The sequence below is a fragment of the Anas acuta genome, chromosome 1 (assembly GCF_963932015.1).
Source record: "Anas acuta chromosome 1, bAnaAcu1.1, whole genome shotgun sequence".
NCBI lineage: Eukaryota > Metazoa > Chordata > Aves > Anseriformes > Anatidae > Anas > Anas acuta.
The window spans coordinates 38,049,193-38,121,281 of NC_088979.1; positions in this window are offsets into that span (position 1 = coordinate 38,049,193).

A 72,089-nucleotide genomic window follows, 5' to 3' on the forward strand; every position below is an offset into this window, starting at 1 on the left:
CAAGACTTTCAAAATCTTACAGAAGGAGACTTTGCCTTCTCTGTCAGCCTATGCATTCAATAGATACATATTGCAGGCAGCTGTTCATAATTTAGCCACATTGTAATGGAGTCAACTCTCCATTACATGTTGGCTTTCATGTTGGCTCTCTTCTTTGAGCTAATTTCTCTGAAAAAGAAATAAAGAATGAAAGTAAAACCAAAGACATAGGCAACGTTTTTGAGAACAAATTACTTAATAGTCTACCAGAGTAGACTCAGATCTCAGAATTTTTCATGTGGACAAAAGCATGTTTCCTAATAGTCTACCAAAGTAGACTATTGCAGTAGGCTTCATGAGGAGGAGTATTGCCAGCAGAGGGGTCATGTCTTTTCTCAGCAGTAGTGAGTCCACACCTGGAGTAATATGTCTAGTTCTGGGCTCACCAGTATGCAAGAGACATGGACACACTGGATCAAGTCCATCACTGGGCCATCAAGATAATCAAGGGACTGAAGAATCTCTCTTGTGAGGAAAGTCTGAGAGAGCTATGACTGTTCAGCCTGGAGAAGAGAAGGCTCCGAGTAGAATCTCATCAATGTCTATTGCACTTGAAAGGAGTTTGCAAAGAGGATGGATTCAGATTCTTCACAGTGGTGCTCAGAGATACTACAAGAGTCCATGGGCACAAGATAAAAAAAAAAAAGAAATTCCACCTGAAGAGAAGAAAACACTTTTTTAGTTTGAGGGTGGTTATACGTTGCAACAGATTGACCTGATAAGTTGTAGAGTCTTCATTTGGGCAGATAATGAAAACCCAGTTGGACACAACCATAAGTAGCCTCTCTAGCTGACAGTGTTTGAGCACAGTCTTTGCCTACGTGATCTCAGTAAGTTGTTTCCTACCTCAACTGTACATTGATTTTGTGATTTTATGCTTTTAGCATGTCAGTGTAAGGTGATTTTAGATATGCTCCATAAAGTGAAGAAGTCTACAGTCCCTTATTGGCTTTCAGAGAACAATCTTGACCTCCCTTTATTGACTGCTTACATAATTTAAGCACCTTCAAAGAACAGGTAGTCCACTTAAATTATGAAAGGCTATGAACTGAACATTGCAGAGAGTGAAGAGCTCTTTCCTAAACTATAGTACTATTCTAAACAGGTCCTGGAATAAGAGTTAAAGTCCCATGACACCTCCTCCTTTGACATCTTTATAGCTGGTTCTCCAGCAGTTCAGCTTCAAAATAAATAAATAAATAAAAGGTTTAGGAAGTGTTCTTGGCCAGAATGTACCATTGCCTAGTATTCTCTATGATGAATAATAGGGAAAATCTCTTGATACTGAGAAATATATAGACCAGATGAGTTACACTTCCTGGGTGAAAATATTGACAACTTACATTAAACCATCACTGTTGAGATCACTGTGCTTTGCTATAATTCCACTCAAAAGCACAGGCTTACCCCCCTCAACCCCCCAAAGAAAAAAAAAAAAAAAAAAAAAGCTTTCTCCAAAAGTGGTGGTCTTCTTAAATTAAAAGGCTGAAGTTTTAGGTGGATGATACCTGGATCACAGACCAAGGAGTGTCTTGGCTGACCAATTGAATAGGTCAACCGGAATCTAATCTCAAAATGAGATATGGTTTTATCTGATTGTGTAAATAAAACAGTATTTGTTTGACAGTTTAGTAATATTTAGGAACTTTGAAAAATAATGAAAAAACTTTTCTATGTGAAGTAGTATATAATGCTAAAATTTTCACCTAGTCAGTCACATGAGCTACTGTGAAACATCTTCCTAAATATTTTTCAAATATTTATATTTAAACAATTCTTATAAGATATTTTTGATATACATCAGAGATACAAGCAATGATTTAATTCAAGGTGTTTACGTATGTCTAATGTGAACAGATTCTCTTAATGCGCCTGTTATGGTAGTCACCATTTTACACCCTCAAACTAATTATGTATTCAAAATACAGTAAGAGATCTTTTCTCACTTTGCTTCATTTTTCTTCAAATTCAGATCACATTTTTGATATAAAACTCCTAGTTACAGTGTAAAGAAATGTATCTGTGTTGTAAAATCTGTCAGCTGGAAATAATAGACTATTTTAAAGATGGTACAAAATGAACAACAATAGTCTTTTACTATGAGTATTAAAACAATAATATTGTCAATTTCAATAAGATTGTCAGACTCAGAAACTGACAACTTTTTTTTTTTTTTTTTTTTCCAATTATATCCAAGAGTTACTTACTGTACTTCTATGATTATTTAACAGGACTATATTTATAATATTATTTGAATTACTTAAAGGACTTGCACAGTAATCATTTCTGTTATCCCTAAAATAAATATTCTGTATTGATATTGATATTAATGTAGATAGTTAGATAAGAGTTATAAACATAGAAAAGACATATTGCTTTGACTGGAACAGGGTAGCATAGAGCAAGTTTTAATCATTTTAACATGTTTACATGATAAAAATTTTAATTACAAGATACAATCAAATAGATTGCTACAAGGGCTTTCAAACTTGAAATACAAAAACTTGAAATACATATTATATGTTTTATTGTGTTTACATGGTATTATGTTAAAGGTTAAAGAAATTGAGAATGATGCCCGATTAGCTGTTATAAGTCTGGTCATGTTCAGGGTACTGAACTATCATGATTACGGATGCACAAATAATGTAAAACATCTTCACTCTAGTTGCATTTCATGAATTACCATGGCCACACTTAAAAGAGTTTGGTCACATTCAATGACAACTACCACAGCTAGATTAATGATTAGTGCAGTTTATTGAAGCAACAAGTACATAAGTTTTTTCAGTTGCCAGTGATAAATTCAATGTCTGCAAAGCACATACATATACCAAAAGTATGAGTAACTCTGTAGAAATTTCTAAGTTTCATGAGGAGGCACTTGGTATAACCAAGTCTTGCTCAAAGTCATCCCAATAGGGGGAAGAGAGGCTCAGCCCATCGGCTGATCCCAGAAGTCAGAAGGTATCCTTCGCAATGATACCTTCCCTAATATCTTCCCCCCGCCTTAAGCTATTTTATATTATTTTCTATCTTTTAGGTTGATCTTGAGTGAATCTAGTTATGAATATCTTGGTTATGATTGATGCAAAATTTTCTCAATTTGCTTTAAAGCTATAGACCAGAAAAAAATTAAAACACAAGCTCAGAGAGGCATGGTTACACCTTGGAAGTGAGTAGCCTTTGGGATGGAGGTGTTTCTTGCTATTATAATGATATTATATTTGGCAAAGTTCACCGAAAGGACAATTTGTCAAAAACATTGGCCAAGGGTAGCAAATGAACAGTTTATTAGTTTCAGTGTGAACAAAACCAAACAAGTTCCCGTCTTATCACAGAGCCTATGTGTGACATGAGACCTGTTAGTTTTACATAGCAAGAAGCAGTCACAACAAAGGTTTACCTGGAAATTTCTTTTTGAATATCCAAACAAATAAATAATTATATATTTTTAAAAGAGCAAGAATTGTGTTATTTTTACAGCTGTCTATTGTAAATTAACACAGACTCCTGATTGTTTCTTATTTGAAGCAAGAAATATTTCAAGGAAAGAAATAGACAAACATCAAATCTATTCTGTACTGTTCCAAGCATAACCTATAACCTTTCAGTTTAGGGTCACATTCCTCCCTCCTTAACCAACTACTTCCCAAATATTATATGTATTTCATAATTCCAACCAGATGTTTCCTTGCTAACAAAGATAGTAGAATCAAGACCAATACTTTTCATGATAATTTCACTGTTTTGATAATCTGTACAGAATTTGCACAAACAACAGAGATAAAATAGATTTATTTTTTTGTAGTCTTTTAGCCAAAATATTTGTTCTGCCTATTGGAATTGGTGGGAAAATGAATATACTTAAAATATGCAATGTCAGTTCTGCATGGGTGAACAGGTCCCAAATTAAACATCTTTATTACTAAGTATGCAGAAGTATTTCTATAGTTGTGAATGGTATCAGTGTTTAATCAGCATACAGAAAAGAACTAAATCTGTTTAACATACATGACTAGAAGGGTTTAATGTAACATAAAAGAGAAAATGTAATACCAAAATAAAGTGAAAAGAGATATTTTGTATTTCATTTCACGTAAATGTCTAATGCTTACATGGCAAAGAACCTTTGGAAAAATATGCTAATTGAAACAGCTGAATCTGCAGAAAACAATCTAATAACAATGGAAAATCATAAGAGGAGAAAGTGAACCTAAACTGGAAGAAATACATTGCTTATTTGAAAGATGCTGAAACCTGGCAAGATGACAGCTAACATGAGTACAAAGGTCATAAAAACAAAGGCCATAAAGTGATTATTCCTTCACAGTAAAGTGCATCTTACAGTGATGTGTGCTTATTTTAGTAAACGCTGTTGTCACTATGATCCGTGTTTTCCCTTTCTATTCCCACTACTCTAAAAGGGAAGAAAATATTTGGACTGTTATTTGTAAGGATGTTTGTTTGTTTGTTTGTCTAGATGATTTCTTGGTACTATCAATACATCTATCTTTGGGATTTTTTATATATCATATTCTATGTTTTATAGACAACTCATGATTTTATGGGTTAATACGGAAGGACAAGGACAGAAAGAAATAACGCTAATAAAGCAAAAATGCTGGTGTTACAAAAGTATGTAAATTCTGAACCATATCAACTTTAGAAACATTGTCCAACATGAAGAGCAAGATCTGAGAACAGAAACATGAAATTTGTGCCATGGACTTCTGCTTTCAGATAGGCTCAAGTCTGGTTAATACATGGGTAATGTAGTGTTGGATAATAAAGAGTTGTTGGACATGTAAGCTTGTATATGTTTTTAGTTGTTTTTTTGTTTGTTTGTTTGTTTGTTTTTCCAAAACAATAAGACATGCTATCTGTTCTTACAAAGCTTACTTCCTTAAGTCCTTTTATCATCCATCACATCAGCCTGGTGGTGCACTGCTTGAGAAACTGTTTAATTGCTGAGTACACATTTGTATTTTAGACTCTATTCATGTATCTGTCATATATAGAAAAGGAACACATACACTCAAAAACAAGCAAACAAACAAAAAAATTAATTAAACAAAATGAATTTAGTGGAAGAGAATCTGGAAGATGACCATTCTCATGAGGCAGACCATCAATACTATTTTGTAAAACATTTATTTATCTGTATACCTCAGCTGTTATGATACCACAGTGACTGTAAAACTTTATTTCAGATATTCTTTCACTGGACATTTAATCTCTGACATCAGCTGATACTTATTTTTCTTTTTTTGTATTTCTATGTATAGAATATACATGAAAAAATATCACAGCTGTCAGCGTAATCAGTGGACACCTAATCAATATAGTCAATATGGCCTGGAGAATTATTCAGCTTACTGCTAGTTCATGTATTGACATCTATGTCTAACCTTTTCTGTCTAGAGCTGTTTCAGGTACGCTATCATCAGATCATAGTTTCTTTTTCCCTACCATTGACCAATAAAGTCATACATAGCAAAGGTATTACATAAAGGTAAATTAAGTCATTACACTTATTCTATCACATGGCTACAATACTGCACAAATGTACACTTAAAAGACTTCATCATCTCTATGTATTTCATGGTTACTGATGTCTGTCTCTTTAAATTTATTTATTTGTTTGTTTATTTATTTATTTTTGCAGGTTTGGAATCTCACCCATCCATAAAGGAACTTAAAACTGTGTTAGGTTTGAGTTCAGTTTAGGGTCTTTTATGGCCTGGAGAGGAAAAATATACATGAAAACACACTCTGTGTACTTAGTAAATTTTTCTGTGTATTCACAGAATAACTTGAGAGAAATCTACTGTATGGGTATAATCTAAAATGCACAGTAGCTCTGTTATTGGAACTGCTTGGGGAAAAAAAAAAGTATTTGAAAAAAAGAGAGACTAGACTATATAAAAAATAATTTTAAATGTTATGTTTTGGTAACCTAGCATTGTTTGATAAGTCTTTGAGTCTAATATACCTTGTACTTGCCTACCTCTACTCCACTGACACATACTTCTTATCAATTATATATCATTGACTTTTTGCCATCTCTGTCATCATATTAACTTAATAGGAATCTCATGGCAATTGTCTGATTGGATTAGAGTGAGTTGGGTTAGATCAAGTAAGTGAGCTGGATTATATAAATGGACAATGAAGTGGATTGAAATCTAACTGAATGGTTGGGCACAAAGTCCAGCTGTATCCATCCCAGGCGTGGATACCATGTCCAACATTGTTTAACAACTTTATTAATTTATTATATGGTGACAAAGCTGGTGAGGGGTCTGGAGAACAAGTCTTATGAGGAGTGGTTGAGGAATCTGGGGTTGTTTAGGCTGGAGAAGAGGAGGCTCAGGGGAGACCTTATCACTCTCTACAGGTACCTTGAAGGAGGCTGTAACGAGGTAGGGAGTGGTCTATTCTCCCATGTCTCTGGTGATAGGACAAGGAGGAATGGCCTAAAGTTGCACCAGGGAAGGTTTAGGTTGGATATTAGGAAAAACTTCTCTACTGAAAGGGTTATTAGGCACTGGAACAGGTTGCTTAGGGAAGTGGTTGAGTCACCATCCCTGGAATTCTTTAAAAGACGTTTAGATGTAGAGCTTGGTGATATGGTTCAGTGGAAGACTTGTTAGTGTTAGGTCAGAGGTTGGACAAGATGATCTTGGAGGTCTCTTCCAACCTAAATGATTCTGTGATTCTGTGATTCTGTAATGAGGATGGGGTAAGCTTGCAATTTCACAGAAGATACAAAACTTGGATTAGTTAATACATCAGATGGATGTTCTGCCTTCCACATGGACCTCAGCAAGCTAGAGGATGGACAAACAGAAACCTTGTGAAGAGAAATATGCCTGCAGAAAAATAACCTCATGCACCAGTTTATCCAGTGGTCTGACTGGCTGGAAAGTAGCTTTGCAGAAGGGGACATATGGGATCTAGTAGACAGCAAGCTACCCAGGATCCATCAACATACCCTTGTGAGAAAGACCAATAACTTCCAAAGCTGCATGAAGAGAAATGTTACCAGCAGGTCATCCTTCCCTTCTAGTTAGTACCAATGAGGCTACACCTGGAGTACTGTGTCAGTTTTGGGGCTCTCAGTATACAAAAAGTACAGATTTACTGTAAAGATGTTAGAATGGGTTGTGAGGATGATTAAAGGACTAGAGCTTATTTCATAAAAGGAGAGACTGAGGGAGCTGGAACCATTCAGACACAAGAAAAAAAGACACAGGGGGGATCTTATACATGTTATTAATACTTCATAGGAGAGTGTAAAGAAGATGGAACCAAACACTGATACCCAGTGACAAGATGAAATACAGCAGACCCTAACTGAAACACATTAATTTCCATATGAACATACACAAAAATACCCACACAATTTTGGTGTGAGCATGCTTGCACACTGGAGAAGGTTGCCTACAGAAGCTTTAGAATCTATTTGGGGTGATTCAAAACCTGACTAGGCATGGTTGTGTCAACATGCTCTAGTTGACTGTGCATGATCATGAGTGTTGGACTAAATGATCTCAAGTGGTTCCTTCCAACATTATCTGTCCTGTGATTATGTGAAATGCAATCTCAAGTTCACTGAAACAGATATAAATATGCTAAATTAAATAAGATAATTTAGTTCTGTGTTAGTTAAAGCAAAAAAAAAAAAAAAAAAAATCCTTATTTTGCCTCAGACTTTGTCATAATTTTGTCTTCTTTCTTTCAGATGTGTTCCACAACATTTTTCACAAAATGTCATTGCACTGCTATCACAAGAAAAATCTAGCCTTCCCCCTCTGACAAGGTTCTTTGCTCATTCTTTAGAATAATATTACAGATATTACAATTTCATTTTTAAGTTCTACTTTACCCTAAATTTCTTACTTTTTTGTCATTCATCTGTAATTCTTTTTTTCTTTCTTTTTCTTTTTCTTTTTCTTTTTTTTTTTTAATAATTTTGTTTCTTTGCTTTAAGTTACAAATTCATCCAAACCCAGTAACTACCAAAGTTCAGACAATGAATCTAGAATTTAATGATTTTATTAAAAATAAATAAATAAATAAATAAATAAAATTGAACCTAATTAGATAATTGTTAAGAATCCACTGAACCAGACTAACTATATATTACTTCCCAGTAGTGTTTTAGTAAAGATAACACAGAAAAAAACTTATTCATTGTATCTTCTGTACAAATCATATACCCATACATGTTGTTTCTATCAAAAATATTGAGCTTTGGGAAAGCTATTTATTCTAAACTTTTATGACTGTGAGTGAGTGGTTCATACTGCTCTTCTGATTTATTTATGGTACTGTGGTTTTGGTCAGTGAACTGATACAAGGGTTCAAGCCAGTTCTCTAAGACTCAGTTCACCACTTAGCAGATATAGATGTAATCACAGAGGCTAATAAGATCTAAGCGTCTTTTTTGTAGCTTCTTATGGCAACATACAGATTCCCGCAGGTTTTCTTATTATCTACTTAGACTAAACTATGGTAAGCATCCCTCTTCTCCAATAGTGAGAATTAATAACCTACTGTTTATGTGAATAGGTACATGGAGCTTGCCTTTCATGAGGTTTGTTAACAAGGAATCACAGGAAGACATTTAGTTTCTCTAAGAAAAACAAGAAGTAGAAGATAGGAAAACAGCAGACAATTCCAGTAACACTCCATACTTAGGTTTTATCATTGATTTTGATTCTTGAGTGCAGAGCTATCCTGTAATAATATCACCACATGACATATGAATATTATTCTTTGGTCATAATTAATGAACGGTAGCCAAGAAAACAACTGAAATGCGAGAAAAGAGAATCATCCTCACTCAGATAAAATGGTACAGCTTAAACAGTAAGTATACCTTTTGCTTTCTATTAGCAGTAACTTAGAGACACCTCTTAGAAAGCCTGCTTTGGACAGAGCCAAAATATAACAAACTGTAGCAAGGTGTATAAGTAAATACATTTGTAACTTTTTTTGTAAATATCTAATTAGCAGGCTACAGTTAACATACTGGAATTGTATCAATATATCTTTTTTAGAACTGATAATTAATCTCCCATTCATATTTAGTGAGAAGCAGAAAATCTTTTTGCAAAAGCACAGTAAAACAAACAAACAAACAAAAAATGAAACAAAACAAAACAAAAAATTAAAGTTTTCAATGGAAACTCTTTACCGATACTTTACACATAAATTACGGAATTCTGTGCAACTGATGTAATAGAAGTATAACAGACTTGGATGCAATCCAAAATCATGAGCATTCTCAAGATTCTCTAGAGACCTGCAATTTCATTTACATTGAGCAGCAATATAGCACTCATAAAGCAAATAAATAAATAAATAAATAAATGTTTCCTACATTTATTTCCCTAGGTTATTCGGATGATATCATACATAACCATCTGAATCATATTTTAAAAAGAAAATTCAGTAAAATATTTATTGTTATCAAGCATTCCCACATTTCACAACAATTTGTATTTAATACTGCAAAAACCTCTTCAGAGTCAAGAACTCTTCAACATTTTCATTTAGAAAACATGTACCTGCTAAATTTGCTGATGATTAAATGTGGGAAATCCTACCAATACACTGAAAAAGAAGATAAGAAATATCAATGATTGCAACACATTAGAAAAACAAGTTGAAAAAAATAAAGCAATAACTTAACAGAAATTCCAAGATTATGCTCTTCAGTTATCAAGTGAAAAAATATAAGATGAGAAACCATGACTAAGAAGCAGCTGTACAAAAAAAAAAAAAAAAAAAAAAAAATCTGGGGGGTTGAGTACAATAAAATCTGAACATGAATCAGAGTCCTCTGTCACTGCGGGAGGGAAGAGATAGTTAGAGATATGTTTAAATATGTAAAGCATAAGAAATAATTGTCTTTTTATTGTGAACATAGTCTAGCTTTGTCCATTGCATTATTCTCCAAATACTTATATCAAATAGATGGAGACCTCCTGCCCTTCCTCCTTTCCCCCAAAACAAAGCACACAGACACATAAAATAAAATAAAATAAAATAAAATAAAATAAAATAAAATAAAATAAAATAAAATAAAATAAAATAAAATAAAATAAAATAAAATAAAATAAAATAAACAAACAAAAAAAAAGCCATCACAATCAAACCAAACCAAGTTATTAACAATAACAAACAAATCTTGGAGGTTTTTTCCAACCTAAATTATTCTATGATTCTATGATAATATGTAGCTACAGCCCACTCTTTTTGTGCCTGGCAAGGTACAAAACAGGTACTCCTGAAAGCTATATTATGGTGCATGGAAAATAAGAAGGTGATTGTTGACAGCCAACACTGCTTCACTAAGGGCAGATCTTGCTTGACAAACCAATGACTAGGTTACAACATTGGTGGATATGGGAAGAGCAACTGACATCATCTATGTGGACTTGTGCAAAGCATTTGACACTGTCCTGCCTCTGAAATGAAGAGACATGGACTTGATGGATGGGCTACCAAGTAGATAAGGAATCAGCTAGACAGCTGCACACAAAGCAGTTGTAGTCAACAGCTCAATGGGCAAGTAGAGATAAGTATAGAATGGTGTTCCTCAGGGGCCGGTATTGGGACAAGTGCAGTTTTAACATCTTTAGTGACATGGACAGTAGAGTTGAGTGCATTTTCAGCAAGTCTGCTGATGAGACCAAACTGTATGGTGAGGCTGACACATTGGAGGCTATCTAGAGGGACTTGGACAGGCTTGAGAGGTGGTCCTGTGCAAACCTCCTGAAGTTCAACAAGGTCAAGTTAAAGGTGCTGCATCTGGGCTTGGGCAGTCCCTGGGCAAAGAATGAATTGAGAATATCCCTGAGGAAAAGGCCCTGGGGGTATTGGTTGATGAGAAGCTCAACATGAGCTTACAATGTATACTTGCAGCCCGGAAAGCCAAAATATCTTGGGATGCATCAAAAGAAATGTGTCCAGCAGGTCAATACAAGTGATTGTCCCTCTCTACCCTGCTCTCATGAGACCTCACCTCGAACACTGTGTTAATCTCTGGGCCTCAAGCACAAGAAGGACATGGATGTATTAGAATGGATTGCACCCTTCTAGTACCTAAAAGGTACTTTTAGGTCAGAGGTTGGACTCAATGATCTTGAGGTCTCTTCAAACCTAGACAATTCTGTGATTCTGTAAAAAAAAGGCTTACAGGGAAAAGTAGGAGAGGGACTCTTTGTCAGGAAGCGTAGTGACAAGGGTTTAAGACTAAAAAAGGGTAGATTTAGATTAGAGATTATGGAGAAATTCTTCACTGTGAGGGTGGTGAGGCACTGGACCAGGTTGCCCAGAGAAGTTGTGGATGCCCCATTTCTGACAGTGTTGAAAGCCAGGTTGGATAGGTCTTTGAGCAATGTGGTCTAGTGGAAGGGGGGTTGGAATCAGATGATAATTAAGGTCTCTTCTATTCCAAACCATTCATATTGCACAATTCCCTTCATTTTTCTATACATGTTCAAGTGCAGAGGCTACTTGAGCCCTAGACAAAGTTATTTTCACTGATTCCATGTAATAAAATATGACATGGCTAACAAACATGCAGAGAAACATACTGAAGATGTCTGGATTTAACAAGATGATTCCCACTCTTGTATAAATGAACCAAAATAACATACCATTTTGTTTAACCATTTTTTCTGAATTTGGACAGCTAAAACCAAGTTACACCTCAGCAACTGTTTTGCTAAATGTCTGTGTAATTGCTCAGCTAAGTCTTTAAGTCATGATGTGTAAGCATGAAGTTCTTTTTTAACTTGAGAAATTGAACTTGCATGTGCAAAAGCAAATAAACAGTTCCATTCCTCCTCAGTATCATAAAACACATGTCCTTTCTGTAATTGTTTTATCACTTAATAATAGATGAACAATAAACAAAAGTGCTCAATTGATAATAACACTTGAAAAAGTTTTAGCTGAATTTGGAACTTGAAATTGTTGATGATCTAGGTCTCACACAGAATTGGACACAAATTGCTTAAATAATCTGTGTGTAAACAATGTTTAAATGACTGTCTGAGCTCAGTTCAGTCACACAGATGTAAGAGATTTTAGAGGGTACATAAGAAACCTTTTATGGGCCCAATCAATATGTCACAGGATCTGTAGAAACTTCTGAATAAAAAAAAATAAAAAATAAAAAAGCAGAGGATTCAGAGGGGGGCATATCTAAAATCACACTACAAAATTAGCTTAAGAAGCTAAATCCCAGCTCAAAGATTAATCACAGAACTACAGTGCAGAAATACCAGGAAAAAAAAAAAGCTACAGGAGGAATTTCTTGCTCTAGATGAGACCTGTTACATACCACAGCTAAAACAAACCAACCAATATGTAAGTTAAAACATACTCACCATGTGGTGACTGGTTCTCACTGGTTGTATCTACAATATCAAAGCATTCAGAGAGAATAGGAGAAAATAAGTATATCAAAGGAATCAGTAGTGGACATCATGTAATGTCTGTTTTTTTCTACTGACTAGTTTTAATTTCATCCCATATACTGAACATACCCACCACACAAGTAACATCAATCTTTCTGAAGATTCAGATCTTTATTTTCCAATCTGAGGCTAACACATATTAATTCGCTCATAAAATGTAATTTCTCATTTAGCTTTCCCTCACAGAAATCTATGTTGTGGGGAGCAAAAATGTTGTGTAAGCTGAATCAACAAAAGGTAAATGGAGACAGTCAGAAGATTCACCTCAAAACTACAATATTGTTTTTATTCGAAATACTGATAAGGAAGATGCCAATTCTTGGAAAAAGTTACTTCATTATATTTTATTCATTGAACAAATCAAAGAAACCAAATTCATAGTGACTGGGAGCTACTTTAACTCCTGAATAGGAGCACCCCTGTAAGAGTTCAACATATTTGACATTTACTATGTGCTTCGACTTAATTTAATGACTATCTAATAGTCTATGGCTTCTAAATTTGTAAGGAAGTGTTAGACACTTCTGTGTAGCCCATCTAGTCTGTTAGTCCTTAAATGAGTATTTTAACTTGATGTTGTGGTGACACTGTGTATGCATTATAATCTATTAGACAGAGGACTCTTCAGCCTACTTTACCCTGCCCCTTTAAATCTGTCCATACATAGACATGTTAATTTAGGTAGATCTAAGTACCTTCTTTTTTTTCCCAGGTGGTGGTTACAATTCATAATACTGAATTTCTACTTAGGGTGTGGGCTACTATTTGAGTTTTGGATTCTAGTGAATGCTTTTCCACATTCCAGGTTAAAGAGATTTTGAAATTTTACTGCTCTACTTCATTGTCATCTTAAATAAGGAAATGCAATGTTTGTAGAATTCTCTAGTTTAAATACATAATTTTGTCCAATTTTAAGTGATAACCTGTAGTGGGTTTACGTAGCAAAGTTCTGATGGTGGGGGGGAGGGAGGAGTGTGTGGCATAGGGGTCGTTTCTGTGAGAAGAAATGAGAAGGTGTTAGATAAGGGCCCTGCCGCTGGCCAGGGCCGAGCCAAAAAGCAATGATGTTTGTGCCTCTGTGAAAGAAAGGAGAAAAACAAACTGCTGCCACACAGCAGCTGGGAGAGAGAGAGGAGTGAGAAACAGCCTTGCAGGTGCCAAGGTCGGTGAAGAAGGAGGGGAAGAGGTGTTCCTTCTGTCGGAGTAGAAGTCCCCTGCGGCCTGTGGTGAGGACCATGGTGAAGCAGGATGTCCCCCTGCAGCCCATGGAGTACCACGGTGGAGCAGGGTTCCATGATGCATCCTGTGGAGAAGACCATGGTGGAGCAGTTGGACTTGCACTGATGGAGGCTGAGGCATGTGGAGAACTCCTGCTGGAACAAATTCCAGGCTGGACCTGTAGCCTGTGGAGAGGAGACCACACAGGAGGAGGTGAGGAAAAGACAATCTCAGAAATCAGATTGATATATTGTGCTCTCTTGTTGAGTTAAAATATATTTTCAGTTCAAAATAGCTCACAATTACCAGTTCTTTGCTAGACTTTCACTGGCAGAACATTCAGTGTTATTAAAAGCAGTAAGACACATTTTTGATTGAACTTGTAAAAGGTATACTGATATTATTAAGAAAATAAAATCTTTGAAATATATCAGACAGGAATAGTTTAATAATGGTATTTTCATGGCAGACTTGAGGAATTCTTGTTTTAAAAATTAGAAAATACAGAAACATAATCTTTTCATGTCATTTCACAAACACAAACATGAAAATATTTTGTTATTCATCTCTGACTTCCTTAACTTCAATCAGCAGGAAAACAAAACAAAACAAACAAACAAAAAAAAAACAACAGTTATGTCAAATGCCTGTGGCAAATTATATAATCTCTAGTTCCTGAAGTCACTGTTTCTGGAACTATGTGATGACTGTGGATTATTCTGATAAGAATAATTTTGTACAATTTACAAGATGTCTCACAGAAAGCATCTGTTGATCAAAAAGATAATAATAATTAAATTTGTTTATACCAGCAGAAGAAATTATGAAAAAAGAAAGTCAGAAGAAAGCCAGTAACATTGTTTTTAGAATATTAGTATTCCAGATGTTTTCTGAAGATACCATATAACAGGCTTGATGACATATATTGCCATCTGAGGTTCACCCTGATCTTCATTTGACAGGAAAAAGGAGTGTGAGACTCTAGTAGGACCTGTGTCATATCAACCTGTGCAAATGTAAATCAAGGACATTTTATATGATGCTAAACATGTACGTATGAACAACTGAATTAAACCCCAAATTTCCACTGACTGTAATAGGAGTTAGAACACCTAGTACCAAATAGACATTGATATGATGCTTACCTGTCTTAATGCTGCCTCGAGGTTATTATTTCTTTGTGCTGTGTAACACTGACTTATGACATTATAAAGTTGCTAGTCATAAGACTAATTCATTTTTTGTACTCAGCATTGCCGTCATCTTCATACTTCAGAAACCATATCTCAGAAACTTTTAATAATTACACCATTTAACTTTTGTCCTCATGGCGCCAAACTATGGAGGGGATGAGGATGGATGTTTTTCCAACTTGTTCACTCTCTCTTTCTTCTTCATCCCCTTTCTTCTCCAGGCTGCTTATGATACCTCTTCAAAACTTTGAATATCCTTGGGATGTTCAAACCAGCATGTTCTTATTGTTATGTCTCTTGAGGTTAAAACTTCAGGTTTTGTTTAAGGCTAAATGACTACGTAGGAATGCCATTCAGAAATATGTCCTGGAGGCAGGAGAGTTATGAGTGACAGGGAGTGTGGAAGGATATGGGCAGGCACCTAGAACAGTGGACACCTCCAGTGCTCTGGAACTTTACTCTTGAAAAAGTGAAAAATCCTAAAAAATGGTGGAATACTTGAAAAAGTTGTGCCATCACCTAGGCAATTGCAAAGTCCATAAGTTGATTCATCAACTGGACAGCCAAGGAGTGATCAGAAAGACTTGTTCACCCTTCAGTAATACTAAATAGTTAGTGTGAAAGTGTGGCGGCGAGTGGAGACTGAATGAAATATCATGGCCTGAATGAAGTCACACCACTGCTGAGTGTTGCAGCGCCACACATAACTAGAACTCCAATACAAACTGGAGTCAAAGGCAGCCAGATGGTATGCCACAATTGAAACTGATATCACTAAAGCATTTTTTTTTCCCATTTCTTTAGCAGCAGACTGTGGGTCTCATTGCTTTTACATGGAGGGGTGTCTAAAACACCTGGAAAAGACTGCCCCAGGGGTGGAAACATAGGAGATAAAGGTTTTAGAGATAAAATCATAAAATCATTAGGGTTGGAAAAGACCTCCAAGATAATCTGGTCCAACCACCCTCTCTATCACCAATGTCACCCACTAAACCATGTATCTGAGCACCCAACCCTTCCTTAAACACTCCCAGGGATGGTGACTCCACCACCTCTCTGGGCAACCCATTCTAATGCTTAACTACTCTTTCTGAGAATAAATTTCTGCTAATTTCCAATCTGAACCTTCCCTGGCACAACTTGAGGCCTTCTGAGGCAACGCTGAGGCCCTCGTCCTATTGCTAGTTATTTGCAAGAGGAGGCTGCCCTCCAGCTTCCCACAACTTCTTTTCAGGCAGTTGTAGAGAGCAGTAAGGTCTCTTCTCCAGACTAAACAACCCCAGTTCCTTCAGCCGCTCCTTATAGGACTTGTGTTCCAGACCCTTCAACAGCTTTGTAGCCCTTCTCTGGACATACTCTGGGGCCTCAATGTCTTTCTTGTAGTGAGGGACACAAAATGACAAGATGGAAGTTGTCAGATCCCAATGGATATGATCAACAACAACAACAGCTATGTCTCCACAAAATAGCAAAAAAATAAACACAAACTTTCCTAGATGTCATGGGTTTCTGTAGCATGCACATTCCAAATTACAGTCCCCAGCTCCTGCTGGCACTCGTCTACACAGCATGCAATTACATGGAGTAAGTGGGTTGTACTGATCACACAGCAGGCTCGAATAGGTAACCCCAGTCACCCAGGCATCCTGGAACTGATTATGGGCTGGTCAAAAGGCAAATATTTCAAAATATCACTAGAGGAGGACGTGAGACGTGTTGAAGCAATCTTACCTTGGATGTCAAATGGACTGTAGGACTGCTGTGGTTTAACCCAGCAGGCAGCTAAGCACCACACAGCTGTTTGCTCACCCTACCCCACAGTGGGAGGATGGAGGAGAAAATCAGGAAGGAAAAAAAAAACAAAAAACAAAAAAAAAAAAACTTGTGGGTTAATAGAGACGGTCACCAGATATTAATTGTTCAGCATTACATCACATGGTATGGAATACTGGTCAGTTTGGGTCAGCTGTCCTGGTTCTGTCCCCTCCCAGTTCCTTGTGTATCCCCAGCCTACTCATTGTCAGGGTGGCGTGAGAAGCTGAAAAGTCCTTTACTTAGTGTAAGCACTGCTCTACAACAATTAAAACATCATCATGGTATCAGCATTATTCTTATCCTAAACCCAAAATACAGCACCATATCAGCTACTAGGAAGAAGATTAATTCTATCCTAGCCAAAACAGGTACATCCTGACATTAATTATTACTCTGCATTTCTTTAAAAGTTTCTGCTATGTAAACGTAGACACCATCTGCAACATACTAAGATAACCAAGATATATAAGAAAGGCTAGCAGAAATGACACAACACCCAAGTTGAAGGCTGAACTTACTGTATTGGATTTCCCAATTGATAACATTTTACAGTACTTTGTGAAATAAGGATAATTTACAACTACCTACACCCTTCTATTTTAAACATTTAGTGTTCTACCAGATATATTCCTGCACAGAATAGATTAAATATTCTCTTAGTAGTAAACACTGTGTCATAAGTGACTCAAAAATGCATGGAGAATCTTTTTCTAAATCTGTGATGGTTTCACTTGAGTGGGCAGTCAAGCTCCACCACAGCTGTTCTCTCATTCCCCCTCCTCAAAGAGGAATGGGGAGAAAATACAATGAAAAGGGCTCAAAGGCTGAGATAAGGACAAGGAGATCACACAGTAATTATTGTAATGGGCAAAACAGACTCTGCATAGGGAGATAGTAAGATTTATTGTTTATTACTAACGAACTAGAGAAGTGAGAAACAAAGGAAAGAAACCAAAAGCACCTTCCCCCCCATCCACCCTCTTCCACCTTTTCCCCCCCGAGCCCCTGAACGGTGCAGGGGGACGGGGAAATGGGGGGGTCATGGTCAGTCTACAGCACTTCTTCTCTGCCACTCCTTCTCAGTCACTCTCGTCCCCTGTGCTGTGGGCTTCCCACAGGCAGCAGCTCTTCCAGAACTGCTCCAGTATCACGGGGTCCATCCCTCAGGAGCAAATTGATCCAACCTGGGTCCCCCACGGGCAGCAGCTCCTGCCAGGTCACCTGCTCCTGCGTGGTCTCCTCTCCACGGGCTACAGGTCCGGCCTGGGATCTGCTCTGGCAGGGGTCTTCCACAGGTGGCAGCCTCCATTGGTGCAGGTCCACCTGCTCCACTGTGGTCTCCTCCATGGCCTGCAGCATGGAACCCTGCTCCACCATGGTACTCCATGGGCTGCAGGGGGACAGCCTGCTTCACCATGGTCCTCACCACAGGCCACAGGGGACTTCTGCTCCGGTGCCTGGAGCACCTCTCCCCCTCCTTCTTCACTGACCTTGGCGCCTGTAAGGCTGCTCCTTATTCCTCTCACTCTCCCAGCTGTTGTGTGGTGCAGCGTTTTGTTTTTTCCTGTCTTAAATATGCTCTCATAGAGGCGCAAAACAACATTGCTTATTGGCTCGGCTCTGATAAGCAGTGGGGCCCTTACCAAACATGGGGCAGCTTCTAGATCCTTCTCACAGAATCCACCCCTATGGCCCCCTGCTACCAAAACCTTTCCACGTAAACCCACTACAAAATCTTACAGGCATAATACTCTTTATGGCTAGTTTGTCAATGAATTTCTGAGTCAGTAACACAGAAATAAGTTTGAATCAATATGATGATCTTGTGGCGATATAAATTATGTTATATGCTCTTTCCCTTTTTAGAGAAAAAAAAAAAAAGTGTTTAGAAGTTATTTTGTTGTTTGTTTGTTTGTTCGTTTCTTGACTTCATAAGACCTATTGAAATTCTTTGTTAAAATTCCTTGGCGTTTTTGTTCTGCAGGTACTAGGTATTTTGAAGATAAAACTTTTATAACCTATGGCTATTTTTTTTTTTCTACTTATAGATAAATTCTTAATATTTGGCATTATTTTATATTTTATATAAATATATAAACATTATTATATAAAATATTTTATATTTTATATTAATGTATTATATGTTATATTTTATTGTATTATTATATACATATATAAACATTATTTTATTCACAGGTATTATTCAATGCAATATAGTGTGATACTTCTTCATAAAAGTAAACCTCTAACCTAGACATCTAATACTGTTGTTGAATATTCTAAGACTTAGACCAAGAAAATATTTCTTCTTAAAGTTTTCAGGCAGAAAACAGTAACTTAATTTAAAACAAATAAGTTCCAGGACTGGAAAGATGATGGGAGATATTCCCCAGCAACCTACATCCATCTCTCTCTCTCTGTCTCTTTAATAAATAAATAAAATTAAAAAAAAAAAAGAGAGAAAAAAAAAAAAAAAAGATAAAAACATATCCTGGGCTACATCAAAAGAAGTGTGGCCAGCAGGCCAAGGGTGACGATTCTCTACTCTGTTCTTGTGAGACCCCACCTGGAGCACTGTAATTAGAATGAGTCCAGAAGAGGGCCACAAAGAAAATCAAAAGGCTGGAGAACCTCTCCTATGAAGAAAGGCTGTGGAAGTTGGGGTTGTTTAGCCTGCAGAGCAGAAGGCTCCAGGGAGACCTTGCAGAAGCTTTCCAGTATTTAAAGGGAGCCTACAGAAAAGCTGGGAAGGGACTCTGTCAGGGAGTGTAGGGATAGGACAATGTGTAATGGCTTTAAACAACAAAAAAAGTAGATTTAGATTAAATATTAGGAAGAAATTCTTCATAATGAGGGTGGAGAGGCACTGGACCAGGTTGCCCAGAGAAGCTGTGGGTGCCCCATCCCTGGGTTTGTTAAAAGCCAGGTTGGATGGGTCTTTGAGCAATCCGGTCTGGTCAGGAAAAAAACTAGCATCACAGCATCTGGCAAGCGAGGAGTAAGAAATAGCCCTGCAGACACCAAGGTCAATGCAGAAGGAGGGTGGGAGGTATTCCAGGTACCAGAGCAGAAGTTCCCTTGTGGCCCATGGAGAAGCCCATGGTGGAGCAGGTTGTCCCCCTGCAGCCCATGGTGTACCATGGTGGAGCAGGGTTCCACATTGCTACCCATGGAGGAGCCCATGCTGAAGTAGATAGATGTGACCTGAAGGATGTAGTAGATGGATGTGTACTCCATGGAGAGCCCCTGCAGGAGCAAATTCTGGGCCAAACTTGTAGCCCATGGAACGAAGCCCACACCCATTTAGTGGGTGCTGCCATCTTTGCAGAACTCATACTGGAGTAGTTTGCTCCAGAAGGATGGACCACATGGTATGGACCATCATTGAAACAGTTCTTAAAGAGCTGCTGTTTGTGGGAAACCCACATACAATCAGTTCAGGAAAGATGACATTCAATGGGAGGGACCCTAAGATGGAGTAGGGGAAGAGAGTGACCATGAAGGAGCGGTGGAGACAAAGAGCTGTGGACTGATCACAACCCCCATTTCCTGTTCCCCTGAGCACTTTTGAGCACATTTTCTCTCTCTTTAACTTCAAGGTGGGGTAGTACGACAATAGTTGTGGTGAAGTTCAGCTGCCCAGCAGGGTAAAATCACAACAGTGTGTTATCAACATTGTTTTCATCCTAAATCCAAAACACAACACCAGACCAGCTACTAGGAAGAAAATTAACTCTATCCCAGTCAAAACCAGAACAGGTGTTCAGAACTTCGTATGTGATTATCAACGTTTTGCGAGTATGTAATCTTGCAGTTTATCAGAATATTGTTGATACTAATTCTGAATGTGTAGTTCACTGACTTCTGTTTTGTTACCTGCCATTAATTAATCATTTAGCTTCTTTGATCCCAGGTTGACTTGACCTATGTGAACAGAATAGCTTTTCTCTGCAACAACTTCTGAATCAAGGAGAGGGATGCTTCTCAGAATATTCTGATTCACTGACAAAGTTGATTATGAGCCCAAGCAGCCAAACCTTCAGGAAGGAGAAGAGGCACTCAAAGCCCTAACCATAGTTCACATCCTGTTTAGATAACTTGAAAGTGTGAACCAAAGCCAAATTCATAGGTACAATTACAAGATTTCAAAAGATGAGTTTGGATAAGAACAAAAATGCTTATGTGGACATACTCATAAATACTTTAATTTTCTCCTGCGCATTGTGTTGCTTCTGCAGAAAAAATCACCTGTGGTTCTGGGAATGGTATAACTGAGGAATTCTCCAAATAATAAATGCAGAGGAGCACAGACCTTTTTTTGCTCCTCCACACACACAAATGTGCCCCTTCAGCATGGACTTGTTTATCAGGATAGTGTAGCTAAGAAATTACCAGAGTTCAGAGAAGCAGTCCAGAAGCCTGTCAGTGCATTCAACAAGATAAAGTTGGCTATGTGGTTTGATATAAGCATCCACAAAAAATCAACTAACAGCAATGAAAACAAATAACAAGGTTTTGGGGAATCTATTGATGTTTGGTCTCCTTCAAAAAGAACTGCAAATGCAACTGCAACCAGATACAGTGAATCTGTTTCTTAGCAAAAGACAATAAGAAATATTTTCATAGTTTAGAAGTCAAGAAGCAGAATAAAGGTCAAGTTGTCTCATTCTTTGAAGCTAAAACAAGTAAGTTCAAGGGAAAAAAAAAAAAAAAAAAAAAAAAAAGGAGAGAGAGAGAAATAAAACAAAACAAATCAACCTTAGCATTATATTTACAGCTCTCCCACTCTCCCATGTGCTAATCTGGGACACAAATTCTATGAGTCAATGATTTAAAAACAAATTTTAAAAAATAATAAATCTTTATGTGAAAGCATTCCCTCTTAATCAGTACTGTTTTAAGGTTGCTAGCTAGTTCAAACAACATTTACCTTTGACTGGAGAGTTTTCTTTTGAATTACAAGAGCTAGAAATTAACTTCTCTTCCAGAAAAACAAACAAACAAACAACAACAACAAAAACAACAACAACAACAACAAAATAACCTTACTATAAAAAGTGTTAAAAATAAACTTTTAGCTTAAACTTTCTGACTTGGAGTCTGAAATATCTAGTCTGAAAATACATTGTGTCCCAAAGTCATTGAGCTGTGAACCTTTGACAGCCATGTAAACATTTTATTAATTTATGAGCTATGTTGGAAGGCATTGAGAGAATTCTCCCTTATTATTTTATATATTTGAAACAGACATAACATTATTGATTACTCAGTGATAACTTCTTGAAACATTCCACAGATCCAGAAAACATTTTCCTATTAGTTGCAAACCCACCAATATTCATAAACTTGTTCCTGAAGGGAACACCACTTATGATAGATTTGGTCTGCATCTTATTTGTTATAGCACAAAATGTATTGATTAGAACATACATATTGCAATAATATTTTAAGAAAAAAAAAAAAAAAACAAACTGCAAATTATATTACACAAATGTTAAAAATATTTTTATTTTTATATCTATAGATTGAAAAAATATAATAAAAAAGCCAATATATAGTTTTGTATTTTTATATGTAATTATCAGGATAATAGAAATCATTCCAATCCAAGTACAACAAGCCAAACAAGATCAAGCTTTATTGTTTTAAAATTTAGTTAATTTTGAGGCAGAGAGCTTGAAATTTATTTAAGCTTTTACTTCTGGTGTCCTCTTTTAATAAAATAATACCATAGCACAGATGCTTGTTTCCTCTTGAGTTCATGGTTAATCTGGATGTCAAGGAAGAATCAATGAAACACATTCATTTTTAGGGATTCAAGTTTATCCCTAAATATTTCAAAAGATATTCAGAAATGAAAACAAAACCTTATAATAAATACCAGAAAATGAAATGGGCAAGAAATAGTCTATTTTGAAGTATTGTAAACAAATTTTCATATAAACTCGTTGCAACATGTTCTGCTTAGAAATCACATTTTATTGCAAAATTACGTGATTATGCCCAATTTAATGAGTTCTGTAGATCACAGACATCAGAGATGAATAAAGAAGAGTCTTCATTTTAGGACTGGAGTTTAGTACTGTGCTTCTTGCTAGTGTACTGTACACCTATTTCCTATCAAGAAAATATTATTTTTAACTGGAAGGCAAAAGCTCCAATTTAGCTAACATTCAATTAAAAATACAGCATCTGAGGAAGAAGAAATAGGTTTGGAGACTAATGAAACACTTTCAGCCACTGAAGTGAAGCACTTATATGTTTTCACACTCATTATTTTTACATTTTTTTCCTTTTCCTTTCTTGTACTCACAGGGGTTTGGTTACAATACATGTATGTTCAAATACATGATAATAGAAAAGGTGTGATATATGGCACAACAACATCCTTTAAGGAAAAATAAATAAATAAATAAATAAATAAATAAATAAATAAATAAAGCCTTTATATTAAATATAGTATCTGTGCTTGCCTCTGCTCAGGAGAACAACTTCAAGCTCACTGTCATCCATAAAATATGTCAGACATGCTATATTTCTATAAAGTTGACATCTGTTGTATATGTTGCTTGCAAATCCTATTGAATATGTGGGGAAATTCTGCATGGGTGCTCATGTCAGAAGAGAAACTGAATGTCCTTATTCTATTTATTCTATTTATTTATCTTTTTTTTTTTTTTTCCATAACACTGATTGGATTTATTATGCTTCTGCTTGCAGAAGTTATACAAGTCTTACTAAAGAAATAAAGTTGTTGCGTTCTGAAAACTGTATAGCTCATAGCTGGGCTAGTCACTGAAAGCTTTATAGCTAATGAAATTTCACAGAATCACAGAATGGGCAGGGTTGGAAGGCACCTCTGAAGATCATCTAATCCAACCCCCCCGGGCTGAACAGGATCACCTAAAGCATGCTGTTCAAGATGGCATCCAGGCAGGTTTTGAATATCTCTAGAGGAGGAGACTCCACAACCTCTCTGGGCAACCTGTTCCAGAGTTCTGTCACCCTCTTAGTAAACGTTCCTTAAGCAAGTGTTTGTTGTGTCAATACCTCTTCTTCTCCTTGACTACAAATAGATTAGAGTGCCTGTGTGAAACTTACGTATTTAACTTTTAGATTTCATAACATAGTTTGTGCATTTTTTCTCACTGAAATTATGGTTTCTATGAGCAAGCAGACAATCAGACTCACTCGGAATTTCCTCTCAATGTAATAATTATTTAAATGGAATTATTTGTGATTCAATTTCCTTTGAGAGTTGTATTGACTTTTACAGATCATCTGAGCCATGCAGATGCAAAATAGAAGAATCTTTACAAGTATATTGTGAAATATCAAACTGTAGGAAAAAGAAAAAAAAAATCTGACAGATTTAATTTCAATCTACAAGTATTTCAGAATAGACCTTAATGGCAGATAGTAATGAACACTAACCTGAAAGGAAATAACAATAACAATCTTCTCTTCTGGTCCCCAGAGCAAATGGAAACCATAACAGGAATACAACTGTTTAAATATTGGATTTATTTTCCTGCAAGGAATAAAAAATGGAAGCAGATATGGCTGAATGCAAGGAAGTCATTCTTATTAATGTCTGCCCATTATCATGAAGATAAACAGTGAAACATGAGTAGTACTTATTCTTATTTCTATTTATTTCTGTTTAGAAAATGAGATCAACAACTGATACAAAATAAAAACAAGCCTTTTAAGAACAATCCAAGACAGCTTTAAGACTCTTAGTACTCTTAAATAGTACTCTTAAACTTTCAATTGCAATTAGAAATTTTAAGAAAACAAACAAACAAACAAAAAACTTAGTTTACCTCAAAAATAGTTATCTCTTTTTTTCTGAAAAAATAATATATGTTTTAAAAGTACATTTGCAAAAATGCCTTTTTTTTTTGATATATTTTAGTAAGAACAATTATTTAGAAGGCAGCTATCTAAAAAGAATTTCTTATCATAGATTAAAGTTGAAAAAAAAAAAAGTATACCCATACCATGACATTTTTAGATTTGATTATGAAGGTTTTAGGGCACATTCTATTCCTAAAATTCCTGAGGAGACAAGTTACTTTAAATAATATATCAAGAATAGATAAGAGTTGAAGCTTTTGTGAGTAAAAGAATTATACTTTTTCAAAATTCACTGTGTGTATTACATATGTTTGGTTTGTCCTTCTCAGCTGGATCATGGGAATGAGGTCAGAAAAGAACAATATATCATTTTCTGATGTTTGTCATCTTTTTTATATATCTTATCACATTTAATATCTTTGGATTTTTGATAGAAAAGCTTGAGTAAATTACTATATTATTACTACATTACATTATAGTTAGCATATAAATTATATATTTACCAGCTACAAATATTTAATATAAAAATATGTAATAAGATCTAGGGAATTTTTCCAGTCTTTGACCATATACTCTAAATTTACCACCTTTTTACTGCGTAACTCCATAATTTGGAGTATCATTCTGAAATGACTTAACATTCTGAATGTTGTTTTGCCATCAGAGTACAAACAATTCCTGATGCCTGAAGTCTTCTAGAGTTAGTGTGTTGATATTACTACTTTCTTCATCAAACAATTAGAACACGCACATGCACAAACATTAAACCAAATAATACTTCATGTTCTGACTATCTGTCTGTATTGTTCTTCATAGTACCATTAAAAGTGACAATAGTAGTATAATTTTTTTATATATATATATATATATATTTGTATTTTACTAGCAAACTTTGCTCCAAATGGGTTTCACTGAAATAATCTGAGACAGAAAAGCTTCTATAATAGGTTATATATGATGCCAACAGATAGCAAAAGAAAGGCTTTCAAAGGGCAACTCTGCTCACGTAAGACCTCAAATCTTAGAGTTGCTAATTCTTCTCCATTGGCTATACAGAGGACTACCACAGATTAATTCCATCAGGTATTTGCTTAAAATTTGGTGGTTGAATGTACATGCAAAAATAAGTGGACTTCACATGTGTTCATCTTCTTAAGATTTCTATTTTAAGAATACACTGATAAATGTATGATAAATTTACAAAATTAATATGTTCTGGACATTTATTCTTTATAATTTATTCTTTATATTATATTATATATATATATATATATATATAATAGCTATCCATATTCCATAAAACATGATCTTATTGATAAGGCAAACAGAGAAAACTTGTGTTATCATTACTTGGAGAGTAATATAATCAGTCTCATGGCATTCTGAGGAAGAAAGTTGATGTTACTAAACTGTCTGTATACAATTAATGGTCTATATTATATATATTTGTATATATTATAAACAGGTGGGAAACAATTTTGTTCAGTCTTTCAATTTTGGCAGAGATTTTAACACAAAATATGAACTCATTTTAAGAAAGACAATGGAATGATAATTTCAAATAATCTGTTCTGTTTGAAGCTGTACTTTGCCTGCTTATGAGAAATAAAAGTGCCCTGAACTGTATCAGGCACATGAATTATTTAGAGAGTAAGAGACAAATTGATCTGTTTGTTTCCAAGAAGTAGTACAGTCAGGATTTTCCTTCTCTGAAAAAGGCTTGTACAGCTAAGCATATATTCAAAGTAACATATTAGCGGAAAGCATGGATAATTTTGCAGGTGAAGAAGATGAGTAAGAAATTTGACATAATAGGTAGATTTAGTTCATATGACTGAAGATGTTAATGTCTAAAAGTATATTCCAAATTCTCCTATGGCTTTGTTTCCTTTTTATCAAGAGAACATAAACAAAATAAGTGTCTGCTTCTAGTTTGCAACAAATTTAATTTTGGATTATTAACATACCTCTGCAGAAAAAAAAAAAAAAAAAAAAAAAAAGACCTGTAGACACCAAGTTGAGCATGAGTTGGGAATGTGCCCTTGCTGCTAAGCAGACTAACAAGACTAACAGTATTACTGGTTGCATTAGGCAAATACTGTCAGTGGGTCAAGAGAAATGATTCTTCCCCTCTTCTCAGCAGTGGTGAGGCTGCAACTGGAGTACTGCATTCAGTTCCAGGCTCCTCATTATAAGACAGGCATGGATTTAGTGGAAAGAGGCCAGTGTAGGGCCACTAAGCTGATGAAGGAACTAGAGCACCTCTCCTATGAGGAGAGAGAGTCGGGACTGTTCAGCCTGGAGAAGAGGAGGCTCACAGGGGGATCTTATCACTCTGTATAAATACCTGAAGTTACAAATATGGAAATTCCGGTTTCTATTCAGTAGTGACAGGACAAGACACCATGGACACAAACAGAAACACAAGAAGTTCCATTGTACTGTTTTTGGCTGAGATGGAGTTAATTTTCCTCCTAGTAGCTGTTATGATGCCGTGTTTTAGATTTAGGATGACAATAATGTTGGTAACACACTGATAGTTTTGTTGTTGCAGAGAGGTGTTTACATGGAGTCATGGACTTTTCAGCTTCTCATGCTGCCCTACCAGTGAGGAGGCTGGCCAGGCCAGAGGGGTCTATTACTTGGGGACAGACTGGGCATCTTCAGGCGGTGGGTGGTGAGCAATTGTATTATGCAACACTTCCTTTGTCCTTTCTTCTTCTTCTTCTTCTTCCAATAAGTATCGCAAAGCTTACTGTGAGGAGCATTCTTTTGTTATTGTGGCTTCTGACATTGTATCAAGTGTCATGTGTTGACGTTATAATTGTGAAATGTAGTAGGTACAATGTACAGTAAAATGTTACTGGCCACCTACTTTATAATATTAATCTCTTGCTGTTACTTGGTGAAATGAGAATGTTGCTCGATTTATCTGACAATTATGTTTCAAGGATTTCACAATATCAAAAGAAATATCTCTATATAAATCATGACCCACAGAAGATTCTATCACAATGTTTTGCACTTGAAACATATTAGGCTCGTGACTAGTGATGTTCCCCAGGGGTTGGTGCTGGGTCCGGTCTTGCTCAACATCTTAATCAATGACCTTGATGAGGAAATAGTGTCCACCTTCAGCAAGTACACAGATGATACAAAGCTGGGGGAGTGTCTGACATGCCAGAAGGCTGTGCTGCCATTCAGCAAGACCTGGACAGGTTGGAGAGCTGGGCAGGAAGAAACCAAATGAAGTTTAGCCAAAGCAAGTGTAGAGGCCTGCACCTGGGAATGAACAACCGCATGTATCAGTACAGGCTGGGGGATGACCTGCTGGAGAGGAGCTCTGCGGATGATGACCTGGGGGTTCTGGTGGATGACACATTGACACTGAGCCAGAGGCGTGCCCTGGTGGCCAAGAATACCAACGGGATCCTGGCGTGCATTAAAAGGAGCATAGCCAGCAGGTCAAAGGAGGTGATCCTCCCCCTCTACTCTGCCCTGGTCAGGCCTCACCTGGAGTACTGTGTCCAGTTCTGGGTTCCCCGGTACAAGAAAGACAGGGATCTCCTGGAAAGAGTCCAGCAGAGGGCTACAAAGATGATACAGGGCCTGGAGCATCTTCCTTATGAGGAAAGGCTGAGAGACCTGGGTCTGTTCAGCCTGGAGAAAAGAAGACTGAGAGGAGATCTCATCAATGTGTATACCTGAGGTGTGGGAGTCAGAGAGATTTGGCCAACCTCTTTTCAGTGTTTTGCGGGGACAGTACAAGGAGTAATGGTCACAAGATAGAGCACAGGAAGTTCCACACCAACATGCAAAAGAATTTCTTCATGGTGAGGGTAACGGAGCACTGGAACAGGCTGCCCAGGGAGATTGTGGAGTCTCCTCTGGAGATATTCAAGGCTCATCTGGATGCCTAATTTAGCATCCTGCTCTAGGGAACCTGCTTTGGCAGGGGGGGTGAAAACGATGATCTTTTGAGGTCCCTTCCAACCCCTACAACCTCTACAATTCTGTGATCCTGTGGTAGTAGGCATATGTGTAGACCTGGCAATTGTTCCAATCTCTCCAAGTCACTAGAAATTTTGACATTAAGTAATATGGAATTAGGATTAGGAATATAACGGTACATGAGCAGAAAACAATGAACAATAATATGATGATATAATTTTATGATAAGACTGTTAATTGGTACATACATTCAACAGCTGGGGATTTTAGATTGTTTTAGATTGTTTAAAAAAAGAGCAGCTGTATTTCACGTAGTAAATTACTACTTGATTGAAATCTAATTTTGTTGGCATGTGCTAACAAAAATCAATCAAACAAAAATCCTATCTACCAATGATTCAACACCTAAATCAAATTTCTCCTTCTTAATTGGGGAATGCATTAAATGAATACATTTTACTGTAAAATTCATGTGAGTCAGTGTAATTTGTAGCCCTGAGTCTCATAAATGTCTCCAGAGAGAAGCAGGATCTTAGTCATTTGACATCCATGTTAAAACAGAAGTGAACAAAATCTCACTCAGTTAAAGGCAGGTCCACAAAATGGACATACCTGTAAAACATAAAAGAATGTTGTAATTGTGAAGCAAGGTTGTAGAACACTATGTTTCCATGTGACATCACTTGTCATCTTTTGAAAAAGTTTCTGTAATGTGCTATATCCTTCTCTAAAATTCTAGGATCCTTATCACAAGAAAAATGAATCATGTTTTTATAGGAGATTAAGATTCATAGTAGAGAATACAGGCACAAATTTTACTGGCACCTTTGAGTTTAATTATTCATATATTTGTTTGCTTATCCTGCGGGAATAATTTTTAAATATTGCCATTTTGATTAGGTTTTCTGGAGTATCATTTTTTCTGATGTAGTTTTTCTGGAGCTGACAAGCTAATAAGTGGGAACTAATGTGAAAGTATTGAGATATCATTCTCTGAAACGAAGGGTACAAATTGATAAATAATTACATTTATCTGTGTTCCGTAGGAACTTAACCTGGGAGTTTTGTGGTTTATACAATTCCAAGGCTATGCATTTATTTAGTTCTAGGTATGTGTTATACTGGAGGCTTATTGAGGCATAATCTATTACTTACATATATGCAGTAAAAAACTAGAAAATTCATGACATGATTATTCTTATTACATTAGATATGGCTTGTGTACCTGACAATAATAGTTCTAATGCCTCTGCAAGGGGTTTATCTTTATTCTGAAGGATTTTATTTATTTATTTATTTTATGTTTAGATGCATTTCTTTAGTAATATCTACAAAAACACTTAATGTAACAGTAAAGTATAGTCCTCTTCATAAAGAAGCCATGTGAAGCCAGTATTTTTTCCTCAATTGACAACATAATCATCTTGTATAATTCCCTGCTTTTTATTTCTTGTCTGTCTTAAGTAGTGTACCATCTGAACTTACTTTTGAATAATATATTTGAAACAAGTGGGGCAAACTACGTGGTCACTCACTCTTTTCAAAATGAGAAATTCAAACATTTCAAACAGGAGAATGAACACATTGGTGGAAATGGAAAAACATCTGGAATTGATAAAATAACAGGATAATAAAGGAATAAGAAGAAATTGAGAAGGGAGGGAGGAGAGAAGAGTTAGAAAATAAGTACAGTCAACAATATCAATTACTACTGAATATAAGTGTACACTGAATATGCTTATTAATCAGTCCTACAAGATCTTCACTTTTTGTGGAGAACAGAAGAGTTGCCTGAGGACTGGAAGAAAGCCAGTGCCACACCAGTCTTCAGAAAGAAGACTGTCTCCCATAACATCCTCATAGACAAGCTCAGGAAGTGTGGCTTGGATAAATGGACAGTAAAGTGGATTGATAATCAGCTGGATGGCAGAGCTCAGAGGGTTGTGCCCAGTGGTGCAGAATCTAATTGGGGGCTTGTGGTGTCCTCCAGGGATCAGTACTGGGTCCATTGTCATTCAACTTTTTTATTAATGATCAGGACAATGGAACTGAGTGCACCCTCAGCAAGTTTGCAGATGACACAAAACTCGGAGGAGTGGCAGATACCCCAGAGGGCTGTGTTGCCATTCAGAGGGACCTCAACAGGCTGGATGGATGGGCTGAGAGCAACCTCATGAAGTTCAACAGGTGCAGGGTCCTGCACCTAGGGGTAAACAACCCAAAACACCAGTACAGGCCGGGGGTTGACCTGCTTGAAGAGCAGCTCAGCATAGAGGGACCTGGAAGTCCTGGTGGACAGCAGGCTGACCAGGAGTCAGCAATGTGCCCTTGTGGCCAAGAAAGCCAGCGATATCCTGGGGTGTATTTGGAAGAGTGTTGCCAGCAGGTCAAGGGAGATTATCTTCTCCCTCTCCTCAGCCCTGGTGAGGTCACACCTGGAGTATTGTGTCCAGTTTCAGGCTCCCCAGTACAAAAGTGACATATAACTGCTGGAGCAAGTTCAGAGGAGAACCACTAAGATGATTAGAGGACTAGAGCATATGTTGTACAAGGACAGGCTGAAAGAACTGGGTTTGTTTAGCCTGGAAAAGAAGACTGAGAGGAGACCTCATCAATGTTGTCCTGGTTTCAGTTAGGACAGAGTTAATTTTCCTCCTTGTAGCTGGTAGAATGCTGTGTTTTGGCTTAGGATGAGAAGAGTGCTGATAACACCCCGATGTTTTAATTGTTGCAGAGAGAGAGTTGGGACCCAGGACTGCTGACACAAACTGGCCAAAGGGGTATTCCATACCATCTGACGTCATGCTAAACAATATATAGGGGTGGATAGCCGGGGTGGGGGGGCTGGGTTGCTCGGGGTTAGGCTGGGCGTCGGTCAGTGGGTGGCGAGCAATTTCATTGTGCATCACTTGTTTCATACATATTATTAAGTAGTACTATTATCATCATTATTGTTATTGTTATTATTATTTTCCTGTCCTAATAAACTGTCTTTACCTCGACTCACAGGCTTCACTTTCCTGTTTCTCTCCACCATCCCAGGGAGGGAGGGTAGAGGGTGAGCGAATGGCTGTGTGGTGTTTAGTTGCCAGCCGGGTTAAACCACAACAAATGTGTATAAACAGCCGAGGGGAGGGTGTTAAGAGGATGGAGCCAGTCTCTTTTCAGTTGTGTCCAGAGAGAGGATGAGATGCAATGGGCACAGACTGAAGCACAGGAAGTTCTGGCTGAATAGGAGAGGGCATTTCATTACTGTGAGGGTGACAGAGCACTAGAACAGGTTGATCAGAGAAGCTGTAGAGTCTCCTTCTCTGGAGATATTTGAAATCCGCCTGGATGCCATCCTGTGCAATGTACTCTAGGTGATCCTGCTTGTCAGTGGGGTTGGATTAGATGATCGTTAGAGGTGCCTTCCATCCTTTGTCATTCTCTGAATCTGTGATTCTATGATTTTAGGTGCATGCAAAATGTGAAACTGTGCCTAAACCACAGGACCCATGCATGTGTCAAACCGACTTTCTTCTGTTTTCCCCATTCTTTTTTACTAGGTCTTCGTTTCAGTGAAAAAGGCTACTTTGTGCATAACACATAGAGAATTGCAGCACAATATAGCCAGGTTCCTGACTGCATAAACAAAAAACAGGGGATCTATAGTCATTCAACTTTCCTCTGTAGCTGATTTAGACTTATTTTGATCCACCTATTGTGTCTTCAGAGAAAAAAAAAAAATGTTTTGTGTTTGTACCGTTAATGTAATCAGGTTAAGATAAAAAAGATGACATTAAAAAGTTAAACTGGTTGTTCAGATATGATAATTTGCTCTATTATTTTTATTGTGTGTGTATGTCAATATTAGAATAAAAATTCTTCTGGACTTATCTTGATTACAGTAAAATGTATATATTTACATATTTATTTATTAATAATTTAAATATTAATTCGATAGAAAACAGATTTGAAGTCATAATTTGGTCTACAGAGTCCTATGCTCTGCTGTGTGAAGATATATATTAATGATATTGGAGTCCCAAATCATCTACAGGGTCTGATTGTCTTGACCAGCCTGTAAAAGGGCTCTGATTGGAGTTAGATGATCTTTAAGATCCCTTCCAACCTGAGTCATTCTATGATTCCATTCTGGAGTCTTCTCTTCTCCAGGCTCAACAACCCCAACTCTCTTAACCTGTCTTCATCAGAGAGGTGCTCCAGCCCCTTGATCATCCTTGTGGCCCTCCTTTGGGCTCATTCTAATAGGTCCATGTCCTTCTTATATTGTGGACCCCAGAGCTGAACACAGTACTCAAGGTGTGGCCTCACCAGGACCACCAAGTACAGAAGGAAAAATCGGTTCCCTAGACCTGCTATCCATACTATTCCTGATACAAGCCAAGATGCTGTTGGCCTTCTTGGTCTTCTTAGCCTTCTTGGCCACCTGAACACACTGCTAGCTCATATTCAGCCAACTATTCACCAATATCCCCAGCTCCCTTTCCCACTGGGCTGCTTTTCAGCCAGTCTTCCCCCAGCCTGTAGCACTGAATGGGGTTGTTGCTCCCCAAGTACAGGACCCAGCAATTAGTCTTGTTGAATCTCATACTCTTGGCCTTGGCCCATTGGTTCAGCCTATCTAGATCCCTCTGCAGAGCCTTCCTGCCCTCAAGCAGATTAGTACTCCTAATTTGGTGTCGCCCGCAAACTTACTGAGGGTGCACTCGATCCCCTCATCCAGATCATTGATAAAGATATGGAAGAGAACTGGCCCCAGTACTGAGCCTTGGGGGACAACACTAGCGACCAGCCTCCAACTGGATTTAACTCCATTTACCACGACTCTTTGGGCATACACCCATCCAAGCCTTGAGCAGACAGCTTCTTTGGGAGAATGATGTGGAAAATGGTGTAAAAAGCCTTACTGAAGTGTAGTAGACCACGTCTACAACCATCCCCTCATCCACTGAGTGTGTTGCCTTGTAGAATGAGATCAGATTCATCAAGCAGGACCTGCCTTTGATAAACCCATGCTAACTGGACCTGATCACTGTGGTGGTTTTACCATGCTAGGTAGCTAAACACTACAACTACTCTCTCACTCCCCCTCCTCAGAAGAGGAGGGGAAGAAGTAAAGAAAAGAACAACTCATGGGTTGAAATAAAGATAATTTAATTAAAGGAAAAAAAAATAAGGAAAGATTATTATTAATTAAACAATTTAACATTTAACTAAAGGAAAAAAAAAAAAAAAAAAAAAAACAGAAAGGGGAAAAGGGAGGGGGAAAGGGAAAAACAAAACAACACAAGTAAAGGCTATGTGGAAGTGCAGAGGAAAGAAATTACTCTCTACTTCCCACAAATGAGCGAAGCTTGACCACGTCCTTGAAGCAGAACCTCAACACATGTAGCTGGTGTTCAGGAGGACAGACATTTTCAAAACAAGAGCCCCCTCCCACCCCCACTTCTTCCTTTTTCCACCTTTTATTGCTGAGTGTGACATCATATGGTATGGAATATCTCTTTGGTTGGTTTAGGTCAGCTGCCATGATTATGTTACTTTCTCACTTTTTTGCCTCCCCCCTCGGAGGGTTAGAGAGGGTCCTGATGCTGTGCCAGCACTGCTCAGCAGCAGACACAATACTGGTGTGATACCATTGCTGTTCTAGCTACAAGTGCAGAGCACAGTACTGTATGGGTTGCTGCAGGGAAAGTTAACATCCTAGCCAGTCCCAGTACAATCACCTGAATGACTGCCTGGTGCAGAGCTCCTTTTTGGTGCCCAGTATCAGCCTTGAAGTATTGTGAAAATGATAGATCTGACAAAAGCACATTAGAGAAAACAAGTTTGTTTACAATTTATTATAATTATTATATTATATATTATTTGTCTAAAAGTGGGTGGACTTGATGTTGATTTATTTGCTTTCAGAGTTGTTTTATGTAAATCCAATCTTGTTTATGTTTCTCATTTACTGGTTATCAGGTCTGAGGGCTGCTTTAAGGTTGTGTTTGTTTTTGTCATTTTCTGTGTAACACTCACGTATGAAATGATAAAAGCACCGGTCATAAACTTAATCTGGTGTTTGCACTCAGTATTGCTGTCATCCTTGTACTTCAGGAATTGCCTTTTCAGAAAACTGTTAACAATTACTCTTTTCACCTTTTCTACTCTAAGAGCCGATCTGTGGAGGAACCAAGGCACCTTCCCTTTCAAATGAATTTAAAAGTACACACTGAAAGCAGTATTCAACTCCAGATTATGATAACTAGATTTGATGTCTACAGGTGTACATAAACTGGTGTCATAAACTTTCCTTGCTTATAATATAGATCTAGGGATAAACTTAGTTACCCAAAAATCAATGTGAATCGTTATCTGAGGTACCCTAGGTTAATGAAGTTGTCTATATTGAACTGTGAATTAGGACAGAAAACCTATGGGAGATCTAAATCTTTCTGGAGTAGCAACTGGAAATCAACTGAGATATCCTAAAGAATCTCTTAAATGTCGTCAGTGAGGTGAAGATTAGATCTCTATTGACTATAATGATAACTTACATATCACATGTCAAAGTACCGCTGTGGACACCCAAAATGAATATGAATTAATCTGATTTACTTAACCCAACCCCTGGAGCATTTCCTCTGTTTTAGTTATCTAGGCTTTTTGGATTCACTTGGTTTCCCATAGATAGGTGTCTAGTGACAGCTGAAGTGTTTTAGTGTATTCCATCTGCCATCTAGTTACCTCTTCAGAAATATGAGATTCTTATAAGCCCTGTTTCATACTTGTCAGTTTCGTGATGATATCCCAGATACCATGGGACATCATAAATGGCACTAGATCTTAATGTCTGTGTGTTTGATTTGAGACCCCTATGCAAATACTGGATAAACAAACTTCCAGAAATTTGATCATACCTGCCTTGATGATTTATCTAAGTTAATTACTTTCCAGAAATGACTCTGGTACATATATAAGCTCTCTGGTACACATATAAGCTTAAATGACTAACATATTCTGAAAACTGAACTCAGGTAAGATGAATCATAGTAAGTATTTGAAAAGTATTTTAAGTTTCCAAGTAGCATTTAGATGAAAGAATTAATAACAATAATAAATAAATAAATAAATAAATGTGGACACAATTTAAATATCTACTTTAATTAAAAAAGCTGTCTGGCCATAGCTCTTTTTCTCTTTTTCATTCCCCTCCACTCTCCACATTTCACACAGAGGTGCAAGGATCTCTATCTCTATTAGGATGTGAATATATGAATCCCTTTACTGTAGTTTTTCTCTTAAAGAGTAAGACTTTTTTTTTTTAAGCAGACCAAGGCATAGTTTTACATTCTAGCCTAAACAGCATTCTTTTTTTTTTTTTTTTTACTATAGATATCATTTTGAAATTGTGATTTATCCAGATAAAAATGAAAAAAAAAAAAAAAAAGCCAGCATTATAAATATAGTTGTATCATTGTTTTATAACTAATTTATTTAAAACCTTTCCAGTAAAAAATCTTTATTTTGAAATTTCAAAAGAATTATAATTCAGCATGTATTATTTAAATGATACTTTTTTATTTATTTAAAGATTTTTTTAGCCAACAAGAATGGCTTAAGGTAGAATTCCTTGAACTATGTACTACTTGTGCATGAGTCAAAACCTTTCTTGGCATCCATTTAACCTATTAAGATGAACCGAAAGTGGAGATTGCTAAAATCATCCCTCATTCCTGCTTCAAATTTGTGCAGTTCTTTCAGTAATAAAGAAAGGTCTGAGATTTTCCCGTTCAATCTTTTGTGAATCAAGCAGTGGCAGAAGAAATAAAAATCAACCAACCAACCAAAAAAAAAAAAAAAAAAAGAGAGAAAAAAAATAAGTTTTAATATAAAACAGTGTAAGAACAACAAATTCTAAATTTCATTTAATGCCCAGTACTCATTAGAAAGACCTGAGCTTTCACTTAATGAAATTTATATCTTATGAATTTATTTTTAAATTACTTTCAAAAGAATCATTCCAAATCCTTTTATAATTCCAGCCATCTCAGCCAATTCATGGAAAGAATTAAACAATTTCTGATGTCATTCCTTGCTTGTGAAGTTGTCTTTCCTAACATTTTTTGTAAAATAATAATGAAGAAAAAGGAGGAGGAGAAGGCAGAGGAGCAGGAAGAGAAGAAGAAGAAGAAAGAAGAAGAAGAAGAAGAAGAAAGTAGTTTCCATTTTCTTTCCTCTCCAGTAATTTTTGTTTGGTTTTGTTTGCCTTTTTTTTTTTTTTTCCCTGTCTCTTCTCAGTCTTTGTTCATTTATATTTTTTATGTCAGCTCCTATTTTAGATTTTCTCGCTCATTTTATTAATTGCCTTTCCATAAATTTATTTTGTTTTTACTTGTTATTAAGGCAGCTGTTTATAAAAGTGTTGCCTGTATTGATGCAGCCCTGCCTGGGCCTTTCTGTACTTTCTGCTTTTGTGAAGAATGGACTTGCATGCCAAGTAAGAGAAGCAGAAGATACTCTGAACTTGCCACAGGGAAATATGAGAGGAACTAATGAGGTTTTAGCTTCTTTCTTTTAACTGACATCTCCCATATTCCCCTTCCCATTCTATTGCATTTTTCACATTCCTTCAGTAGCTTACACAGGTAAAGAAATATGTGTGCTGTGCATTTTCTGTATCCCCACAGTTATCACATTTACACAAGGTTGTAAACACAGCAATAGTTTATAATTATTGCACAATTATTGTATTGTTACCTTTATTGTATTGTTATTGTTTGTAACTATTCTGTATCCCCACAGCTCCCACATTTAAACAGGGTTGTAAACACTGTAATACTTGTAAACACTTCTATGCTGTCACACAATAAGGCAGAAATAGCAAGAAAAGGGTATATAGTCAGAAAAATTGGCTGAAAAGCAAAGTGTTGCACTGATCCATTGACAACCACAAAGCATTAAGAAAAGTCTTGGAAGGAAGGAATTTAACTGCACCACTAAAGTATCAGAACTAGAGGCATGTCTTTGCATTGTCCATTTGAAGCTCCTTCCTGGCACAGAGCAGCAGTCCTAAGACTAAAAACACACAGGGTCTATGTCTCCTCATCTTTTGAAATGGGATACTAGGTGACTGATGACACATTGTTGAAACTTTTAGACTATTTAATTCTTTCAGCTAGCGAAGGGGTCATAAGCATGGGGACAAAAATGTGATCTGAACAGCACTGCATGAAAAAAAATGTGTAGTTATGATGGGTATCCCAATGCATCTGTCAAGGACTAGAAGAACTGTTCTTTTCTGGAGAGTCGCCTAGGAGTAATGGATGGTCTCGTTCTAGTAAAGGAATAGACCAGATATTGAGAGTCATCATGCAGCACTTGAAGGGCAAGCAGGTGATCAGGCCCAGTCAGCATGGGTTTATGAAAGGCAGGTCCTGCTTGACGAACCTGATCTCCTTCTATGACAAAGTGACGCGCTGGGTGGACGAGGGAAAGGCTGTGGATGTGGTCTACCTTGACTTCAGCAAGGCTTTTGACACTGTTTCCCAAAGCATTCTCCTCAAGAAACTGTCTGCTCTTGGCTTGGAGTGGCGCACGCTTCGTTGGGTTAGAAACTGGCTGGATGGCCGGGCCCAAAGAGTCGTGGTAAATGGAGTCAAGTCCAGTTGGAGGCCAGTCACTAGTGGCGTTCCCCAGGGCTCAGTACTGGGGCCGGTCCTCTTTAATATCTTCATCAATGATCTGGACGAGGGCATTGAGTGCACCCTCAGTAAGTTTGCAGACAACATCAAGTTAGGTGCATGTGTCGATCTGCTCGAGGGTAGGAAGGGTCTGCAGGAGGATCTGGATAGGCTGGATCGATGGGCTGAGGTCAACTGCATGAAGTTCAACAAGGCCAAGTGCCGGGTCCTGCACCTGGGGCGCGATAACCCCAAGCAGAGCTACAGGCTGGGAGATGAGTGGTTGGAGAGCTGCCAGGCAGAGAAGGACCTGGGGGTGATGGTTGATAGTCGTCTGAATATGAGCCAGCAGTGTGATCAGGTGGCCAAGAAGGCCAAAAAGCATCCTGGCTTGCATAAGTAACAGTGTGACCAGCAGGGCTAAGGAGGTGATTGTCCCCCTGTACTCGGCTCTGGTAAGGCAGCACCTTGAGTACTGTGTTCAGTTTTGGGCCCCTCGCTACAAGAAGGATATCGAGGTGCTTGAGCGGGTCCAGAGAAGGGCGATGAAGCTGGTGACGGGCCTGGAGAACAAGTCCTACGAGGAGCGGCTGAGGGAGCTGGGATTGTTCAGCCTGGAGAAAAAGAGGCTCAGGGGCGACCTTATCACTCTCTACAGGTACCTCAAAGGAGGCTGTAGTGAGGTGGGGGTTGGTCTGTTCTCCCACATGCCTGGTGACACGACGAGGGGGAATGGGCTTAAGTTGCACCAGGGGAGTTTTAGGTTGGATCTTAGGAAGAACTTCTTTACCAAAAGGGTTGTTAGACATTGGAACAGGCTGCCCAGGGAAGTGGTGGGGTCACCATCCCTGGAAGTCTTTAAAAGACGTTTAAATGTAGAGCTTAGGTATATGGTTTAGTGGGGACTGTTAGTGTTAGGTCAGAGGTTGGACTCGATGATCTTGAGGTCTCTTCCAACCTAGAAATTCTGTGATTCTGATTCTGTGATTTCATTTCCTGATTCAGGCAAGTAATTTTTTTCCCCCATTTTCTTCACCTTGACTTTAATAGAAGTTAATATAACTGTTGTGATGAAAAGTGTGACTCAGGAAATCAAATTTGAACTGTTTTGTAAAAGAGTCAAGTTCTGATAAAAATAATCAACTTAGTAGTCTATAAAGCTATTTAATATTCATTCTCTAAGTCTGCCTGTACCAGTCTTAGATTTACATTTTCTGATTGTTGACTTGTGTTTTTAATTAAAATAAAAGCTAGAAATTATTTTGGGAAATTGTAGCTTGGACAATTTAGAGGTTCTTAATAACCCATTACACTGAAGAATAGATAAGTAAGTGTTAAAAAAAAAAAATTTTTTTTTTTTTTAAATTATGTAATAACTAAAAATGCTTCCAGTTTTTCATCTTCACTGGAAAGGCAGCTATCCATTGAAAGTATTGCTGGCAGTTTTACCACTGCTCAGTAAAAAGGCTCCCCTTGTAGTGAGTATTAAAAGAAAGAACAGACAGCACTGATATTCCTGAGAAACAGCAAAATGCAAGCTTTACATTTGCACTGTCTACTAAATTGAATAAGTGCTGTATCATGATAGTGCTAATAAGAATCATTAATAAAATTACCTTTATAGAGTATTATATTAAATAAAGACTCATTAAAACTTGTGAGATTTGGTTACTCTGATAGAAAACTGCTAAGGTGATCAAGAGATCTCACAAAATAATACATACAGATGTCTTAAATTTGTTTATTATTATTATTTATATTTGGTGTCCATAAGGATATAAAAGAAAAATAAATTAGCACTGAGAAACTCAGTAGCTTAATTGCTCACACCTGAATATATATATTTTTTTACTGATCTTCTGTGCCTTTGTATTTATGTCACAGTATAACCTTGTTAGGTTCATTTCTAGACACAACAAATAACAGGCTGTAGCTTTCTTACAAAATATTCTGGTTTTGTTTGTTTATTTTCCTTCACTTCACCATTAACTTCCAGATAGCCCAAACGATCCAGAGATCATTGTAAGCTAGTAGGAAATCCTCTGCTCTATGTCCTCATTTATAATGCTATCAGCAACAAACGTAGTTCAGCTGCCTGAAAGTAGCCAAGCCATACCTCTTACTCTGACTTTTTGTGCATGAGCCTATCAAAAGATCATAAGTGCAGCATATAAACACCAGTCTGCACAGGTCTGATATCAAATCAACTGTGAAGCAGAAGCTTCCAGACTTGCCTGCAAAAGTCTGCCGTGTTTTCACCCTTGAAATAAAGCTCTGAATATTTTGAAAGTCAGTGTTCCATGAGTCTGAATACTAATACCTTCATGAAGTCAACATATGAAATGGAGGCCTGTTCATGTGCAATAGCTACAAAACCTTTACGTTTTATTAGCGTTTACATGTGTGTATTCATTGTCTTCACTGCAATCTTGCCAGGAACTGAAGTAAGAACTTTAATTTGACCAGGACCAACTAGAGAGTTACCGTCAAAGTTAAATAGAGATTAATGACATTCTTAACTAAAATTCTTGTAGACTTAATATAAAATATTGTTCAGATATATAAATATAGATACATATATTTATATATCATATAGATATATAGATATATATATCTATCTATATATAGATATATTTATATTTATATAAATAAGTATTGTTTGATAATATAAAATATTGTACAGAAAACAAGGGTAGAAATGGCCAGAGTTTAAAAAGAAACAGTCAAAAGGCTCAAGTAAATTAAACTGAAATTAGAAATAACTTCTATTTGATTTATATGTCTATTTTATTCTACTAAAAGTCATGCTAAAATGGATAACTATATTATCCAAGATCAAAAGAAAAACAAGAATAGTGATGGAAAATCAAACACATGATAATGTGACTATTATATGAATCATAACTAGCAAAATTAACATTGCAAGTATGTTTTTAATTATAAAGTCAAGAGCAAAAATAAAACTACACTGAATCTTATTTTATTTTTTCCCCAAATACCTTTACTGTTAAAGTCACCGCAAATAAGAGCAGCTATGCTAGGAAGCTATTCTAGGAAAGAGTATCAGGAAAAATGAAGAGCAAATGAAAAGAGAAAATCGATAATAGCAAAAACCACAATGTTACATAATGTTGTCCTAGCTTCAGGAGGGATAGTAACAGATAGCCAAAGAGACTTTTATGATGAGTAATCTGTTTTGTAATTCATAGCACATGGTTACTACAGGATACTTTTGTCATGTATTTCAAAAATTAAAAAAAAAAAAAAAAATTCTCCCTCTCTCTCTCTCTCTGTATAAGAAACTGAGGCACAAAAGCATAGATTATCTTCAAAAGTCTAGCTATTCTTAAAGCAACTGCAAGTAGAATTGATGAAAAAATAAATAGGAAAACAGTGTTTTCTGTAAATCTGAGGTGTCTGGACCTACTTCAAATATAATTTCTGCAAGCATTTATACCAGATGTGCAGAATAAATTTATATCCCATAAATATCACACCACCTTAATAAAATAAAACAAAACAGGGTCATTTGCTGTATGTACTCCAGATCAACAAACATTTGAGAGTTTCTGGCACTTCTGATACATGGAACTAAAAAAAAAAATTAAAAAAAAATAATAAATAAACCACCTGAAGAGAGTCCAGCATTTGAGTGTGCCATATGGTAAAGGAGAATTACTGCAAAAAGTAACATATTGCCTATTAAGCACAGCAGACAAATCCCCATTGCTTCCATAGATACATCCTTTTCTTACTTTGCCAGGCAAACAAACAAAAAATTATATCATCGAAGGAAATATAAAACATATTAATAGCAAAAAAATAGCATTCTTCAGAATTATAACCCACATACTTACACTGACCAGACATATCACTAACCTAATAACATACATATTCTTAATGGAAGTGAAGGAGCCTGAAAGCGAACGAAGATGTAATCTTGTATTAACATTTTACAAGCTCCACAAAATAAATAAATAGATAGATAAATATATAAAATAGTCCTAATGATAAAGAATCTAGCAGTGTGCAAGGGTGGATTTTCTTTTTTTTTTTTTTTTTTTTTTTGATTATTGAATGATACAGCCTTTTTAAAGCATACAGGGGAGGCAAAAAAAAAAAAAAACCACACCTTGCATTTTTATCACATGTTTTATTTTGTTGTTCTGTTAAAAGTGTATTAGACAACAAGAAAGATGGAAAAAGCAAGAAAAGTGGGATCAAAGTTTCTTAAAGCTTATAAGTCTTCACCTTCAGGTGAATTAAACCCCAAACAGCCATCCAGTCTTCCTACTTTCTGAGATGTTTAAATTAATTAAATACTTACTTATGTAGCTTCAAAGATCTGAACATGTTTGACACAGCAGCAGCCAGGCTGAAATTCCAAGCTAGTCAGGTGAACAATGCTCATGAGCCTTTCTGAGCTACAGTTCCAACAGCCTGCTGTGATTTACCCAGGTGGGGAGCCGAGCTCCACTTCAGCTGCTCTCTCACTCCCCCTCCTCAAAGGGAAAGGGGGAGAAAATACAATGCAAAGGTCTCAAGGGTTGAGATAACAACAAGGAGATCACTCAACATTTATTGTGATGGGCAAAACAGACTCAGAGTAGGGAGATAAGTATTATTGCCTATTAGTAATATTAATAGTAATTAATGAATAATTACTAATTAGTAATTATATACTAGTTATACTAGTACATACTAGTAATACTAGTAATTAATAGTAATTAATAATAATAGTAATACTGCCTATTACTATATATATATTTATATATATATGCCCTCACAGAGGTGTAAATAAGATATTTTATTTGCTCGGCTCTGGCCAGCAGCAGGGCCCTTATCTACCATGAAGCAGCTTCTGGATTCTTCTCACAGAAGTCACATTTATGGTCCCCTGCTACCAAAACCTTGCCATGTAAACCCACTACACCTGCTTCTTTACACAACTGCAGGTTCTTACTTGATGACACTACATTCTGCTGGATTCAGTACTGTGAAGTAGCAGGTTCTACAGATACAAAAAAAGTTCTGACCATATAAAATTTGTGTTGATGGCAGCCCCTCCATTAACACCAGTACAAATTAATACCTGTTTGGGACTGCATGGATGCCATGGGTGGTTAGAGGTAATGCAGGCCATTTTCTTGTGTACAAAGTGTGCCACTTCTGTTTCTAATAATACACTATAGGGCCTTAGAAAAGTCTCTAATAAGCAGATATAGAAAGTTTTGTTTTGTTTTCTGAAGGTTCAGATCACACATTACAATTGCAGCACCAACAGGTACAGTTTATTCTATGCTCAATGTGTACTTACCCTTCATTTGTGCTTTGGTGCCAGGCTTGTTGCTGGCATGTGTATCACTGCTGTCCCTGCTTAGCACAAGAAGAAATAACTCAAAAACTTTTACCAAAATTTTATTTGGTAACGTTATATTGGAGAAGGACCCCAGTATTCGCAAACTTGGTCCACTATGGCACAACATAGGCCTATGTAATTATGCAATACATATATGACCCTATATTTAATACAATTAGAATTCTAGAACAATGATACAAAAATGTGTATTAAATTAAAACAACAGCAAAAATAACCCATTTTGTTATCATAGCACATATAAATTATTGATGGTAATATTTACTTGACTGTACAATAGAGAATGAATGCCACCTATTAATCTGTGTTAGAAGGCCTGTGTCACCACAGGATACTGTCTTGGTAGTAAATGTTAAATGATTGTAAAATGACATGGTTATAGAATTTGTAAAGATGGAAATATCTCTACAAGTTACAAGACATGGAAAAGCAGCACAGATAGTTGAGGTTGTACCTCAAGAGATTGATAGATGTTTTTAACATGAGAATGTGCAATTTCTTCAAACATAACTTAGATAATATTTGATTCTATTCTCATATGATTCAGTACAATAGTTTTTGTTTGACTAAAATGTAACTCTTTCTGATATATTCTGTGTTCCTTGAAATATGCTTTGGAATAATTACATGATGGCGCAGACCTTTTCCTGGGGAAACTGCCCTTAAAATATTTAACACTGCTTGCGAAGAATACCTCTGCTCTGCCTTAAAATTGCCAATCATTAATGTACAATGATATCCAAACTTGTCATTTATACATCATTCCCTTTGGAAATACATTCTAAAAAAAAAAAAAAAAAAATCATTTAAAATCAATTCCAAACTTCTCTTTGTTTATAAAAATTGTTAAGTATGTAACTGTTAAAAAAGATGGAGAACAACTTTTTACTCAAGCAGATAATTGTAGGATAAGGGAGAATGGTTTTAAATTAAAAGAAAGTATGTTATGTTAACAGATATTAGGAGGAAATTCTTTACTCAGAGGGTGGTGAGGCACTAGAACAGGCTGCCCCATCCATGGAGCAGATTGGTCGGGGCCCTGGACAACCTGATCTAGTGAAACTAAATGATCTTTAAGGCCTCTTCTGATGCAAGCCATTATATGAGTCTATGAAGTATCCGAAAATATTTTTTTTTCCACTAATTAGCATATTATTTATTTTATCTGTTTGTAGCATGAGTGCTATCCCATATTTTTTCTCACTCAATAATTTTCTGATAGTTGTATGATCATATGAAAGGATAAGTGGTACGCAAAGAGCAGCAGTAGCAAATTATTTCAGGCACAGTTTCACTTTGTCAAAAAAAAACTTCTATTTTTATTTTCAGGCAGCTTAAAAAAAATGTTGTAAAAAATTGAACGGTACAGAGTTCAGGTTCTTAGTTTTTAAATGTAGGCAATCTATGCTTTATTTATTTAATGATTTGTGTTTCTTTTAGCTCTGATATTAAAATACATAAATATATATATAAATTTTCTATCGCCTGATCTATTTTTAATTATGTCCCTAATGAGGCCTTCTGCACCTATTTTAGTTTGTTCTCAACAACTTTCAATCCTACAGTATATATTATGGCATATATATTTTATATATGCACAATACTGGTATTTTGATCATTTATTTATGTTAAACGGTGGCCATTATAGCAAAGTGTAGCATCTGTAGTTTCATTTCTGGTACAGAAGCAAAGTGATTACAGAATTATGAGCCAACCACACTCAGGGGTATTACAAAACATGAAATACAACAAAGTTCAGTAAGTTCTTCTAATTTTCCAGGGATGTGATTATCTCACAGGAGTAACATCTTGTAGTTACCAGATGTTTCACAATAACAGTAACTCTGGAGTTGCTTCATTGTTATAACAAGAAGATTTTACTGCAGAGAAAAAGGTTGACATTTTCTCTGCTGGATGAAGATGAAATTGGCAATTTGGAACAGCAGTTTCAACTCAGCTATGTGGTTTACATTGATTAATCTATTGCATTAGAATATTAACCTACCAATCAGAGTTCTGTCCTTAGCAGTTTCCTAATCTGTGCCATATGTCTAGAGCTTAATAAACATTTTATTTAATTCCAGCTACAACAAGGACTACTTTACAAAGTAAAAAATCCTGACCTTTCTCTCAAATATCAAAAGTTTGGCATATTTAGTTTAGTTTTGTAAAGCAAAGCTAGATTTTTATTCATGCAGTACAAAGAATCACCATCCGTCTAAATTTGCAATGAATCAAATGATACGTATTCTGACACTGTACCTAAATAAAGCCATAGTTTGATACAGAAGCTCTGTTAAAAAGGATATTATACTTGGAACAGTGTCCAATCTTACTGTTCAGGGACAACTTCTGGGACTATTATTCAATTTGGATGGCAGCTTTTTCCATTTATACAAAACCATTGTGATGATGTCATCTAGGGTGAGTCAAATCCCCACTTAGGGATATGGTTTAGTGGGGACTGTTAGCGTTAGGTCAGAGGTTGGACTCGATGATCTTGAGGTCTCTTCCAACCTAGAAATTCTGTGATTCTGTGAAATCTGGCCATGAAAAAAGACAGGATGTTTATGGAAATTAATGTATTAACTGGGAAGGATCTCTTAAATATACAGAGAGTTGAACCAGTTAAACTGTGAAATCCAGTACAATGAAACTATAGTTTATGATAAATTTTAAGGTTCCAAACTTTTAAAATTAATTTGAATTTGTTTTCAATACCTGTCAAACAGTCTCTTTTCCACATAACATGTTTCATTCTAGCACAATCTGACAGTGCTAATTAAGTGTTAAGTATCAACAACAGGCAAACCAGTAGCCATGAATAAAATCAAAATAATGATTTTATGTTTCTGTTTTGGTCCAAAATTAAAAATTTAAGCTTTGGTCTTACTGCAGTTCAATCTTAATACAACTATTCTATATAGAATCGCAGATTTTTTTTCAGATTTTCCATGAATGAGTCCGTATAATGTAAACATAGCCTAATGCGGGACCTCCTGGCACACCTAGTTAAAAGGGAAGATAACAATTACATCAAGGATTTGCACATACGGTCTTGGATATGGTCTCCATATGGTCTTAGATATAAAAATATATATATATATTAATCTTTTTTTTTTTTTTTTTTTTTTTTTTTTTTAGGGGGGGATGGTAAAGACAATGCTAGATGCATGTTGCGTTTCAGTAACTTTCACTTCAATCACTTTCTCTCCATAGAAATTTTGCATTTTTGATCTACGTGAATAGTAAAGTTAGAAAAACTGTTTTCTTACATATCCATCACCCTAACAGGAACTAGAGAGGTATTTTTGTGCCAGGACTGTCATTGATCTAGACATACAGTAAGTACTTCAGAAAAGGTGTTGATAATAGAAACTTAAATATACATATATGATATATATATATATAAACACTATATATGTATATATGTAACACAACATAATATATATAATATATTATTATATATATATAATTAATAATATATTATCTATCTATATAACATTTATCAAAAAAAACCCTACTAAACAAAAAAAAAAAAAAAGGAAAAAAAATATCACTGTGAAAGGGTATATATATAAAATTTTGATCCAGTGGTAAGAATATTGTCAGTTGAAAAAAACAAAATAGAATCCATCAGCTGAAATTGAGAAGCTCAGTAAGCTACAGAGAGATTACTCATTGTCTATCTTAAGAGTGTCAAGAGAACCAGGAATTAAAAAAGATTATAAATAATGCTGTAAGAAAAAGCAGGGATATAAATTTAAATATTAATAGGATTAGTCTAGACCTTTGGCTATCTTTCTAGACCGCCACAGAGATAATAAAATTTACGCTGGTTAAGAGCTCTTTTAATGATGTGTTTTATTTATTTTGAAGAATTCTAATGTTTATGATTAAATGACTGAAATGTAAACTGGTTACTTTGAAGTATAGTATGTGATTTCTTTTATGTATACTTTAAGTAGCAATAACTTCTGTAATTGTTAGCTAAAATTAAATGTATTGAATCAGTTTCTGAACAATGTATTCTAATGATGTCTTGCATTTTCTGTGTCACTCTTCAGTTAGTAGCAGTAAAGTGGGACTTCATATAAGGACTACATTTTTCTACATTCTGAATAACACAACTAATATATATATATATTAATATAATATATACAACACATAATATATTAAATATATATATTATGTTATATATTATATATAATATAATAATCTATAACACTAGTTTGGGAACATTCTGTAGTGCAAAAAAAGAAAGAAAAAAAAAAAAACACAAATACCTAATGAATATTTTCAGAATTTTGAATATATGCATCTCTTGAGTTAATTTAACCTATTAAAATGTATTTAACTCAACAAAAGTACATTGGTGCACACTAAGAAAGAGCATAATTCTACAGCAAATGTCCCTTTTTTTTGTTGTAACCCTTTTGTTGTAACCTACATTTCATGGTCTTTTTGGAGGCTCAGAGTTCTGTGTAGCATTTTGTTAAAAGAAATTTTAATACACATATTTATTTGTGTTCATAATTAATGAAGATTCGTAATGCAATGTGTTTAGGTTCTAGGGACATAACTTAGTATTTATTTCTAAGTAATATTTCCATTTAGAATTACTGGAGAGAAAGACATTAATAATAATAGTCTCCACACAGCTGTTTCCCTTCCTTCATCAAGAACGAGATATTGGAAACGTCAACAGATTCATTAATTCTTTATTTCCTAACAGCATCACAGACTCTAAAAGGTATACTTTCTTGAACGTGATGTATTCTTTTCTAATCAGGAGAAAGAAAAAAAAAAGACATAGCTGATTGACATTATACAAAAAACTCTCATCTTATCCTTCATAGTTCACAATACTCTCTACACAGAGGGAAGATAAAATATACTATTGTCAGGTGAATGTGGCACCAGGCCTTAAGATCTTGTCATAGTCACAACATTAAAAGTTTTTTTCATGTTTTTTATACCATGGGGTTTTGGCAATAAAGGTGAAAACTCTTTGGAAAACTAACACTGCTCTTCATTGAACTTTTACAAAGAAGTTAATAGTAAAGATAATGCTGTGAGTACTTGACACTTTTACCAAAATTTGCTTGACTTTACATTCTGCTAGGCTAGATGCATTCTACATATTTTACAGGTATATATATATACATATATGTATGTATATGAAAATCTCATCTTTAGTAAATCTGTGTACTTCCCTTGGAGTCAGTGGAGACATGCTGACTTTAATATGATAAGGATGAGGGTTATCATTTGGAAGACAGCTTATGAAGACATTTTCTACCACTAAGCTCCATACACATTCATCTAGTGACTGGAGAGTAGAAAGGTCAGATTATTTTTTTTTCCATTTCAATTATATTTGTATTGTCTACAAAGAGTATTCCTTCAGCTTCATGTATGCACCTTCAGTATGCAATTTCAGTTCCACCTCTCCCCCCCACCTCCATCCTCCTAGATGTCTAACCCATGTTACTTTAGAGCTGCAGTGTTTATTCAAGGACTTCTTGTTGCTTCAGATCTACTGGAGCGTGATGATGAAAAGGTTGCCTCTCTTGTTTTTCTTTGCTGTTGTCTCCTGCTACCCTAAGCATCACTTAGAACTCATTTGTGCCTAGTGCTGCAGCATTGGTTCACCATGATCCTACATGATACTTCTAAGTCAGAGGAAAAATATAGCACTGTGGAAAGGCAGGTACCATTCCTCATTATACTCATGCACAGACCGTGATATAAGCTGTTCCTGTAAGTATAATACTGCTATGTGTTCTCATGCAACTTGAGAAAACAGAAAGCTGTCTTCAGTTCTAGTTTTATGTCATATAAAAATATGAGAAAACAACAGACATTTACAGATCATTTACAGATCCCATATTTCATTTACTATGTAGCATTAAACATATATATATACACACTCCTCCAAACTGCTCAGAGGAGTCTCCTTAGTGAACTGCAAATGAAGTCTAAAAGCACTCTAGATATTCAGCATATATATATATACAAAAAAAAAAAAGGTGGGGGGGGATGGAGGGACAGGACATAACTTCATTTGACATAGAAAGGAAAAAAAAAATACACATATATAAAAAAAGAAAAGATTTAACAGATTAACTGTAAAATATTTTTTACTCTAGGAATCCCAAAAGTATTATTTTTTTCCATATATTGAGCAAAGGATTTCTCCAAAAAACATCGATGTCATTAACAGGCAGTCAGTCTTCACTGAAATATTTTTAAAAGAATTTAGAAATATTTACATTTTTTGTCTCTGATATGCTTCATTTCCAACACTTCCCTCTCTGTAACAAATTAATATATTATGGAGAAGGGCCTACAGAAAAGTAAAGTTTACAATTAGAGAACTGTATGTGAATGACCTAAAGCTGCAAGTAAGGACACAAGGGAGCTATACACTTTGACTGATATAGTTCGCTTTTTCATCAAACACTAAAGCGAGTAATTCATCCATAATCACAAATCCAGAAGGACACAGAAAGATTAATGTAAAGCAAGGAGATACAAATCTTCAAGAAGGCCAAATATCCAAGGATTTGGAAGGACAACTTCCTATGCTACTTGAATAGGCAAAAGTCATTTAAAGGAAGAATGAGATCTAAAAAAAATAAATAATAATATATATATATATATATTATATATATATATATGTAGAGAGAGAGAGAGAGGTCTGGACACCTCAAGACTTTTAAAATCATGATGGGTAAGATTTACTTTAGAGATGTCATTTTGGCCTTATTATGTTGATAGAATATTTTTATTCACATTTAATCAAATGAAGAAACTGATGACATGCATTCATGTTACCAAAACTAAATATATATAATAAAAACATCCATAATCAAATTATTCATTCAAGGTTCTCTTTAAAGTTCATAATGTTTCATGGCACAATTCATTTCATTCTAAGATAGGACAGGTAAAAATGTTCCCAAAATGTATCTGTTGCTTATCAACACAAAAACGGAAATCTTGCTTGGCAGCAGACATGCACACTGCAAACTTTTAAAACCAAATTAAGTGAATTTCATCCAATCATGTACGTTCTCATTATATGCTTTATCATAGTGAACCCATTTTTTTTTTCAGACAATAATAGTTTCTGTTCCTTGAAAAAAACTATATTCAGACAACTGCTCACCTGTTGTTCACCCTTATCAGAATAAATGCTTCCAGACCTATCACAGTCTCATCTTTGTTAACTTGATTCTCCTGGCACAGCTGCTCAGAGGCCATCTTGCAGCCAATGTTCACCATTAATTTTCTGATTATGAGAAACTTTCTCAATTGGTAGAAGTCTGACAAAATATTATTATCATTTTTTAGTTGATAGATATTTTCTTTTGATTATTTCTGACCATTGGTATTCCTTTACGCTTATGACACTTTAATATTTTGTTGTTAATTCATATGTTTGAAATAAGCATTGTCAATTAATCTGTAAGGTGTAAAAATCATTAAAAATACGTAATGCACATTCTCAAGTAGAAGGCAGTTAATGAGAACATTTTGTTCTTCATCCTCCTTTAAATGTTGCATTTTGACGAGTAACAGAACTAACTTAAATTATGTAAAAGCTCTGGGTTTGTATTTCCTTGCATTTCAAAGCCAAATATATTTAATATATTTATATAATCCATCATTCTAATCTTACTCTCCTGGAATGTTTACAGTTTTGTGTTGGTACATAAAATAGTAAGTTATTCTATCCTCCTAGACTTGCCAGAGACTTACTTTCTGATGCTGCTAAAAATCACAGGTGGTGGAATTCACCTGAATTAGCTTTTTTGCATTGGTTTGATTTTCATAAATGGGGAGGAAAAATGGCTTTAGGGCTTAATTCCCTCACTGAGACATCTTCAGATGTTTTATAATAAGATGCAACTTGAACTATATAATTTTAACTGTAGTGCTGTAATGATGACAGACTATAAAGAGAACCTATCTATATCCAAAAGCTAAGATAACCAGCTCAGATACAGCAAAATTAAGTTAGAAGGGAAGAATTCTCTTCCTGTGAGACTTCATAGAGACTGCCTCTGTCTCTATGCCTTGCCTTTCTCATTTTTAAGACTTGGGATGCATAACATTGTAGAAACAAAACATTTTAGAGATTTGCAGTGGATAACAAATGCAATACAAATACTAAGTATTAAGATTATTTATGAAATAAATAGGACAAGAAGGAATGGCCTCAAGTTGCACCAGGGGAGGTTCAGGTTAGAGATTAGGAGACATTTCTTCTCAGATAGGACATTGAACAGGTTGCCCAGGGAGGTGATGGAGTCACCATCCCTGATGGTGTTTAAGGAAAGCTACTTAGGGACGTGGTTTAGTAATGGTGGTAGGGTGATGGCTGAACTGTTTGATCTTGGAAGTCTTTTCCAATCTTAATGATTCTATAAAAATGTGTAGTTTTCTCCTAGCAAATGCTATCTCCTTCTTTACATTTTCTACTATCCATCCAAACTGAACTTCCATTATACCATGTTTTTTGTTTGTTTGTTTTGTTGTTTGTTTTTCTAGAATTGAAAGGGGAATTTTTATTTTTCTATTACACAGAGCAATTCCATTCTTATGACTATAGGCATTAATTTACAATCTTTACTTATTTAAAGAGACACTAAATGTAGTAAGACTAGTCTTTGAGGCATGTAAGAAATAAAGCACTTCTGTACTTGAAGCTTGTACTTGTAAATATGTACATATATGTTTGATAACTTTATGAAGAACAGGCTTGTTTTCTTACTTACGGCTTGAAGATTAAGAAATCCATGGAAAATATTATATTTCCAAGTGATTTTTTCAGCTCACGTATTGCAACTGACAAAATGAAAATTTGGGCATGGAAAATTATTAAATTAATATATGATTATATAATTTTCAAATATATAGTTTTATAATTGCCTGTTAGAAGGCAATATAGGTTTTAAAAATCTATAGAAAAATAAGATATTAACCTTCATAAGTTTAAAAACACACTAGAATTTTGCTGATGAATACTCATCTGTACCTAGGAAAATAATAAATTAAACAAATGTACATTACTGTAAAGGAAATTAGGATATCATGTAACAATAAAAGGAAATAAATATCCCCACTGATTACCTCCTGTCTTTTGGTAGTTATTGCATTCTGTTTCTGTATACAGCAGGGCATAATGGAGGGGTTTATTTCTTATGTGATTAAAGTCACAGCTGTTCCTATTTATTAGATTGCCTTAACAAAGTGTATGAAGAGGTTGATCCTCCATTTTGTAATGCACTTTTAAAGTTCCTCACAGTAATGTTGAAAGAAAAATATAACTCTTAATTAAGTCCCTCAACAGTTCCTTCCTTACATTCACATGATGATGATCATGTAAGGAAAAAATTGCATTCATCCCTGGAGTAACCCCTCTGTGTGGCTGCTTTTTTCCCAACATCACTTTCACATCATTTTGTAATTCTTGGCAAATGCAGTATTACCATTTTAATCTAAGTGCAAGTTTTTCTTTGTAATGTGGCATATTTATTTAAGCTAGGCTAACATACAATAACCTAATTTAATAATGTGAGGAGGTATCAGATGCCTAGCAATGTGTTATGGAGTGCAGCAAATAATTTATGATACAGTTACTTCTTGGTTAAAACTAGTCCTCACAACCAAGTTGGAGCAGCCAGGATGTGTCCTGGGAAAGAATGACAGACAAGGTCATTTGTTTCCAAAGGTTGTGGGATATCTATTTGATCAGGTTATCCCAAAATATCTGTAGATCTACTTCATGCATGTAGTTTACTGATAGTGTATAGACAGTTCTTGGGCAGGAATTAAGGTGATGGCAAGGAGAAATCAGTTGAAACATCAGGAAAGTTTGGACAGGGTTCTGCAAGCTCTCAGTGCGCAGACCTGACACAGTGCAAAAACCTTGAATGCTCCAAATGCTCTTCTAATGTGTTCAAAGAGGTCGGTCAGTACACAGCCTGGAGGCAATGGACTTCTGAATGAGCTAAGTGACCCTAACTCAACTTTCTCCATGTGATGTGTTAGTGCTGCAATGCAAGGCCTAAAAAGGAACACCACAATGGCAGGGAATTTTCATCCAAATAAATGTTTCCCAAGCTTGTAAAATCCATTGACAAGCATCTGTCCAGATGTGGATCTTCATGGGTAAACAATACTGGCAGAATCATTGCATATTCACAAATTCTACTCTTGCCTACCCTGGCCTCAGATGCTGAGAAGTGGCCTGAGTGAATAATGAACCAGGTAAAACCAGCAAGATTAACTGTGATAAACTGATTACAATATGGATGACTATTAGGCAGGTATGAACCACTTTGCAGTTCTGTACCCAGTTTTTACTTCTCATATTCAAAACTGAATAAATAAGAACCTGAGTAACTTGGCTCTGTCAGAGATTTTTAAGACAGATACAGATACAGAATGAAGGTATGTGGAAACTAATGCATGGTGGTAAAGCAAGGTGATGGGAATATCTGTTAGGACAGTTTCAAGTGAAGGTATTCCTAAACCCAGTTATTCAGGTGTAGTGGAGGAGTCTGTAAGGACCTTTTTTATTTTTGTTTTTTATTTTTTATTTTTTTTGGGGGGGGGGCTATAAATTAGTTTTCTCCCACAGCACCCAACAGGAATATGCCAAAGGCAAAACGCATCTCTGGTAAGGATTTTTTTTTTTCTTATGTATAGTTCAAGCAACATTATTCTTGGACAATTTTCAAGTCTAGTGTGGACTAGGTAAGAGCTTAGATTTCCTTTATGTTCAGAGAGAATACTTTCAAGGACAAATAACCCTAAAGTAAACAATAAAATTAGAGGCAAGTGCAGAACACAGGGAAAATCTGTGGGAACTATTCCCTGCTGCTTTTTAACATTATATTATATATATATATATATTATAATGTATATTATATTGATATTACTATGATGCTTATAATGAGGTAACACAGGGGAACTACCAGACTTTCTTATCTAACAGCTAATTTGATCACTTGTAAGTGGTTATGGAATTTGGGATTTTATTATCCATTCTACAAGAAAAATATGAAAAAAATCCAGTAATAAAGCCTTTTTATATCACTTTGTACAGTATAATTCATTTTGATTTAGGCAAGGAGATGTAAAGTCAATTTGTAATACTGCTTTTTTGATGTAATAGGTTTTTGCTCCTACTTAGCATTGTGATTTGATGTGTTCAGGATAAACGGCAGAAAACAATAAAGTCCAGAGGTTTTAGGTTACTTTTTCTTTCTTTTTTTTTTTTTTTTTGGGGGGGGGGGAAGAAGGGTGAGAGGATCAATTAGATTCTTTGTAATTACTTAAATATTTTATTTAAGTGTATGCATGCAGGATTTTTAAAATATTTTTTACATGCAGTTTATATACATTCCTATAAAAGTGATACTTGTAAGTCCGTAAGTCTTTGTTACGTTATGTATTTCATAGTTTTGAATTCATTGGAAGTAAACTACTAAAGAAACATCTAGGCATCAGAGAAAATGCCTTCTGTTTCTTAGGAGTGGATGAATGTCTGGCTACTGAAATGTTTCTTTAGTCCATGTATGACATGTTGGTTCCCTTCAGTTTTGTTTGATATTCCATGGCACCCAGTTAATATACAATTAATATTAATATACAATTATTAACAATTACTATTTTAACAGGAAATCATGTGTTACCATCAAAAAACAACAAAAATGACAAAAATAAAAGTCAGAAGAAAATAAAGAACATCTACATGATAAGAACATTTCAATTAAAAATGCTTCAAATTTTGACTGAAAGGAAGTATATATGTTTCAGAAGACTATTTCTACATCCTTCATAGTACTTTCTGCAATTTTATAAAGCTGCTCAAGTCCAATATATAAGGCAACTCATTAGACATTTTAAACATTACTATCTTCACTGAGGACAGTTTATACCTCATTATAGTTGGTATGGGGGGCTTGAAGCACATTATAGATAATCAAGTATCGCAAATTAGCTTAGGGAGCATATAGTAACCTATGTAATAGTGAACTGGTTCTATACAAGCTTATAGACTTCATGCTCTCCCCTGCGATTTTTTCTCTACCCAACTTTCTTAAAGGCATGTGTGCACATAGAAACAAAAAATGCTTTCCCCCCAACCCCTCTGAACTTCTCCTGAAGCAATGCTAATGAACCCTACATAGAAAAAGGAGTTAGCACCTGATGAAGAACCAAATAAATACAATGAAAAACGGTATTTATATCATTTTTTATTGAATGTATTAACACTGAAAAGCACTTTGCATATATATATATAATTATATATAAAGGGGGTATACTGAGAGGAGAGAGTTTTACTTTTCTTTCATTATGGATCGATAGATTCTGTAGGGTTAATAATCTGCATCCTTCTACTGAAAGAAAGTATAAGAAACTCAGAGATAGTATTATCCTCTGCTTGCTCCTTTTTTTTGTCGTTGTAAAAATGAAGGATACAGTCCTAAATTACTTTTCACCCAGTCCACACGAAGTCTAAATTCAGAGATGGAATAGAACAGAGAAAGTTTATGGATAGAGTTTCATATTAATTATCAAAAAAGCAGATGGCTGAAAAAAGCCTTCTAAAATCCAGTGCACTTCAGCTTTAATCCTTTTATGTCATCAGCTCTTGGCACACTAAATGAATGATTTAAAAAAGAAAGAAAATGAGAAGACAGAGCTATAAGATGGAACAAGTGAAAAGAGGTGTGATACAACTGCAAAAGGAGGTGAGAAATAAGAAAAAAAAGTAGAAAACTAGAAAGACAGTCAAGATATTTGTAGTAAAAGGATCAAAGAATAAGTACAAAGTGTCAAGAAGAAGGTGAGAAATGCTGATGGGTACGGGTGAAAAAAGAAATCAGGAAGAAAAAGACCAATAATTGAATGAAGAAGAAAAAAAATCTTCAGTGTTGCAAAGTGAGACAGAGTAAGAAGACAAGGTAGAGAAAAGTAGACAGAGATATAAAATCTTTAATAAATAAATTAAGCCATCATATAAAAATGAAAGTAACAGACTTTAAATTAAGCCACTGGAAAAGTAAGTAAAGGTAAAAACAAAATTAAAATGGCTGATATAATTGGTACCTCTTCACAGCAGTAAACATATTGCCACAATATTTAATAACTATGTTGTAAATAAGACAGGTAATGTTTGTGGTGCTCTGGTTCAAGAATGATGTCTAACAGGAAAGTCTGAATACATTTCTAATTAGAAGGTTCTGGTCCAAAACCATTTGTTGCAGCTGGAACCTTTGCACTGACTTCATCTTTGGATTACATATTGACTGCAAAGCTGCTGCAGCACTATCTGTAGGGCAGATCATTAGCTAGTTAAGATTATCAAAACTCTATGTGTATCAAAACTCATACAATGATTTCATTTTTAGTTAGATAAATGGGCATTTATTCTACACAAATGCAGAAGTAGATTAGTAGACTAAAAAAAAAAAAAAAAGCATAACTAGAACTGCTATGCATACTTTCAAGCACTTAGACTTCACAGTGGTAGCCTCTACAGCCTGCAGGTGAAGCTTTGCTTTGTCACCTGTAGCACCTCCTCCTGTCCTTCTTCACTGACCTTGGTGTTCAGAGGGCTGTTTTTTTTTGTTTTTGTTTTGTTTTTTTTCCCACACACTATTATGCAGTGGTTTGCCCTTTCCCAAATGTTTTCTCAGAGACACCACCAGCTTTCCACTACACTCAATCCAATAGACAATCAAAATTCAGTGCTCAAGAAAGTTTTCTACCACATTTCATTCCTTAATATTTCCCATATCTGTCATCCTTGCTGAGAACATCCATTCCTTTCCTCTTCCTTCTGAAACAAAGGGGCTCTGAAAATCATTCAATGAGAAAGGGATGCAGGATAGAGAAAGTCAGAGACAAAGATTTAGTAGACGGATGGTTCACAGAGCCGTAACAGGATCAGAAATAAATAAATAAATAAATTTATTGGGACAGATGGATTGATACCTCATAAAGCCATTCATATATTGGTAATTATCACTGCTATTGATAATTGACAAAAATAAATTGAAAGTGTATTGCCATGACTGTATCAACATGAGAAGCAGGGTGGCTGCAGGGGCCTCTGTGAGGAGAGGCTGAGGCAGACCCATGACACAGCTGAATCCAACCAGCCCCAGCAACCCCATCATTGAGTATGGCTGGGCCCAGCAGATAAGATGGCCTTCGGGAAAACATACATTAGAAAGGGCAAAATACATGTGAAGAAAAGGCAAAAGAGTAGTTTGTGGCATGAGGAAAAATAAAAAATAATTAAAAAAGAGTGAGAACAAAAGAGTAGGCAATGAAGTTAAACCTGGAGAAAAAAAAGAGGAAAGAAGGAGAAAAGTGTTTTAGTTTTTGTCTTTGTTTCTTACTGTTCAAATCTCTTTTAATTAACAATAAATTAATTTTCCCCAAATCAAGTCTGTATTGCGTATGACAGTAATTTTTAAATGATCTCCCTGTCTTTATCTCAACCTACAAGGTTTGCTATTTTTGTTTTTCTTTGGTTTTGTTTATATATATATATATATTTTTTTTTTTTCCTCCCCCTCTTCTATTGAGGAGAGAGCAGTTGGATGGGTGTCTGGCAGCCAGCAAAATTCAACCCTCCACAATACTGTATAGTAATACAGTGGAACAATGACTGCTTATATGTTTCCACTCTTCTCATGAGTTTATGCCTTCTTGATCTCATTCTGGGAATATAAATGCATGTCGTAGAGATTAAGAAAACATTTAGACATATTTCTACTTTGATTAATATTATATGGAGTAATCCTAACCTTTTTTTATATCTGCATTGCATAAGAAAAATGTATCCTCCAACTTCACACCTACTCTCCCCCCATCCCCCCAACTGAAGGCAATTTTATTTGTATTTTAAGAACAACAATTAAAAATGTCTGTATAATTAGTGCAAAACAACAGGTTTGGAAAAGCAATATGAAATGTCTTAAGCCTGATTCTCTACCGTGTTGTCTACAGTGTGATGAAATGCACCATGGCAAAGACAGATCACAAAGAAAATTAAAAGTAACAAAATACAGGTTCCCATCTTCAGCTGCTAGCTGTGTTTCTCAATTAGATACGTAAAATATTCTATATGAATCTGAGCAATAACATTATTAACACACTGCTAAATTAAAAATGATTTATATTTGTTATCATAAATGAGAGAAAAATATTTTACACATTGGGGGAAGAAAGACTGTCTTTTCTTCAATTATGTTCAGCATGCCTAGCACAATCCCTGACCGGGGACTTTACACATTATCACAATTCAAATATTGAATCATAGTAATTATGTTGGAGAATTCAAAAACAGTATTGGGACTAATTTTATATCCTAACACTTGAAAATCCAAGCTCCCTTAGTTATCTTCAGTCAAGCCATTCAAGACTCAGAGGGAGCCGTAAATGAACTAAAAATAACCTTATATAGTTTTTCTAGTCATAAAAATGTCATACTTTCACCTCAGAATCTTCCTAGGACAGAATTAAATTCTGTGTACCTCCCACCTGGACAATGAAAAGATTATTTTCTAAAACCTTTCTAGAAGTAGATTCATGTGCAATTAAGAATAAATGCATATACTTGTTTTTAAACATTGTGTGAGCTCATAAATTACATGTTAGTCTGAGCAGGTGTCATTTATGGGCACACAAGTCTAATGAGTCATGAGATGGTGAAATGGCAAGTATTCGTAAAGACAAGGTCAAGTGGAGCTCTGCAGGAAAAGCACGTAAGACATATTTCACATTAGGGTTCATATTCTAACTGTGTTGACTTTATTCATCATAATTAAACTGATTTTACATAAAAAAAAAGAGGATGCTTTTGTGTTAAACCTTGATAACATCTATGTAATAACTCTCAAAGCTAAAATAGAACGACAATGTGATTTATGTTTTTTAAAGATAAACTTCTACTTTCTCCATGGGAAGGCTGAGTACTTCTTTTACATCCTACGTTTCCACTACTGTAAGTCCTTTGAAATAGTGAAGTTATGGCAACCAGAAAGGTTTATGATGAGGAAAATTAACCCCTTAGTGGAATGCTGAAATTTCTAATATTACTATGCCCTTAGAACAGTGGCAGGAAGAGCTTCAAAATTAATATTTTCATTTTCAAAGCTAAAATGTGTTCTAATATTATTTATTTACCAATGCTAACAATAAAGTTGTAATAATCATGTAGATAAGAAAGCAAGTAGGAAAAAAAAAAAAAGTCAAACAACATGTCTATGAAGGATAATCTAATGCTTTAAATAATAACAACAAAATACTTCACACATTTAGTTTATATACTTCAATTCTGTTTCTTTTTCAGTTTGAAAGAGACAAAGAATTTCCTGCTTGAAAATACTCCAGAAAGATGTGGTTATCTTTACAAAAAAGGTATTTTCAAAACAAACACAATTATTGCAATAAATTCCTCATTGGATTGTGGTGATTTTACCTCTAGGTACATCAAATGTAGTTGTATTGAATGCTTTATTTTACCACTAAAAACTAAACGTCATTATTGTGCTTTGAGTTTTATGATCCCATAAATAGTACACAAAATACTATAAGAAAGCATGTCTCTTCAGGCTGAATAGAAAATTGATACTATATGCAACCTTACTAGCTTCTCTTCCTGCCAAGATTAATAGAAGTACTTATAAAGTTTCTTTATGACGTGAAAATGAGATAGAAGAGGTGATTTTTAGCAACCTTGAAAAAAGCAATTAAAAAAAATATCTACTATTTTACATGTAGACTAAGTGATATTAGTAGAAATGTTTGAGTGAGTTACTTATGTACAGAGCTCTGCATTTCCTCATTGTTTTTCAATTATTTTGAATTAGAAAGTTCAATTTCTTTAGGGGTATTTTTGTTTATTTGTTAGTTCATGAGGCATGGGTGGTGCCAGGTATAACTGCAGCAGATTTAAAAATGGTTTAACTATCACCAACATCACTTGCTGAGGCAATCACCTCCAGTTGTATTCAGCAGTGGACTGGGGGATCATGGCTTATGGGAATGTTTCTGAAAAGCAGCCTTAGGCAGTGCTAGGTAAGAGACATTGTTAGAAAAATCACTAGCCTGGTGTAGTCCTCTGATTATTACCCATTATTATTTGTTTGTTTGGTTGGTTGGTTGGTCTATTTATTTATTTATTTTTAATGTCAGCAGTGATGAATTAGCAAAGAGAGTCCAAGAGCAATCAAAAGGTCTTCGGGGCTTTAGGGTAATTAATTAAAGATCAGGGGCATGGGTAGTGTTTTCTTCTATCCTTCCAATACGAGGGAATGATATTAAAGAAACAGGCAGACCCAGCTGATTGGTACATGGCTGTGAGGCAGGTGTCACCAGCAGAATTTGGGGTTTCTGAATCATGGGGTGGTCTACACAACACCAGGCCTACTGGCACCTGATAGGTTGCACCTTTTTTAAAGGGGAGAAGGAGTTTTTGCACAGGAGTTAAAAGGGTTGATCAATAGAGCTGATAGAGATCAGCACCACAGAAAGGGATGTGAGGATTATGGTTGACAACAAATTGAATATATGTCAACAGTGTAGCCATCACTGTTGGCTACAACAGTGTAGCCTGGTAGTCAAAAGGACCAGCCATATTCTGGGGTGCATCAAGTACAGCATTTCTAGATGGTCAAGGCAAGTGATTGTCATGCTGTACTCTGAGCTGGTGCAGCCTCACCTTGAGAATTTTGTGCAGTTTTGGTTACAACAATATAAGGACAGAACTATTAGAGAATATCCAAAGGAAGGCCACAAAGATCATGAAAGGTCTAGAGAGCAAGATTTATAAGGAGCAGCTGAGGTCTCTTGGCTTATGCAGCTTAGAGAAGAGGAGACTGAGGGGAGACCTCATGGTGGCCTACAACTTCTTCATGAGGGGGAGCAGAAGGAGAGGCATTGATTTCTTCTCTCTGGTGACAAGCAATAGAACCTGAGGGAATGGCATGAAGCTGCAACAAAGAAGGTTCAGGCTGGATGTTAGCAAAAGGTTCTTCACTGAGAGAGGGTTGTTGAGCACTGGAGCAGGCTCCCATTGGAGGTGTTCGTGGAAGCAAACTGCTGGAGTTCAGGAAATATTCGGATAATGCTCCGAATATACTGAGAGAGGGTTGTTGAGCACTGGAGCAGGCTCCCATTGGAGGTGTTCGTGGAAGCAAACTGCTGGAGTTCAGGAAATATTCGGATAATGCTCTCAGACATATGGTTTGATTTTTGTGTGGTCCTGTGTGGAACCAGGAGTTGGATCCATTCCAACTCATGATATTCTATGATTCTATTCTATGGTTCTATGACTTTGTTTTTTTATTTATGAAAGAAATTATTTGTAATTTAAAATATAAAATAAAAAGAATGTATGCAACCTTCTTGAGGAAGAACATTTGTATGAGTTTTCTTTATGTATATATATTTTTAATCACGTTTGTAACATTTGAGGCTATAATACTCTGAGCCTCTCTTAAAGTATGCAGTTGCAGATCCTGGAAATTAATCATTTCCACCTGTAAAAAGAGAAAAAGAGAATTAAATGTATTTTCTGCAGAACAGTTATGTTTGTTGTTATTGTTGTTTTGCTTTGTGTTCTTTTGTTGTTTTTTATTTGTTTGTTTTTCCAGTCAGTTACATCAGGACAATATTTTGTATCCACCTAGAAATCCTCTGCCACATTCTCAATGAACATTACATAGCCTGCAGGAAAGTCTGTAACATTTTAAACATTGTTAGGTCCAGCACTTCCATGGTATGCATTAATATTCTTTGTTTTTTGACTTAGGTACTGACTTATAGAAAAGTTATGGCTAAGAGAAGGTGGAAGGAGGTACATAAGCAGATACATTACTTGTACGTATATATGTATGTATGTATATGCATGAATTTGTCAGTGTTACTTCTCCAAACTCCCTTCCTGATGTTGGCAGTTTCCTACCACTGCCAAGTGCTTGCATCTTAAGGTCTAATCAATTGGAACATATAATTAGTGTTAATCAATTTTCAGGGATACTGTAGGGATCAATTTATCACAAATTGTTAATTGATTTCCATAATTGACATGCTTTCTCAAAGTTGTGCAAATTGGAATTACATTACTTGTGTCTTTAGTAGCATGAACTACTTTTTGTAAAAGAAAACAGTGTATACAAATTATCACCAATACTATTAAAACTAGCATTAATATAGCTCTCTTTCTTTGCTACTATAACACCATTCATTGCAAATATCTGGAAACAGTACGTGCCTCAAATATCTGCCAGTATAAAAGAGCACAGGTTTCCATATAGTCCATGTCCTATCTGCCAGTGCCAAAGAGATGTCTTAGATACACTCGGTTATTTAAGTAGCACTTGACAGTTATGGTGAGACAATTAAAAAAAAAAAAAAAAAAAACAAACTCATAGGCAGTACAGTCAATGAAAACTGTTTGGCTAACCATACATTTTATGGTGATACAACTAAATCAGTAAGCTTTATTGTTTGTATTGATTAGAGGCTTGGTTCACTTGCCTTAACTTAGGAGGCTAGTGCTATTTCAGATGCTCTGGGGTAATCAAGTAAGTTGGTATATATGATAGAGGACCCTCAGAACCAAAAATTTTGACACACAACAGTGGAGGCTAGTCCTGAAACTGCTGAGTACTGTAGGTATCATAAAATTAAACGAGATTAACCTTATCCTTAAGTTTATTTATTTTTCTCATATGCAAATGAGCAAAAAGCTCATTAGAAATAAAAGAGGCCATACACTCTTCCATTTTAGAAGAGTGCTCTAACCATCAAGTTATAAAATCAGGCTTACATACGCTCACAAAACAAGTTAACATATAATTACTTTATGCATAGTGAAATAGCTTTGGCAGAAGGAATTGAGAGGATACCTTTCTCCCGAATAACTTTCAGACTAATAATTAGTTAATCTCAGTGGAAATGCAGTCTCATGTCTCTGAATTCTGGAATAATGTGAGCCTATATCTGTCATGCCCTTCATGATAACTATTGTCATCAATGTATTGGATAAAAAGGTGATCATAGTATCATTTTATTTATTTTTTTCCCCAAGAAAAATCAGAAACAAATATCTCCTAGTTTTGGAATATTCATATACATTGTTTAAGGTTTAACATTTTAATTTTTCCCTTTTGGCTGACTTTATTAATCACTTCCTGAATGACTCTGTTACCTTTTAAGTAGTATGGAGAACTCAAATTCCTGTTTACTTTTGTGAATCACATTTTGAATGAATGCAGATTGAGTTGAATACTTGACACATTAAGTAACTGAAATCATCCTAGGTATTACTTGCTTGTATGAGTGTGTTCCCTCCCTATAGTGAATTTGCTACCAATACAATATACAACAATAATACAATATATACAATGTAAGAAGACTTGTATTGATTGACTGCTCTTGACCATCTTTATGTGTTAGGAACCAGCAAGTTTTTAATCAGTAATAAATAACTAATTTTTATGATTTTTTTTTTTTCCCACTGTAACATTTTTGCATTTCACAGTACAAGGAGAAAATCTCTTTCACATGTAATTTTGATTGTGAGACTCCAGATTTACTATTAGAAATATATTCAATATATTGCTTTGGTTGAAGTCACTGACAAAATAAAACCTGGTTTGTAAAATAACACATAAAACATTTTTAATCCTTTTTCATGCATTAAATATAGTCTTGTAACCTAGTGTTCCTAATTCTTCAGTGTGAACTCACTGTGACTATTTTCGTCTGCACAAAATTATTTTAAAGTGAAAGAAATAATATATTATCTCAAGTTGCTACTGTTTGCACTTTTCTCTGCTCAGGAATAAAAATCACAAGACAACAGAAGATTATGTTCCCTGTACCTTATTCTGTTATATCTCCCAGGAACTTCTATTAGATCTTGTAATAATGGATGAGAAGGATGGAGGAACATTAGTCAAGATTGTCAACATGTAAGGAATCACCAAGGCAAGGTATTATATCCATATTTCTGTAAGACAAAAATAGTTTCTTTACACTAAAACTTGTGAAGATTGATCGCTGAGGCAAGCTACTATATTAAAGAGATGTTCAAAGGTATAAAAAAATTTATGCCACCAGCACCCATTTATTTTCAGTAACAGTTGGTCACCTGACTGGTCTGTGTGTCTTTTAAAAGCTCTTTCTAAGTGATTATTACATTTTTGTCCTGTACTACTCTCCTGTCTATTAAATGAAATTTGTCATTTTTACAATCAATCCAGGTCATTTTAGACAATATTGACCAATCTACTGTTATATATTTTAAGACTGTTATAACAGTATTCCACATAAACAGCAGACTCATCTGATTCTTATAAAGAACCTTTTAGTGACAACAATTGTATGAAATGTCTATTTTAATCTAATTGGCTTTAATGTAATATGTTGCTTCTGAGAAAGACTACTTTATGTCCATTTACTGACCTCATTTCATATGCATAACTCAAAGGGAGTGGTGAGCAAGCAGTAATGTCAAGGTACAGAACATTTCTTAGATATCCAATACGAAGAATACAAAGACTGTGAAAGACCTGTGATACAAGCAATATTTAAGAATCAACAAAAATGAAAGTACAAGTAAAATAAATATTACCTATATAGTTACATAGAATATGATATTAAGTAGCATATTGCATACATTTTTGACCCTCATAATGGGTAAGAAAATGCATAGGAAATAGCTAAATAGCTTTTGTTTTAGCACTCTGATTTCCATAGATTATTCTTTTACCATATATGAGAATCAGTGGGGAAAAGGAAAACAAAACAAAACAAAACAAAACAAACAAACAAACAAACAAACAAAAACAGAAAGAAAAACTAAAAGTTGATAATCACTGGTAATGATAACAAATGGTAACATATGCTTTAATGCTTTGAGGCAACAGGTCGGGGGGAAGCAGATGAAGAGAAAAAAAAAAATTAATCAGCAATTAATCAGCTGACATTAGACCCGTGATACTGATAGATTAATTTAATAAGTGTCTTCCACTCCTGAAGGGAAAATAAGTTATTTCCTTTTAATCCCTATTTAGGAACAAGAGGACATCTTTGTGAATTATATTTTTTTGTTTGTTTGTTCTGTTTTGTTTTTCCCAATCAGTCTTTTTCTTTTCTGATTTGCTGTCTCACTCTTTAATGTTATCCAAAAGAAGGCTTATTTCATGATAAAATAAAACCATTCTGTAGAAACAACTTTATTGAATGCCTACTAAGTATATGCTGATAAAGCAAAAGTAGTTTGTAAAGGCTAGCCTGACTCAGAGCATACTTGTGAAACAAACATCTCCCTCAAATCATAAGCAGAAAAAAAGAACAAAGACATAAGCTATATAAGCTCTCCTTGTCCCATAATGGACAATTAATGAATGCAGTCTTTGGAGATAGCCAATAACCATTTTAACAAATAAAACTAGTCTTCAGCATATAAAAAACACAGTAGGATTGGATACAACAGGAAATTTAAAAAAAAAAAAATTAGAAAAAAAAAAAGTAGTAGGCAGACCATATTAGCAAACAGAAATAGCCTCAAGCATACATTGTGTGAAGAGGAAGAAATTGTCAATGCTAACACACTACTCTCAGAAAAGAATTAAGAATGCTGAAGACACTGCAACCTCCCCCATTTTTTCTTTAAACACTGAGGACAGAGAGGCAGTGCAGAAGACAGCACAATATCAGAGAAAGCAGTAAACACTAGAAAGTATCATTATTAGAAATTAGCTATGATAACTGCGTTGTCTGGAGTAGAAACACTAGCATCATTGTAACTGGTCTACTAACTCATTAAGATTTTAATTAGACTACCAGGAGACAAGGATGCTCCCAATAACCAGTTCACACTTCCCACTGTCATTGTTCACATTTCCATTCTGAACTTTATTGTTGATCATTGTATGGTGTTGGAATGCTCTTAAAAAGGATAAAAGGGAGTATTTTCTTCTGCTACATGTCAGTAATCTGTGACAAATGAAGTGACTGGACATACATGTACATGATAGCTGTTATATCACCAAATACAATCTAAAACAGAAAAGACAATAGTCACCCTTGAGGCAGTCTCAAAATTTCTAGGTGAGTGATGTGGACCAAGAGCTTCTCCTCTGGGCAGTCACAACTCCAAGTGCAGGAGTTCTCTCCCTTCCCTTCCCTCCCTAAACTCTTGGATTTGAATGTAAATGGTACTTATTAATCTCACCTAAATTTCATGTGATAAGGTACCTTGTGCTTGAAGCTTTCTTTTTAAAATTTGTAAGGCAATATCTGCAATCTAATATAGAAAGAACTTAATGGCCTTAAAAACTTGAATAATAGAGATGAGATGAAAGTAGTACAAAATGTTAGGTCCCAGGAACTTCTGTGTTAAGGTAGAAAATTGTCACCTGAAAATGACTTGAAAGTAAAGAAAGGTAATAATTTTAAAGGATCATAGCATGACATATATACCCTCTACATCATACAACATTAAAAAGGAAAACCCTATGACAAATTGAAGTTGCACTTCTGGTAAATATAGAGAGTTCTTAGGCTATTTCACAATATGGCAAGGCTGTGTTTGAGAACATTACACTCTCTGGTCACCTATATAAAATAAAGATAAACTGAAACTGAGAGGACTACTAAATGAGTCTATTTATGACAGATCATAAAACAGTGACTTTGTTGAACAAAATGAAGACTGAGATGACTTGTTTATAAATAGTTGTAAAACCGTTTGGATAAAAAGCTTGAGAAAAATGGTGGTACAAGAAGGAAGTGTAATAAAATGGACATGCATAACTTCAGATTTGAAATTAGGACCTTTAGATATGTAAGGTTCTCTGAAAGACTTTTGGTAAAGACAAGAAAGATAAAAAATGGTTGTTTCAATATGAAATATACAGAATGATGCTTGCAATTGCAGGGAACTAACTTTATTACCAAGAATTTCCTCCTCACATATATACTTTTTTATTTTTTTTAATACTACCAACTGTTGCATTTTGTCCTACAAATACATTCAATATTTTTCTTATTTATTTCTACAACAAGACAATTTTAAAATGCAAAGGAGCCTGTAATACCGAGTTTGCAGACAATAGGATATGCATTATACAAACTTGGCAACATTCAAAATACTTGATACATATGTGAAAAGCAACACTATTTTCTATGTGATTTGACTTATTATTAACTTAAAGTAACAGCGAGATGAAGAAAACTTCTTCTATGTTTCCCGCCTTATCACCTACTTATTAATATGACAATGGAATTGGCCTGATTTGTAGTAAATATCTTAAAATATTTACTACAAAGTAGTCCATATAGATTGCATTCTATCGATATGCAGATGGAATTCCAACATCTCAATTAATCCTGTGTTCAGGCCCATGGAAAAGTCCGTTGCTGAAAAATATAGATCCTTTGAGAAGTTTAAATGTGTAATATCTTTGCATACATGCATACTTTTTTTTTTTTTTTTTTTTTTTTTTTGTATCCTTTCTCTGTTTCCTGGTTTCAGCTGGAATAGAGTTCTTTTTCTTCCTAGTAGCTGGTATGATGCTGTGTGGGAGCGGACAGAACCAAACAGGGCTGAAGTTCCAAAACACTGGAAGTTCCTGCTCATATCTTCCCACACTTCCCACACTTGGTGACACTATCCTGCATTGGGGCATATCTCTGGAAGATGTTTTTCAATATTTGTTTGACCTTAAACAAAACCTGATCACATTCAGGAGACATAGTAATAGGAATATGCTGGTTTGAACATCCAAAAGATAATCAAAATTCTCAAGACCTATTGTAACTAGCCTGGAGGGGAAGGGGAAAGGAAAGGAGAAAAGAAAGGTGGAGAACAAACAAACAAACGAATGAATAAATATATAAAAATTGTAGATTGAGTTAAAGACCGTTTAATAGGGCAGAAAGGGAAGGGAAAATAATGATAATAATTATGACAAAGGAATATACAAACCAAATGACGCACAGTGTAATTTCTTATCACCTGCTGGCCCATGCCAACCACTGAGCAGTGGTTGCCTACCACATCTCACCCAACTCCCCTGGTTTTATGATTCAACATGACAACATATGGCATGGAATATCCCCTTGGCCAGTTTGTGTCATCTGTCCTGGTTCCGTCCCCTCCAATTTTCTTGTGCACCCCCGGCTTTCTCACTGCCAGGGAGGTACAAGAAGGTGAAAAGTCTTTGGTTCTGTGCAAGCAATAAAAGAAAAAAAAACAGTGTTTTATCAGCATTATTCACATCCCAAAACATAACACCATACCAGCTACTAGGGAGAAAAATAAATATCTCAGCTGAAAAACGAGGACACTCTGAAAGAATAGTAGTATTTGTTACTATTGCCACATTATATGTCTACTTTAAGCAATACTTCAATATTCATCTATCCTAATTAATGACTGTTTTCCCAAGAGTTTCAAAATATAGTACTATTAGGAAAGTCAAGACTCATCTCTTAGATTCTGTCAGAATTACAATCAGGAATATAAAAATGACATTGATTCAGTCCTAGAAAGACCCTTTATATTCACTTTATTATGATTTTAATTGTACTAAATCTTGGATAATACTTTGATATTGATAACAGTGGAAAATTTCTATTCACTATAACAGGATTTCTCCCTAACATGCTTCTTCATACATCTCAAATTACACAGAACATCTTATGTCAAGGTCTATGAAGCTTAAGTCATAAGCTTGTTATAAAGATGCAGTTTATGTCTGTTCTTATATTATGACTGTGTACCTGTTTTTCTGTGTGTAAATCAGGTGCTTTTCACCCACTGTTTAGGTAGTTCCAATGAACTATGCATCTGTGTAAATGAGGCAACGGATAGACTTGATACAACAGATCAACTTCAGACAAGATGACTGGCAATTCCCACCACCTTTACAACAAAACATTTGGTTAATGTTCCAGGAGCTATCCAGGTGGAAATTTCAGACAGCTCTGGAAACTCCCCCCAGGCAGATCCTACAATGCTTAGACTAAGTGGTGATAGTATTTTGATCTTTCTATGTGTTAACTATTATCCTGGATAGAGAATCTGTTCCCAAGTATTCCCCATGTCAGTTCCCAGTGTAGAATGAATCAAATTAACTATAGATAATTTTAGAGACAATAAAAATTGTTTCTGTGGATGCAGCAGTGGTTATGGAGGACAGCTTTTTGTACATAGATAGGCACTGTTTTTTTTAGCACATTTTTTAAAATAATATAAATTTATCATGCATATCATGAAGCAGCCATGTAGGACCATAAGCCATCTGGATTAGAAGTATTTGACAAAGTTTATCATCAGTCATGCGAATCATGCAACAGAGACTCTAGTAACTATCCAGACAGATACTGATTGTCCTGTTCAAGATGTTTCATTCCCTGTGCAAGCACTGGGAAACACCCCAATAAATTGGTTTGTTTTTTAACACTCTTTCCATGAGTCTTTCTGCCTTAACTTAGTGTAGAATGTATTATATTTCCTTGTATATGTTTAAATTTATAGACATTGATTTCTTTGCATTTAAGGAAGATCTATGGAGATTTTTTTTTTTTTTTTTTGGTGATATATAAAGTCACTGGATAATTAGAGAAACAAATTATAAATGCAAATGGATTAGTTAGAAATACAACTGAATGTATTTTGTTATAACAATTGTATATTGTTATACTGGATATGGGAATAAAAATATCAGTTTGGAGTGAAAACCTACCCTATTTTGTTTTATAAGGTATTTTAAAGATACTTTGTGATTTTGTCATTGGATTAGAATTTACATAATCAATCTTGTTGAGAAGGAAATTCAGACTTCAGAACACCTGATACAGATATACTGAGCATGCTATTATTGTGTACCAAATACTCACCGTAAGGTTAAGTTTAATAAGTGTCAGTTGCATATATCTACTTTATTTATTTATTTTTTTTTTTACTCCAATGCAGTGCACAAATGTAATGCCATTTAATGTTATATTTATAACTTCTTTGTTGAGTTCTAAGCTTGCCCAGGGTTCTCAGAATTGCTGATGTACTTTTTCATTATGAATATTTATGAGACTACACATTTGCACAGGTAACTATGGTTTGATTTCCTCATGTAGTATATATTGTAGTTACATATTAGTTCATTCAATTGCTCTTGGAGATGAATAAAAAGAATAAAACTTTTACATAGAATTTAGTTTGCTTTCAAATTAATTTAGGTAAATACTTTTTACAGTATGTGCTCTGTTTTAAACACTATTCTGACACAAGTCCTGTCTATGAATATAATTTCAGTAATAATGTTGGCAGAAGAAGATGCTCAAACATTTTCAGAATAATGAGCAGTTTTTGTGTGAATTTTATTTAAGACAGGTGATACTGTAAACAGGACTCATAGAGCTTCCACTTACTGTCGTTTTCAGCTACACTGCCATGTTACCGTTAACAATAAAGCATTTCTGAAATCCCATCCTTTTCTTCAAAGTTATACTTTTTGGCATTTTTATTGGGAAGTCACGATCTTAGTTTTGGTCACATGAATACTCTTGCAAAAGTTTTTTTTTTTTTTAATTATTATTATTAATTTTATTTTATTTTTCTTCTTCTTCATAGTTAGGTACAGTATGAGACACTAGGATAGAACAATACAGCTTCTTGATAAGAGCAGCTTTGGCAGAAGGGATTGAGAGGATTCTTGTCTTCTGAATAACCTTCAGATTAATAATTAGTTACTCTCAATGGAAATGCAGTCTCATGTCTCTGAATTAAGAATAAAGTGAGCATATATATACATGTGTATTATGATAACTATCATCATGAACACACTGAATGAACAGGTTATCATAGTACCATCACTTTTTCTCTGTTTTCCAGAAATATCAGACACAAATATCTCCCCATAGCTTAGTCGAATTCATATATATCTCAGAGGAGCATAGTTTAAGGTTTAACATTCTGGATTTTCCCTTTTTTTTTTTTTAAACAGCTTTATTAATCACACACTGAATGACTCTTATTTTAAGTAATACTTTATTTTACTTTATTTTATTTACAGTTTTACTTATTTCCAAAATAATTTTTATTTTATTTTATTTTATTTTATTTTATTTTATTTTATTTTATTTTATTTTATTTTATTTTATTTTATTTCATTTCATTTCACTTTATTTTATTTCATTTCATTTCATTTCATTTCATTTCATTTCACTTTATTTATTTTCAAAGCTTGAATATTTCTATTTGTCCAGTGATGCAAATCTAACACTGTTTTAAAATATCTGAGAAGACGGTAGCTTTTTAGAAACACATTTGCATTAATCTCTTTTCAAAAATAAATAAATGAGTCAAAATAAAAAGCTTTCTAATAAGAATGATTTGCCGGTGATTAAG